Source organism: Erpetoichthys calabaricus, chromosome 3 (assembly GCF_900747795.2).
Source record: "Erpetoichthys calabaricus chromosome 3, fErpCal1.3, whole genome shotgun sequence".
In the NCBI taxonomy this organism is placed as follows: domain Eukaryota; kingdom Metazoa; phylum Chordata; class Cladistia; order Polypteriformes; family Polypteridae; genus Erpetoichthys; species Erpetoichthys calabaricus.
In genome coordinates this window covers 260,908,806-260,980,894 of record NC_041396.2, presented here as the reverse complement: position 1 = coordinate 260,980,894, position 72,089 = coordinate 260,908,806, and the positions used below count along the sequence as shown (strand labels likewise).

Here is a 72,089-nt window from a genome sequence, read left to right as displayed (position 1 = left end):
ATCGTAAATAACCAAGAGAAAAAAATAATAATTAGAAAACAAACTGTCGCACTGCTGGAGGATGTCAGCTTTCGACCGTCGTAAAATCGAAAAGGATCATCATCGACGCTTTTGAAATGTCTACCCGAGTGATGCGACCCTACCTGAGTCAACGGGACCGGCCGACAACCGCCTCAGCCAACGCATGGAAAACATGACAGGAGCGAAGGAAATCCTAGTGAGTCTGACAATGGAGAGACGTTCTCGGCTACACTGAGTGGAAAACCCCTGTTTGAATACATTCGGTTTCGGATTAAACCACTGCTGTTTTCGCTTTTGCATGCGCACTGCAACAAGATAGACAGCTAAATCTGAAAACAGCCGACCAGACGTCAACGCCTTATGATGAGGGTCACTGTCGCTAAATGATTTAATTAATGTTATATGTGTTTCACTTCCTTAGATCAACTTATTGTGCATAGGGTAAATGCAATGTGCAACTCAAAACTTAACTTTAAATTCAGAATGGCCACTATTAAACAAGCAATGCACATGCCTTTATTACACTGACCTGCTGAAGTTTACTGAAATTTTAAGCCTCAATAATTTGGGTTCAAGGTATCGGTTAAGACAGTGAAACAACCTGAACAACGGTGATTCCCCTGCCGACATATCTTCAATGTATGGATTAAAAGGTGCCTATCACTTACTACGGAAATGCTTTGCTTATTGCTGTTTTTTATTTTATATTTATTATTTCCATCCATCCATCCATTTTCCAACCTGCTGAATCCGAACACAGGGTCACAGGGGTCTGCTGGAGCCAATCCCAGCCAACACAGGGCACAAGGCAGGGAACCAATCCTGGGCAGGGTGCCAGCCCACCGCAGTATTTATTATTTAAAATGTTTTATTATTTTGTCATTACTTTACTGGACAGCAGTGATGCCATTTCAAATTCAAGACGCTTCACTATCGTTTTTTTGAGGAGTGTAGCTCTGCTGTGGCTAAACACCAGGCCATGACATCAGTGTACTCTTAGTCAACAGCTCAGTCTGTTTTTTTTTTTTTTTTGTTCTTTATTCACAGCCTTGTTTTGCAAATCACGGACCTGAAAGTTGGTACTATAAGTACTTCGTAAGATTCATGTGGTTTTTGATATAAAACTTTCGGTGGTAGGAGTGGCTCAGGTCAAAGAGACTGCGTGATCTATGGACAGAGAAATAGCGTCTGAATGGGTATAATGATCAGCAGGCTCGCCTTCCTTTCATGTAAGAAATCCAGATTTAATTCCTGCCTTTTCATTTGACTTTAATTAAGCATTTCCTTCTCCATTTTTGTCATGGGCAAGTGGACAAATTATTAAAAATAAAGGTGCCAGGCATGGTTCTTTATAGAGCAATGCTGTAGGGGAATCATTTTTAGTTCCCGAAAGATCTATCCACAAAAAAACTTTATTTTTTTAGATCCATGACAGGACAGGCTCCATACAGTAAGTAACCAAGAATAACAGACTTGTGATCCACCAATGGTCCATGATTTTAAAAGGACACTTGCTATATACAATAACGCAGGTTAACTCCAGGCTTTATTATCTGTTAGTGTCTTGCTAGGTAACCTATCATAAATTATAGATTTCAGATTGTTTTTATACATATTACTGTAAGTTTATCAAAGCACAAAGAACCCTTCTCAGAATGAAATGGTGGCTTGTCAAGCAATGGAGCCATGAGGAACCACACAACCTATTATTAGTGTACAATGTTTCAGAGGTTTTGTATTGTGGTTTGGGGTATTTTTCACCAGAAAGGAAAAAAATAGGAATATTAAATGCAGAGACAGTTTTACCAACAATTATGTACTAAATGCAGTTTGAGGATAAAGTTTGGTAATATATAATTTTCTACCTTTGCACATTTTCTACATGCAACAAGGGGTAACTCAACTTTTATCTATCTATCTATCTATCTATCTATCTATCTATCTATCTATCTATCTATCTATCTATCTATCTATCTATCTATCTATCTATCTATCTATCTATCTATCTATCTATCAATACAGTATATACATATATATCTCTACAGCATGTATATTGTGACAGATGGCGGCTGGCGCCATCATCTGACCAAGAGGCCTCCATAATGGAAGGACAGAGGGAGATGACTTATGAAGGACGCTGTCTCCCCCGAACTGCTATTTAGCAGCCCTCCTGGGGTGCAACAACCCCTCAGAGATGCACAGGGCTATATGGGACTTGGTATTGGTCAGCTCAACCATGTTCCTTCTCCACACCTCATAGGCGAGCTTCATCCACCTCCTCCTGACTCAGGATCCCCTCTATGAGGCAGCTGGCTCCTTTTTACGCCACACCCGGGAGAATTCCAGGTGGCTCTTTATGGAGGTCTGGAATTATTCCCAGGTGTGGGTGGAAGCCCAAAGTAGGGATCTGAAGGTTCCACAGCTCCCCCTGGTGGCATTCTCAGAACCCAATAGGGCTGTGCTGACAAATAGATAGATAGATAGATAGATAGATAGATAGATAGATAGATAGATAGATAGATAGATAGATAGATAGATAGATAGATACTTTATTAATCCCGATGCCGTATATAATCACGTATAAGTCTGGTCTTGAAACCCGAAAAATCGATCATAAAATCAAATCCTAACTTAACAGGCCATTCAAAAATAAGACATTTAAATTTTTTTTTTTACATCTTGCCTCCTCCAGTCTCACATCAGTTTCTCAGATGCATCGAATTTTGTTGCGGCAGCACAGTTACCCATTTCTTTTGCTACTTCAACAATGTTTAATTTAAAACCAGCATCATATTTTCTTCTGAACGCTCCATTATAGATAAGGGATGCTCTTACAATAAAGGTGTATGAGAGTGTGAGATACAAAAAACACAAATGTCACTTCTGAATAGTTCAGGTGGGTATTACCATGTGGTCATGTAGGCACAATACATAGAAAAAAAGGCAGTGTGCTCCATGGTCACGCTTTCAGGTGGGCGTTAGCATATCATAATCTCTTGGATCAATAGTGTGAGTTTTCCGAAATCGACTTATACGACCAACATTATAAAATATCAGAAATTATACTGTAAAATCAAAGCCTGACTTATCTGTGGGAGAACTTATCCATGAGTATATACGGTAGTAATTTCCATACGCCCTGTGGGAATCCAAGGTGCCGTTGGAACCCAGAAAGGGCTGCCAAGTAGTAGTTTGGGGGAGATAGCGCCCTGCAAGGACATTTCCCTCTGTCCTTCGTTTAAGGAGGCCTCCCGGCCAGGTAAAGATGCCGGCTGTCCCTCACAATATATATAAATACATATATATATATAAATACATATACATTTATATATATATATATATATATATATATATATATATATATATATATATATATATATATATATATATATATATATATATATATATATACATACACATATACACATAAATATTGTCACGCACGAGCGATTAAGGAGCAGCTAAAGGACCCGACAAGCAGCGTGAAACCAAAAGACAGGGGACTATGGCAGTGTACTAACCACTCTCTGCTTGTTTCAACAGGAAAGACCAGAAAACACCATTGTGAATTCAGCCTGAAATCTATAGCCAGCAGGGCGAGCCACTTCTGGGTTCCTTCATCCCCTGCGGTCCCCCAATGATGACATCACTACATCCCATGAACCTCAGCGCCTCCTTTCCCAGCATTCCATTTCCATTTCTGTTCCCACTCCATAAAATGTCTGTGCTTCAATATATTGGTGTGCGTTTAATTTTGGAAACCAGTGTTTACAGTACTTGCGGTGGGCTGGCGCCCTGCCCCGGGATTTGTTTCTGGCTTGCGACCTGTGTTGGCTGGTATTGGCTCCAGTGGACCCCCATGACCCTGTAGTTAGGATATAGTGGGTTGGATAATGGATGGATGGATGTTTACAGTATATAGGGACAAAGTCTCCAACCCTTAAACATTGTTTCTGTGTTTTCTTCACAGTGGCATAGTCGGCAGGATACAGCGTCACGAGGATGTCAGAAGGACAGGACCTGAACACTGTGTTAACTACTTTCGTGACCAAGCTCCAGAATGTAAAGCTGGAGCTCGCAACCACCCGGATGGAGCTCACGGAGACAAAGACATGGCAAGCAGCAGCAGAAGCAGTAAAACAGGGGCCCGCATGGCCACCACCACCTCCGTTAGTTCCGCTCGCGTATTCTGATGACATCGAGTCGTATTTACTGATATTCGAGAGGACCGCCTCTCAAAATCAGTGGCCAAGGATGGACTGGGCCCACATACTGGTGCTGTACCTAAAGTTGGCTATGCAGCGGGCTTATTATGACCTTCCTGAGGAGGAAGCCACTGATTATGACCTCTTGAGGGCTGAGATATTTACATGGTACGGGGTGACATTGAGCCAGCAAGCGAGGGAATGGCGGCATTGGAAGTTCGACCCCGACAGCCCAGCGAGGGCCCAGGTGTTCAAGTTCTGGGGTAAGCTGGGCCGCTGCCTAATGCCAGACATTAACCAGGCCCACCAAGTACAACCCCAATTCTAATGAAGTTGGGACGTTGTGTAAAACGTAAATAAAAACAGAATACAATGATTTGCAAATCCTTTTCAACCTATATTCAATTGAATACACTATGAAGACAAGATGTTGAATGTTCAAACTGATAAACTTTATTGTTGTTTTGCAAATCTTCACTCATTTTGAATTTGATGCCTGCAACACGTTCCAAAAAAGCTGAGACAGGGGCATGTTTACCACTGTGTTATATCACCTTTCCTTTTAACAACACTCAATAAGCGTTTGGGAACTGAGGACAGTAATTGTTGAAGTAGGTGGAATTCTTTCCCATTCTTGCTTGATGTACAACCCCAGTTGCTCAACAGTCCGGGGTCTCCATTGTCATATTTTGCGCTTCATAATGCACCACACATTTTCAATGGGAGACAGGTCTGGACTGCAGGCAGGCCAGTCTAGTACCCGCACTCTCTTTTACTACGAAGCCACGTTGTTGTAACACATGCAGAACGTGGCTTCGCATTGTCCTGCTGAAATAAGCAGGGATGTCCCTGAAAAAGACGTTGCTTGGATGGCAGCATATGTTGCTCCAAAACCTGTATGTACCTTTCAGCATTAATGGTGCCTTCACAGATGTGCAAGTTACCCATGCCATGGGCACTAACACACCCCCATACCATCACAGATGCTGGCTTTTGAACTTTGCGCTGATAACAATCCGGATGGTCCTTTTCCTCTTTGGCCCGGAAGACACGACGTCCATGATTTCCAAAAACAATTTGAAATGTGGACTTGTCAGACCACAGTACACTTTTCCACTTTGCGTCAGTCCATCTCAGATGAGCTCGGGCCCAGAGAAGCCGGCAGCATTTCTGAGTGTTGTTGATATATGGCTTTCGCTTTGCATGGTAGAGTTTTAACTTGCACTTGTAGATGTAGCGACGAACTGTGTTAACTGACAATGGTTTTCTGAAGTATTCCTGAGCCCACGTAGTAATATCCTTTACAGAATGATGTCGGTTTTTAATGCAGTGCCACCTGAGGGATCGAAGGTCACGGGCATCCAGTATTGGTATTCAGCCTTGCCGCTTACGTGGAGAGATTTCTCCAGATTCTCTGAATCTTTTGATGATATTATGGACAGTAGATGATGAAATCCCTAGATTCCTTGCAATTGTACGTTGAGAAACGTTGTTCTTAAACTGTTGGAATATTTGCCCACGCAGTTGTTCACAAAGTGGTAAACCTAAGCCCCATCCTTGCTTGTAAACGCCTTTGGGAGTGGCGACTAGGGCAATTTCCCCAGGCCCCGTGCCTGAGGGGGGGCCCGCGATAGGAGATTCTTTTGTCACCGTCAGCTCATCATACAAATATGCGGGGCCTCTGCAAGACATTCAAATCCGTTATAGACTGAAATACGGTACGTGGTGGATTTCTTCTAATTCCTGTGACCATTGCGAGCACAGAAAGAAGCTTTTCAAAGTTGAAATTTATCAAAAATTATCTACGATCAACAATGTCGCAAAACAGACCGTGCAGTTTAGCTATTTTGTCAATCGAAAAGGAACTTGCCTCAACATTGGACTACGAAGATCTTATCAATGATTTTGCTCAGCGAAAAGCCAGAAAAGTGGACTTCTGTCTGTGACTGTCAAAGCAGCTGTTTGGTAAGTGTTCATTTTATTACAAGTGTTCTGGTTCTCCGTAATTAAATAAATTTGCCGACTCCAGCAGGTTCGGCAGAAACGACTGTTATCTAGTTTGTTAATTTTGCGTGCAAAATGTTTCTGAATCATTAATTAAGTTGGTTAAAGGCCACTAAACCAATATAAGAATAATTACAATATGTAATGTAATCAAACGGCCAATGTTACCTACATAAGGCACCATGTTTTTTAACAATAATAAGGCATACAGCATTAGAGGCGGACAAGCCCGTGAGCATGGTGGTACGGTATATAGCCTACACTTATGGCTCTCGGCCCCGCATATGACACTCGCCCAAGGCCCCGCGTACTCCTAAGGCCGCCTCTGATTCGATATCTTGTCTTCGTAGAGTATTCAATTTAATATAGGTTGAAAAGGATTTGCAAATCATTGTATTCTGTTTTTATTTACGTTTTACACAACGTCCCAACTTCATTGGAATTGAGGTTATAGTAGAACAGGTGGCCTGTGAGGGCTTAGTCAATGTCATGGACATGAACAGCCTTCTTGAGGTCCTTGAGCACCAGCTGGCGGTGAACCAAGCCAGTGGGTCAGAAAGGTCTGCTCATGGCACCCGGCATGGTCGAGCTGCATCGCACGGGAACTAGTAGGGCTCTTTTCCCAAGTGGGTATACCTAAAGAAGTTCTTACGGACCAAGGTACATCTTTTATGTCAGATACGTTCAGGGAGGTTGCCAAGTTACTCCGCATTAAGCATCTTAAGATGTCTGTCTATCGCCTACAGATGAATGGGTTGTAGAATGATTTAACCAGACCCTCAAACAGATGTTCTGCAAGGTAGTCAGTGAGGACGGTAGGGACTGGAACTAACTCCTTCCACTCGTACGTTTTGCTTACCAGGAAGCCTGAACAGGATTTTCCCCTTTTGAATTATTATACGGGCGACAACCCCAGGGTATTTTGGACATCCTAAAAGAAGAATGGGAAGGAGAGGCCCTTCCCTCCACCAATATTTTAGAATATATCGTGCAGTTACGCAATAGATTGGCAAAAATCTGGCCCCTGCTAAAAGAGCACATGGCAAAAATTCAATCAGTACAGGCGCAAAATTATAATAGAAACAGCTCCCTACGGGAATTTCAGCTGGGAGACCGGGATATGGTACTAGTGTCCACTTCCCATTCTAAACTTTTGGCACATTGGCAGGGCCCGTACAAGGTTAAAGAGAGAAAAGGGCTTGTCAACTATTTGGTGAAACAACCAAATTGCCGACTGAGCATGCGGGTGTATCACATCAGTTTATTAAAGCCGTGGAAGGACAGGATGGCCGTCCCCCCACTCTGGCCCAACCCACTCCCTTTTCTCGAAAACATCTACCCTTAACCTCAGTCCCAATTTGAGTGCCCACCAAAGACAGGAGCTGGAATCTGCAATCATGTCTGTCCTGGAAGTGGTCAGTGAGGCACCCGGCCGTACCTCGCTGATTCAGCATGACATTGTGACGGACCCTGGGGTGATCTTCAGGGAACGCCCCTACCACCTTCTGGAGGTAGAGTAGGAAGTCCAGCATATGTTGGATATGGACGTTATTGAGGAAAGTCACAGCTGTTTGTCCAGTCCCATCGTTCTTTTCTCCAAGCCCGATGGGTCACAGAGATTTTGTAACGACTTTCGGCATCTCAATCAAGTCTCCAAATTTCACGCATATCCCATGCCCCGAGTAGATGAACTCCTCGAGCGGCTGGGGAATGCGCGTTATTTGACTACTCTTTCATGACAAAGGGATACTGACAAATTCCCTTAACAGCATCCACAAAAGAAAAAACAGCATTTAGTACCCCTAGCAGACACTGGCAGTACAAGGTCCTCCCATTTGGATTGCACGGGGCACCGGCGACCTTCCAGCATCTGGTACATAGAGTGCTAAAGCCCCACAATACCTACTGTGCTGCCTATTTAAATGACGTTGTCATCTTTAATTTAATATTATTTATTGTATCAGTATGCTGCTGCTGAAGAATGTGAATTTCCCATTGGGATTAATAAAGTATCTATCTATCTATCTATCTATCTATCTATCTATCTATCTATCTATCTATCTATCTATCTATCTATCTATCTATCTATCTATCTATCTATCTATCTATCTATCTATCTATCTATCTATCTATCTATCTATCTATCTATCTATCTTTTCCAACACCTGGGAGGAACATGTGCTGCAGGTTTATACCATTCTCCTGACACTAGCGAGAGCCAGGCTGCGTATTAACCCCAAGAAATGTTTCTTCGGGTTGAGCGAAGCTAAATATTTGGGCTACCTGGTGAGCAGGAGAGTGGTTAAACCACAGTGTTCAAAAATTGAAACCATTCTTGACTGGCCTCGTCCGATAACCAAGTGGCAGGTATAGGCTTTCCTGAGTTTAGCGAGTTACTACCGCCAGTTTGTGCCTCGTTTTTCCGAGAGAGCTACACCCTTGACAAATCTGACAAAGAAAAGGGCCCCTTTCAATGTGGTGTGAGATGAAATGATGGAACGTGCATTCCGTGACTCCTATTAAAGACTCCTGATTTCCATCCATCCATCCATCCATCCTCTTCCGCTTATCCGAGGTCGGGTTGCGGGGGCAGCAGCTTGAGCAGAGATGCCCAGACTTCTCTCTCCCCGGCCACTTCTTCTAGCTCTTCTGGGACACTCCAGAGGCGTTCCCAGGCCAGCCAGGAGACATAGTCCCTCCAGCGTGTCCTGGGTCTTCCCCGGGGCCTCCTCCCGGTTGGTCGTGCCCAGAACACCTCACCAGGGAGGCGTCCAGGAGGCATCCTGGTCAGATGCCCGAGCCACCTCATCTGACTCCTCTCGATGCAGAGGAGCAGCGGCTCTACTCTGAGCCCCTCCCAGATGACTGAGCTTCTCACCCTATCTTTAAGGGAGAGCCCAGACATCCTGTGGAGAAAATTCATTTCAGCTGCTTGTATTCGCGATCTCGTTCTTTCGGTCACTACTCATAGCTCATGACCATAGGTGAGGGTAGGAACATAGATCGACTGGTAAATTGAGAGCTTTGCCTTACGGCTTAGCTCCTTTTTCACCACGACAGACCGATGCAGAGCCTGCATCACTGCGGACGCCGCACTGATCTGCCTGTCGATCTCACGCTCCATTCTTCCCTCACTCATGAACAAGACCCTGAGATACTTGAACTCCTCCACTTGGGGCAGGATCTCGCTCCCAACCCTGAGAGGGTACTCCACCCTTTTCCGGCTGAGGACCATGGTCTTGGATTTGGAGGTGCTGATTCCCATCCCAGCCGCTTCATACTCAGCTGCGAACTGATCCAGAGAGAGCTGAGGATCACGGCCTGATGAAACAAACAGGACAACATCATCTACAAAAAGCAGTGACCCAATCCTGAGTCCACCAAACCGGACACCCACAACACCCTGGCTGCACCTAGAAATTCTGTCCATAAAAGTTATGAACAGAATCGGTGACAAAGTGCAGCCCTGGCGGAGTCCAACTCTCATTGAAAACGGGTTCGACTTACTGCCGGCAATGTGGACCAAGCTCTGACAACGATCGTACAGGGACCGAACAGCTCTTATCAGGGTGTCCGGTACCCCATACTTCCGGAGCACTCCCCACAGGATTCCCCTAGGGACATGGTCGAACGCCTTTTCCAAGTCTACAAAACACATGTAGACTGGATGAGCGAACTCCCATGCACCCTCTAGGACCCTGCTAAGGGTGTAGAACTGGTCCACTGTTCTGCGACCAGGACGAAAACCACATTGTTCCTCCTGAATCCGAGGTTCGATTATCCGACGGACCCTCCTCTCCAGGACCCCCAAATAGACTTTTCCAGGGAGGCTGAGGAGTGTGATCCCTGTGTAGTTGGAACACACTCTCCGGTCCCCCTTCTTAAAGAGGGAGACCACCACCCCGGTCTACCAATCCAGAGGCACTGTCCCTGATGTCCATGCGATGTTGCAGAGACGTGTCAACCAAGACAGCCCTACAACATCCAGAGCCTTGAGGAACTCTGGGTGTATCTCATCCACCCCAGGGCCCTGCCACCAAGGAGTTTTTTGACCACCTCGGTGACCTCAGTTCCAGAGATGGGGTAGCCCACCTCCGAGTCCCCAGGCTCTGCTTCCTCATTGGAAGGCATGTTAGTGGGATTGAGGAGGTCTTCGAAGTACTCCCCCCACCGACCCACAACGTCCCGAGTTGAGGTCAGCAGCGCACCATCCCCACCATACATAGTTTTTTCACTGCACTGCTTCCCCCTCCTGAGACACCGGACGGTGGACCAGAATCTCCTTGAAGCTGTCCAAAAGTCGTTCTCCATGGCCTCCCCAAACTCCTCCCATGCCTCAGTTTTTGCCTCAGCAACCACCGAAGCTGCAATCCACTTGGCCTGCCGGTACCTATCAGCTGCCTCCAGAGTCCCACAGGACAAAAGGGACCTGTAGGACTCCTTCTTCAGCTTGACAGCATCCCTCACCGCCGGTGTCCACCAACGGGTTTGGGGATCGCCGCCACGACAGGCACTGACTACCTTACGGCCACAGCTCTGGTCAGCCGCCTCAACAATAGAGGCACGGAACATGGCCATTTGGACTCAATGTCCCCCACCTCCCTCGGGACGTGGTCAAAGTTCTGCCGGAGGTGGGAGCTGAAGCTACTTCTGACAGGGGACTCTGCCAGATGTTCCCAGCAGACCCTCACAACACGTTTGGGCCTACCAGGCCTGACCGGCATCCTCCCCTACCATCGAAGCCAACTCACAACCAGGTGGTGATCAGTTGACAGCTCTGCCCCTCTCTTCACCCGAGTGTCCAAGACATGTGGCCGCAAGTCCGACGACACGACCACAAAGTCGATCATTGAACTGAGGCCTAGGGTGTCCTGGTGCCAAGTGCACATATGAACACCCCTATGCTTGAACATGGTGTCTGTTATGGACAATCCGTGACGAGCACAGAAGTCCAATAACAAAACACCGCTCGGGTTCAGGTCAGGGGACCATTCCTCCCAATCACGCCCTTCCAGGTCTCACTGTCATTGCCCACGTGAGCATTGAAGTCTCCCTGCAGTACGAGGGAGTCCCCAGAAGGTATGCCCTCTAGCACCCCCTCCAGGGACTCCAAAAAGGGTGGGTACTCCAAACTGCTGTTCGGTGCATACGCACAAACAACAGTTAGGACTCGTCCCCCCACAAGAAGGCGGAGGGAGGCTCCAAGTCGGGGGGACTCCTGATTTCACTTTTCCATTTATTCTCCAGACCGGTGCTTCGGACACAGGTTTGGGTGCCGTGTTGAGCCAAAGCATCGATGGTGCCAAACACCCCATGACAATTCTGAGCCGGAAACTGCTTGACCGGGAGACAAGGTATGCGTCGGTAGAATGGGAGGCACTGGAGATAAAACGGGCAGTGACCCAACTGCAATACTATTTGTTGGGTCGGAAGTTCACCCTCATGACGGACCATGCTGCCCTCCAGTGGTTGGCTGTTCATAAGGAGTCGAACCCTTAGGCTGCTAGGTGGTTTTTGGATCTGCAACCATATAGGTTCATGGTTGTTTATCATCGGGGTGCCCTCCAGGCTAACGCTGATGCTCTCTCCTACGTTTACGAACTCTCGGTTCTGGTCACTTGACCCGATGGGTCTGGGTCCCCCAATGATGATGTCACTACATCCCATGAACCTCAGCGCCTCCTTTCCCAGCGATCCATTTCCATTTTCGTTCCCACTCCATAAAATGTCCGTGCTTCAATGTATTGGTGTCCGTGCTTGATATTTCATGACTGACTGCTTAATTTTGTAAACTAGTTTTTACAGTATATGGGGACAGATTCCCCAACCCTTAAACATTGTTTCTGTGTTTTTTTCACAATACATACATACATACATACATACATACATACATACATACATACATACATACGGGCAAATAGGGGGCAGCCAACAGGCCTGATGCAGTGTGAAAACAATAACGAATGGGGTTTGACACAAAACGCTAATGCCTCTTTCTCTTATATTTTCACAGTTTTTATTTTTATGTAGAGCAGCTTTCACAATGAACATCACTCAATAGCACTTTCACAGTTACAACATGATTTACTATACAGTTAGTGACAAGGGTTAGCAGTAGGAATTTAAATTTGGAAACTTCTTAAAATTGGTTTCTGATGTAATTTACCCACATGGGAAAGGCTAAATTGCACACACAAACTCCCCCACTGAAACAAGCTGCAAAAACAGAGAACGAACACGGTGCGGCCAAAGGTGGGTAGTGAATCGCCCAACCCCAATTCAACAGGCAGCCTCCGAGGCACACTACAATGCTACCCCCACCGCCCCATTCAGCCACAACCGGGTCACCGCTTGCAGCATTACCAGCCGTGTGTGCTGGGCGGGCAGTGAAACGCACCCCTCCGCTCCATCCAGCGTTCAGTCAGGAGCAGTAGCTGCGGCGGCGTAGTGGGCGGGCAGCGAACCATTGTCCTGCACACGAGCTGTGGCCCCGGTGACTGGACCATGGGTCACTGCTTGCTGCTGGGAGCCACCCGAGGGACACTACACTGTGCGAGCAGCGAAATCACCCCCCTCCAGCCACTGCTTGCAGCATCCCCAGGCCGAAGATGACAGAGCGGCAGTTACTGAGGCGCATGCGTCGCAGCTGCGTCCTCGTTTGTAAATCATAGGTCGGATGTCGGACTCCCTGTATATATATATATATATATATATATATATATATATATATATATATATATATATATATATATATAAATATATATATATATATATATATACTAGCAAAATACCCGCGCTTCGCAGCGGAGAAGTAGTGTGTTAAAGAGGTTATGTAAACATATATATACATATACATATACATATCTACATATACACATATCTACATATACACATCCACACATATATATATATATATACATATACACATCCACACATATATATATATATATATACATACACACATATCAACATATATATACACATACATATACACACACATATACACACACACACATATACATATACACATACATACATAGTGCGTTGTAACACGGGCTGTGATTGTTACATGGGAGAGAGACGACAAATCACAGCTTCCCGCTTTCTAATCGGGCCTGTGATTGGTGCTTTGACGGATGCCCAGATCCCACAGTATTTCCCCTTAGGAGAGGCGTTAGGCAAGTGTAATTGAATAGCGGTGCTGCAAGTTTAGCTTTACATCTGTTTTTAAGGCTTATTGACTGAAAGGGGCTTTCATGAAAAAAGTTAGGGCTTTGCTACAGGATACACCCTCCACAAGTTAAGGAAGTAAAAATAAAGGTATATATTTCTGTTTTATTTAAACCTTTTAAGTTTATATGCGGGCGGTATGGTGGCGCAGTGAAAGGTGCCGGTTAGGAGACCCGGGTTCATTTCCCTGCGTGGAGTTTGAATGTTCTCCCCGTGTCTGTCTGGGTTTCCTCCGGGTACTCTGGTTTCCTCCCACAGTCCAAAGACATGCAGGTTAGGTGCATTTGCGATTCTAAATTGTCCCTGATGTGTGGGTGTGTGCGCCCTGCGGTGGGCTGGCACCTTGCCCGGGGTTTGTTTCCTGCCTTGTGCCCTGTGTTGGCAGGGATTGGCTCCTGTATTTAGGATATAGCGGGTTGGATAATGGATGGATGGACATTTGTATGTATAGCCCCATTTGCCCGTTTTCATTTTTTTTCTTTCTTCAGTAATATTTCAGCAAACCCGGAGCTTGTCAGTTCAAATCCTGGTACTGAAACCACTGTGTGACCCTGAGGAAGTCACTTCACCTTCCTGTGCTGCAAAAAACAAAAGTAATGTAACAAATTATACCTCAGATGTTGCAAGTTGCTGGAATAAAGGCATAAGTCAAATAGATAAATATGTATTATACACATAGAGACTATTCATTTATTTTCAGTTAAGTCATCTGCAGCAAACCTTTATAAATGAGGGTTTCTCCTTTTTAGATAGTGCAAACTGTTTCTTCTTCATTGAGGTTTTCTCTTGGAGAGCTTTTTTCATTTCATTGAAAATTAAAGCAGCAGCTGCCAAAATATGTAGCTTTCTTATTAATTTTTCAACATTGTGTAAAATAACTTTATAAAGTAACATAAAAGGTTTAAATACTGGTTATCCTTTTACACTAAAATATTACTAAAGAGATACAAAAAAAGTAAAATGCATATGTTGTTTTTCTTTAAGGAGATTAAATATTACTGAAGAAAGAAAAAAAAACTAAAACAGCTAAATGGGGCTATGCATACGAACTTAAAAGGTTTAAATTAAACAGAAATATATACCTTTATTTTTACTTCCTTAACTTGTGGAGGGTGTATCCTGTAGCAAAGCCCTTACTTTTTTCGTGAAAGCCCGTTTCAGTCAATAAGTCTTAAAAACAGGTGTAAAGATATTGACAATAAGCTACACAAACCCACCAAGACATGGAATCGTTTAAATCAAGGCGCGAGTCAAAAAACACCATCCCATACTATTAGTTAACAATTAACACATTTCTATATGTATTGTAAGCATACAATACAACTGATAATATGTTGTGCTTATTTATCTGGTGTACCGACATTTTTGCGTGTTTAACGGCTGAAATCTAACGTGGTTTGTGCCCTTCAGAATGAAAACAGTTTGCATTTACCTTTTTAATAAAAGGCAAGCTTTTAAGCCTGAGAAATCACCCCGTAAATGCACACGTTTAATTGCACATGTGTTAATATGTATGCTTACACAGTATTAAAAGACACTCAACAATTAACGCCATTTACCTTCGTTCCCGCGTTTGACTCGTGCTGTAAATCTCTTCCTTGTTTTCAGTTCACGTGATTACGTAGGAGGCGTGATGACGCGATACGTGACTCCGCCTCCTCCATTAGAGTATATGGACAAAAAACAGGTTCCAGTTATGACCATTACGCGTAGAATTTCGAAATGAAACCTGCCTAACTTTTGTAAGTAAGCTGTAAGGAATGAGCCTGCCAAATTTCAGCCTTCTACCTACATGGGAAGTTGGAGAATTAGTGATGAGTGAGTGAGTGAGTGAGTCAGTCAGTCAGTCAGTCAGTGAGGGCTTTGCCTTTTATTAGTATATATATATATATATATATATATATATATATATATATATATATATATATATATATATATATATATATATATATATATATATATATATATTTATATATATATATATATATATATATTATATACTAGGGGGCTCTGCCTCCTGCTGACTTCAATCGCCAATCCTCCAGGATTGTTATTTTCATAGGTATTGTTACATATGCATTATTTTCACTTTTACTTTAAAACTTCAGTAAAAATAATATTTGGAATTAAGTTTTCTTCAAGATTGCTTGAATTTTGATTCTGTGTTTGTACTTACATCGTGACAACGGAATGTATAACTGCCCGTAAGTGAATATTGTTTCTTTCTCTCAAACAAATAAACCGACTTTTTTGAATCACATTTCTCCTGTGATTTTGTAATTGTCATAGCAAAAGCCATTGTATTGCGGCAATGTTTTTGAACGTCTTTATGAAGTTCTACTTTGTCTTTTACTCTTTGTCTTTTATTTCTGACCCTGATTAGACCTGTGAAGTTTTGAATTCCACTTGGTCCGGGCTGATTATTACTTTCATCATTTTCTGAATTTGCACATAGATTATTATTGTTCTTTTTAGCATTGTTTTCTCTTCAACGCACTTGGGTCTCTTTTCGATGTGTTGCTCTTTCTTCTTCACTTAGTCGTTGACGTGTCATCTAGAACATATAAAATTATTGTCCTGATAAAATTTATAAGAGCTGAGAGCACAGGAAGTGTATCTGCCAAAAGCATTCATGTGACTGAGAGGTTAGATGACCGGGGCTTGCTTCCAAAAGTTGTAAGTATGATGTGACTTGATAGAATCTCATGTTAAAAGTTTCCATCTTGCGGGACTTCATTCCAAAAAGTCTCTTCAGAAAGTATTGTGAACGCTAGGGGTAAAAGCACTTAGAAGTATTTTAATATTTTTCTTCTTTAAATAGTGATTCCTAAGCACCACAACCACCATTACACAATCAAATAACCAATAAATCAATGAAATTCTCTTCTTCACATCTCCCTGCAAGCTCTGTCCCCTACCTCCCAACTCTGGATCCCTTGCTGGGTTTTCATCGGCCCTTTAAATAGTGCTTCTGCCCTTCTGACCACGTGACTGGCTAGCACTTCCGGGTCTAATGAAAAACTGGCTTTTTCTTTGGCCTGGAAGTACTTTAGGGCTTCCGTCCTTGTGATTAATTCATACTTCTGGGCTATAGGGAAAGGATGAGTCCTTAGGTCCTTTGACAGCTCCCCCCGGCGGCACCCATGCACCCAACAGGGCTGAGAAACTGAACTCCAAGTCCCTGGATGCCCTGCTGGAATCTGGGGCACCTCTACTCTCAAGGGGAGCTGCCATCTAGCATTTTGGGAGAAGCAGTGTCGGCAGAAGCTGCCTTCCCCCATCCTTCCGTTTCAGGGGCGTCGACGGCCGGGCCGGCCGTCCATCAATATATATATTGTGAGCTGCGAAGCTGATCGGACCCCCAGAGAATACAGACGCTCCTAGGAAAACCCCTAAGAAACATGGACAGACAACCTTCACATTCCTCCTTTCCCTTCTGGCTGGCTCTGTCGCATAATATGCCTCTCGCACGGTGCTCCGCCTTCTTAAAAAGCCTGCACGGGCTTCTTTCAGTTTGTTAAATTGATTATCTGCTTCTCTTTCTCTCTCTCAGACCTCCAAGCTTACTTTTAAATGACAAATGGAGGTATCAACTCTTTTCTTTCAAGGAGCACGTTTGAAACACTTTAAAGAGACAAATGTTTGTTTGCAGTGTTTGAATAAAATTCCAGTCTCTTCTACTTCCTCTGTTTTCTGTGCAATTTTGTAACCCAAGCGTGACAATATATATATATATATATATAAAATAATCCTGCAACAAGACGAGACTATTCCTACAATGAGATGAGACTTTTTGAAGAGACATTTTGGAAGAGTTTTTGTCCCGCGAGACGGAGACTTTTGCGATGAGACTTTTTCATGTCACACCATACTCACAACCATTTTCAAACAAGAACATGGTCATCTCACCTCTCAGTTGTGTGAATGCTTTTGTCAGACACACTTCCTGCGCTATACCTAGCAGATCCAATCGGGGTCAGAAATAAAAGACAAAGAGTAGAAGACAAAGTTGAATGTCGTAAAGAGCTTCAAAAAAGAGCATGTTAGAGATTATGAAAGCAATGGAATTTGAAAAGGTGAAAAAAATCGTTGGCGCGATACACATGTTGAGCAAGTTACAGATTATGTAAGTAGTAAAATTCAAAAGTATCAAAAACTGATAGTAAAGATTGCATTAACACTAACAAATGGAAATAATTACTCGGTGAAATAACATATCAGCAAAAAGAGATTGAATATGTGGACATATGAGTTATGTCAGAAGTATGTAGATATTGTTCAGCTTTAAAGTTTAAGTCGGAGACTTGTAGATCGTCTAATTTGTATTGGCATCTTTGAAAAGTAGTGTTTCTTCCCAATGAAGAGGTGTATCCGCGAGAATTAAAAGACTAACTAACACTACAGTCAAAATATCCGAATCTACAATAATCTGTTCACGTTCGCATCATTCAATGATCAAAACACACAGAATTCTGGACCATACACTATGAGACTCTGTGGACCCACAAGAATTAAAGCTACAACACGTTTAATTTCAAGGAAACCACAATTTGGTCAGGTGTATGTTTATGATCACTGAGAAGCGATGCAACATAGAATCAAAAGAGTTAAATGATTGGACGTATTAGAAATTATACAGCCAATAATGGATGCAAATCCATACGTCTAAAAGTATCGCACTTTACACAAAATTATCTGCAAAATACAGAGAAAGAAGTTTTCTTGGATTTCTATATGAATCCAAAAGATCATGGTCGCATTTATAATAAACCAACATGTGACGAATTGTCAGCAATAATAGTTTCGAAAGACTGAGATATCAAAGACAGAGTTGAAATTCGTGTTTATCCAAAAGCAAAGCAACCCAGGGGATGGCGAGCAAAGCGAGCAGGGGGCAGAGCCCCCTAGTGTATGTATATATATGCTGCTCATAAAAATGAATGGAACACTGGTTGTGCCAGAAGAAGGGTTGTTACTTGTGTTGTTTCTGTGCTTGGGACTGTGTTGTGGCTGGAGGGTTCATGGGGAGGATGTGCCCTCCAGCTGAAGAAAAATTTTACACATGCCTCTGTGTCAGTCTGTGCCGGGTCGGGTGCTATATAGCGTCTAGTTCACAAAATTTTTTATTAATATGGAAGCCATGCAGCCCATTCAACACTGGCCCAAATGACCAGTTTTTATTTTTATGTAGAGCAGCTTTCACAATGAGCGTCACTCAATAGCACTTTTCGCAGTTACAACATGATTTACTATACAGTTAGTGACAAGGGTTAGCAGTAGGAATTTAAATTTGGAAACTTCTTAAAACTGGTTTCTGATGTGATTTACCCACATGGGAAAGGCCAAATTGCACACATAAACTCCCACACTGAAACAAGCTGCAAATTTGAATGGATTTATTAAATAATTTAATATTTTATTATTTTTAAATATTGAAAGCTTAAATAATATAAGATATACTTCATTATTTGAATCAGCTAACAAATATGTAGCTAAATATCATAAATGAAAAAAGAAACTCCCTACAAACAATAAACCAATAATGAATAAGTCCATCCATCCATCCATTATCCAACTCACTATATCTTAACTACAGGGTCACAGGGGTCTGCTGGAGCCAATCCCAGCCAACACAGGGTGCAAGGCAGGAAACAATCCCCGGGCAGGCCACCAGCCCACCACAGGGCTCACACACACACACACACACACAAACACACCAAGCACACACTAGGGACAACTTAGAATCGCCAATGCACCTAACCTGCATGTCTTTGGACTGTGGGAGGAAACCAGAACACCTGGAGGAAATCCACACAGACACAGGGAGAACATGCAAACTCCACACAGGGAGGACCCAGGAAGCAAACCCGGGTCTCCTAACTGTGAGGCAGCAGCGCTTTTGCCATGAATCATAAAGGAAACAAGAAAAGTTAACTAAAATCAAAGAAAAGTTAATAAATAGTCAACAGCTAGTTCGAATCCAAGAGACATATTTAAAAATAGTTGCATTGATCTAAAGTGGCGAAATGCAATAATACAGAAATTCTAGAGCAAGAGAGTGAGAGAAATTGCAAAACAAAGGCCTCAAAGAGATGAACACTTCTAAAGAATGACCAAATAATAGAGCTAGAAACAAGAAGCAAAGGAACTGAAAGCATAGTGACCTAACAGGTGTCATATACCAATGTGTATTTACAGTATGTGTTTAATTGTTGTATTTGTTAATATCAAATGATTATTTGTTATATTTTATGTTATGTCTGTTATTTTGTTAAATGTATGCTGTCTCTTTAAATGTGCTATGATTCCTAGTGTGTTGTGGTGCCCAAGAGGCAGGGCCCCCTTGACATCACTTCTTCTTAGCCCTCATTCTGGCCATTTAAGGCTAGAGCTAAGGCTATGGCCTGTTTGTTCAGCAAGTGTAATAGGACAGGTAACAAAAGTTGATTGCCACAAGTGAAAAGATGTAACAAGTAATAATTTACAATCATAGATTATAATCAATAAAGCAATTAAACTTAAACAGCAAAGTAACCAACAATATAAAAGATCACAGAGCATGTTTTTTTAATCATATGTGAAGGAATTTTTTGAAGTATTGTCAATTCTTTTATTTGATTTTTTTCTCCGGTTATTGGATTCTGTTTTTGGATTTATGGATCGGGGCTTTGTTTGCTTACAATTGTCTGTTAGGCAACTCCTTTTAGATAGATAGATAGATAGATAGATAGATAGATAGATAGATAGATAGATAGATAGATAGATAGATAGATAGATAGATAGATAGATAGATAGATAGATAGATAGATATTTTCTGCTTATTTTTGCTCTTTTGAACTTTTTCCTTGTTCTTTTCTGGGTTTCTATTAAATACCTTTACAATAAAGATTAATTGTTTTCCCTTTTTATTCAACTTCAAGTTTTTTGGTTATCCTTGTTCTAGAGGGGCTTTTGCTCTATTTTTGGACATTTCTAACTATTTTGCAGGCTTCCAATTTTTGTAATAATAATAATAATTCTTTGCATTTATATAGCGCTTTTCTCACTACTCAAAGCGCTCAGCAATTTCAGGTTAAGGGCCTTGCTCAAGGGCCCAACAGAGCAGTCCCTTTTGGCATTTACGGGATTTGAACCGGCAACCTTCCGATCGCCAGTGCAGATCTCTAGCCTCAGAGCCAGGCACCGAAACCTGCAGTTAGCAGTTTTGAGGATAGAAGGATTCTGTGTGAGTCTGCTTGGGCAGGGTAGTAAGTTTAGGCCCTGCCTTTATGGTCCTGTTAGGAGGAGTTAATGGCAGGTAGATTTCTTTTATTGTTCTCTCAAGTAACTGCAGCCTTAATTAAGCCTTGTGAATTTCCCCTTGGGATAAATAAAGTATCTATCTATCTATCTATCTATCTATCTATCTATCTATCTATCTATCTATCTATCTATCTATCTATCTATCTATCTATCTATCTATCTATCTATCTATCTATCTATCTATCTATCTATCTATCTATCTATCTATCTATCTATCTATCTATCTATCTAATGACAGAGCACCTGAGAAAAACACTTTGGGAGCACTAAGGACTTTAGACAAATGTGAGCTCAAGAAAAAAGGAAAAAAAAACCAAACAAATTAAACAAACAAACAAAAAATAATTAAAATAAGGAAACTGTTCTGACACAAAGAATGAGTGGCAGGCCACAGAGACAATGAGGATGAACCGGGAGATGAACGAGAGTTGAATAAACAACACAAAGGTTAAAACTGAGGAGTTTGTAAATCAATTATCAAAACCAAAATGACAGTCAAAAGAATCAGTGCATGAAGTGAAAAACAGAAAACTAATGAGGAGAAATGATTGAAGTCTTACAATGTTTTTTTCACAAAATCGTAGACACAGAACAGAGTCACCTTAGAAATCATTATGCTGATGATGTCACAAAATTATTGAAATTACGCTCCTAGCAAAAAACAAGACCACAAAATGGAGGCAACCACAAAATATTACAATGTCAGTCAGTCAGACAGTCAGTCATTATCCAATCCACAATATCCTAACACAGGGTCACGGGGGTCTGCTGGAGCCAATCCCAGCCAACACAGGGTGCAAGGCAGGAACAAATCCCCGGGCATGGTGCCAGCCCACCGAAGGGCACACACACACACACATCAAGCACACACTAGGGACATTTTAGAATCGCCAATGCACCTAACCTGCATGTCTTTGGACTGTGGGAGGAAACCGAAGCACCCGGAGGAAACCTACGCAGACACGGGGAGAACATGCAAATGCCACACAGGGAGGACCCATATTACAATGTGGGAAAACCAAAATATATACTGTATGGCATATTATATATATTGTAAAAGACTACACACATGGATGGGAATTCTTGCCAAGATTGGTTCTATTCCCTTAACTGGCCACGAGGTAAATATAAGAGAAAAATTGAGTGAGACTTCATTTCATAACCATATGCCTCCTCAACCCTCTAGATGGCAGCATCCCTGGGCTTCTGGACCCATTCCAATACCCACAAGAAATCTCGGGACTTGTAATTCACTGATTCAGTCCTGCTGGGTTCCATGGGTGCCACCAGAGGGCGCTACAGGGAGTTACACTCCCTTGTTTAGAGAACTTCTGATTGACCCGGAAGTACTTCCATTTGAGCTATACCCTGGCACTGGAAGCACTCGTAGGTCTAAGATAAAAGGGGTCGCTCAACTTCATTTAAGGAAGTCAGAGTCAAGAGGAAGAGGGCAACACTTCAGTGGAAGGGAAGAAGAATCCTAGGTCATTGTGATTGTCATGTTGAAAAGATATTTAGAGAAATAAATAACCTTTATTTGAAACTGTGACTGTATGTGTGTCAGTTGTGTCTGGGGGTTTGGGGCTCAGTGGTACCCCCGTCTTACACAACATATACATTTATAAATTATAATAATAAATTTGAACATAGTTCAAAATGAAATATACAATAAAATTAATAGCATATTTGGATTCCCTGATGTAAAAATTATTTTTAAACCTGATGAAAAAATTTCTGCCAGCCAGGAAAAAATAAATAACATTTGCCTAATTGTAACAGAAACAAAATTAAGATGGGGTGTGACAAAATCAAAAAAACAAAATGCAAACAAGAAAAAATAGGGGCAAGGCTAGACAGTTTCAGCTTCTTTGGCAAAATTAACAATATTTACATTTGAAACTTGGTTTTATGTTTGGTATAATAGGATGTAAATGTTTCTGTGCCAATGAAAAAATATTTTTGTTTTTTTCAACATCAGATATTTGTTTTGAACTCTAGAAGAAATGGCCAGAGTGGTGCATATGATATAAATTACTTTGATTTTCAGATATGTTTTGATAAGATATCACATGAGAGGTTAGCGATCAAACCAAAAGAATCAAGAATTCAAGCCATAGTGTCTAGGTGGTGCAAAATTGGCTTAAACATCAGGAAGAAGGAAGAACTTCATTAGAATTAGGTGGTGTTATCAGTGTCCAACAGGCATCAGTGTTCTGGCTGTCTCTATTTGTAATAAACATAAACGATCTGGACAAGAATATAAATAAAGAAGCTGGTTACATTTGTTGTGATATTAGACTTTGAAAGGCAGATATTGTAGAATACAATACAATACAATACAGTTTATTTTTGTATAGCCCAAAATCACACAGGAAGTGCCGCAATGGGCTTTAACAGGCCCTGCCTCTTGACAGCCCCCCAGCCTTGACTCTCTAAGAAGACAAGGAAAAACTCCCAAAAAAACCTAGTAGGGAAAAATGGAAGAAACCTTGGGAAAGGCAGTTCAGAGAGAGACCCCTTTCCAGGTAGATTGGGCGTGCAGTGGGTGTCAAAAGAAGGGGGTCAATACAATACAGTACAGTACACAGAACAATTTCTCAATATAGTAAGAAATAAAAAAAAAAAAAAATATATAAATTTTAGAAGTACAGAGCAGAATTTAACAGTAGATGATATATCCCATAATAAGATTTGGATTTGTATAGAGTCCTGGAGACCTCATCCTTCAAGCTGCCTCCCCCATTTGGCCATTCCACAGCTGAAACAGTGCTGGGCCAGCCAATCCGATGAAAGGACCCCTCTCTCCCACGATTCCTGCGATCCTCCATCTGGGATGACTTTTCCTTAGGCAGGCAAAACAACTTGGTAGGTGGGCCGTGGCACCAAGTGCCACATTTGAGTACCGAGAAGAAAAACAGAATAAGTGAGGGTTAGTATACAATTATAACTGTCATGTTACTTATGTTTAAGTGCTAATGACTAACAACAGAGATGCAGTCTGTACAGTTAATCAGCAGTGCTAGTCAGGATATGCTAAACTGAGGTAGTGAGTCTTCAGCCGGGATTTAAAAGCTGAGACCGAAGGGGCATCTCTTATAGTAGCAGGCAGACCATTCCACAGTTTAGGGGCCCTGTAACTAAAAGCTCGACCCCCCACTGTTATTTTATTAATCCTTGGAATCATAAGCAGACCGGCATCTTGAGATCTTAATGTGCGCTCTGGTTTGTAAGTCATGATAAGTTCAGACAAGTAAGCCGGACCTTGACCATTTAATGATTTATATGTTAAAAGAAGGATTTTGAAATCTGCCCTGAACTTAACCGGGAGCCAGTGTAAGGATTTAAGAACTGGAGTTATGTGTTCGTATTTTCTTGTTCTTGTAATAATTCTCGCAGCCGCATTTTGGATTAACTGGAAGCTGTATAAAGAACAGTTTGAACATCCAGTGAACACCGCATTGCAGTAGTCAATCCTACTAGAGATAAATGCATGAATTAGTTTCTCAGAATCCTGTTTATTTAAAAAGCGCCTTAATTTCCTAACATTTTTAAGATGGAAGAAACATGTTTTGGACAACTTTGTAATATGCGCTTTAAATGACATGCTAGAGTCAAACATAACTCCTAGATTGCGGGCTGATTCAGTAAAATTGACTGGGATTCCCATTGAGTTAAATGATGACAAAATATTATTGTGATCAGCATCATTCCCTCCAACAATTAACATCTCTGTTTTATCTGTATTTAAAGACAAGTAGTTCTTATTCATCCACTCCTTTAATTCACTAACACAACTAATTAAAGACCACATTGGAGAAACTTCATTTGATTTAAATGAAAGGTATAACTGGGTGTCATCTGCATACGAGTGAAAATTAACATTATGTTTCCTAATGATAGATCCCAGTGGAAGCATGTACAGTGAAAACAGTAAAGGTCCCAGTACTGAGCCCTGCGGGACACCATATTGAACTTCTGTGTATAATGATGGAGTATTGTCAGCACATTTCTGTACATATTGGAATCGATTTGATAAGTAAGAACTAAACCAAGCGAGCACAGTGCCTGTAAGCCCAACATCATTTTCTAGCCTGTGCAGTAAAATAGAATGGTCAATGGTGTCAAATGCTGCACTTAAGTCCAACAACATAATTACAGATGAGTTTCCTTCATCAGAGGATATCAGAATGTCATTTACAACCCGTGTTAGTGCCGTTTCTGAATCACCCAAATTGTTAAAGAGTGATCTGGATGGAATCCAAGGAAATTTGTCACTAATAAATTTAATGTTAGAAAATGTAAAGTATTATTGATAGGAAGGAAAAATATTAGATTTGGATACAAAATTGAAGGTTCGAAACTTGAAAGTACACCTTATGAGATGAGTAATAGTGGACTTATCACTATCAATATCTAGACAGTGCACAGAAGTGATCAAGACATCTAACAGAATATTATGTTACATATCACAAAGTGTGGAGCACAAGTCAAGGGACGTAATACATCAAGTTATATAATGCACTAGTGAGGTCTCACTTGGAGTACTGTGTACAGTTTTGATCTCCATATTACAAAAAAGACACAGCAGTGCTAATAAGAAGTTCAGAGAAGAGCAACTAGATTGATTCCAGGACTGAGAGGTATGAGCTATAAGGAAAAAGAGAAGGAGTTTAACCTTTTCAGTTTAAGAAAGCAGAGATTAAGAATAGACATGGTTGAAGTGTTTACAATTATAAAGGGAATTAGTACAGTGGATACCACTTATTACTTTAAATGAAGTTCTTCAACAGGAACAATGGGACACAGTTGGAAACTTGTTAACAGTAAATTTCACAAAAATGTTAGAAAGATTACAATATGCAAGCTTTCGAGGCAACTCAGGCCCCTTCTTCAGGCAAAAAGGTGTCATTTTGCTTGGCTTTTCTCTACATTCATAATGGCTAACACGGTACAACACCCTAGTACTACAAAAATGTTAGAAAGTTTTTCCTCCAACAAAGAACTACAGACACGCAGAAGAACTTACAGAGTAGTATGGTAGATAATACAAGTTTAGGGACCTTCAAACCTCGACTCCATGTTAGTTTGAAATAAACAGATTAATCGGATCGACAAACTTTTTACACTTAATGGCCCGTTCTCATGAAAAATGTTCTTGTGCTCTAGCGGGGAGCTTAGTCAGATGACTATCTATATATATTTGCTATGATTTATTGGAGGCATTCATATGAACATTTCTGAGGACTCACTAGTTTCACACACATAATACATTTCTGAGGGCTCTCTCTGCTGGGCTAGTCTATATTTACAGATGTCTTCTTGATGATCCTCTTCATAGTTTTGCGTGGATTCACTACAAATCTACTGAGCTGACGCACATTTGGCTCTCTTCTGCTGGCATGGAAGTTATAACGAAGTAAAGAAACTTGATGTTTGCAGGAAGCTAAGCCAACAAAACTAAGAAGTATCACTGTCTCCTTGTAATACATTTCTCCAGATCTTTATTAGATGTCCACAACACTGCTGCCTTATCTCCTCTGCCTGAACAGTAAATACTGTATGTCCTGGAAATCCAATTACACACAACAGCCTGCAGCTCAATTGAATAAACCAGACATCTGTGTGGAACATTTGGGATATGAAACACTCCAATTTGCCACTTGTGGTACTTTAAAATGGTAACAAATCATCAGTACAAAATACACAGTGATACTGCAGATGGCCTCATGCTCTTTGACACAGCAGCTGAGGTTCTTATCTCCCATATCCAGAGTGAATCCTAAGAGGAAGCGTCTGCCACACACCCCACCAGGCTGATGACTTTTGCTGTTATCTACCAGTTTCTGGAGCACTGTTTAATATCTGTGCATTTTTATTGTAAGGTAATTGTAAATTTTAAGATATTGCTGTTTTGCTTTTTATTTGTTAACATTTTTAAAATTGTTATCTAGTTGCATTTTAGTTGCATCATCATGTATCCCCATTTTAGAGTTGACTGCTGTTATGCTATGAGTCACAGGGGGCGTGTCCTACTAGTGTTTCTAGAGGGTGTGGCCACAAAGATATACTGCCATCTTACTGAAAAACAAGCTGTATGCTCAGTAATTGTCTGCACTCTGCACTCTAAACAAAGGAAAGATTCATTGGCTAGACAGGAGTAGTTTCTCAAGCAGTTTTATTTCTGTGTTTAGGTTTTCATTTTTACTTTCTTCCTGCTTTTGTTGTGTTACAGTCAGGGTTGTGTCTATTTCCCTTTTTTGAATTCATTATTTCTGTAGTAGTTTAATGTTTTTATGTAGTTTCTGTTAATGTCATTATGTTTACTTATTATTTCATTTTTATGGACCATTTTTTAAAATGTTCTTACATTACTTGTGCTTTGTGGCTGGAACCCCTCCAGTAGGCGGAGCTACCATGACATCATTGCTGAAGAACCACCCATTATTTGTGGCACAGGGGAGTTGACCCTTCAGAGGATCATTGAGTGCTGCTGAAGTTCTATATTCAACATTGTTTTCCTTTTTTAATTGTTCTGGTTTTGTCACTTTTCACTTCTGTTCATAGATTTCTGTATTTGGATTTCAAAAGTGGAACTTGCTTCCCTTGGATTGACTTTTTTAGGCAAACCCTTTTTTGCCCTTTACCTGTTATCTCATTTTGTGCTTTTATAGTTGCTTTTTGTAAATATACTCTCGCTTTATAAAGATTCTTGTTTGAACTTGTCTTATCAAGTCAGAGGTTTGACTCTGTTCCTTGCCCTTGAAACACATTAGTATATCTTTTTTTGGACATTTAGAATGAGTTTTGAACATTGAAAGCCAGGACTCCATTTTAGGCCTGTGCAGGCCAAAATCTGCTGGCTATTGTTTGGGACAGGGTTGCTTGGGGTGAGGCCATATCAGGACAGGCTAGAGAAAGTCCCACTCTGCTTTGTGTTTTTACATGTTTATGTATGTTTTTTTACCATTTTTGTGACTCTTACTCACAACAAGTTTGTGATTATGAGTTTTATTCCTTTTGTTTTGTTCATTGATCATTTGTTTAAAAAACTTTAGAACCCTGATGGGGAAGAAAAAATGGTAAACCAATAAGAGGCAAGTCACTTCCCAAACTGTCCCAAAAAATAAGAATGATTTGTGAGTAAATTAACTACAGTAATCCCTCCTCCATCGCGGGGGTTGCGTTCCAGAGCCACCCGCGAAATAAGAAAATCTGCGAAGTAGAAACCATATGTTTATATGGTTATTTTTATATTGTCATGCTTGGGTCACAGATTTGCGCAGAAACACAGGAGGTTGTAGAGAGACAGGAACGTTATTCAAACACTGCAAACAAACATTTGTCTCTTTTTCAAAAGTTTAAACTGTGGTCCATGACAAGACAGAGATGACAGTTCCGTCTCACAATTAAAAGAATGCAAACATATCTTCATCTTCAAAGGAGTCAGGAGCAGAGACTGTCATAAAGGCAGAGGAAAATCAATAGGGCTGTTTGGCTTTTAAGTATGCGAAGCACTGCGGCACAAAGCTGTTGAAGGTGGCAGCTCACACCCCCTCCTTCAAGAGCACAGAAAGAGAGAGAGAGAGAGAGAGAGAGACAGAGAAAAACAAGCAAGCAAAAATCAATACGTGCCCTTCGAGCTTTTAAGTATGCGAAGCACCGTGCAGCATGTCATTTCAGGAAGCAGCTGCACAAAAGATAGCAACGTGAAGATAATCTTTCAGCATTTTTAGACTAGCGTCTGTATCGTCTAGGTGTGCGAACAGCCCCCCTGCTCAATCCCCCTACGTCAGGATCAGAGAAAGTCAGCGCAAGAGAAAGAGAAATGTAAGCTGGGTAGCTTCTCAGCCATCTGCCAATAGCGTCTCTTGTATGAAATCAACTGGGCAAACCAACTGAGGAAGCATGTACCAGAAATTAAAAGACCCATTGTCCGCAGAAACCCGCGAAGCAGCGAAAAATCCGCGATATATATTTAAATATGCTTACGTATAAAATCCGTGATGGAGTGAAGCCGCGAAAGGCGAAGCGCGATATAGTGAGGGATTACTGTACTACATTTTGCTAAAAAATACAAAGATGGAAATGGATACAACAAAAATATTGAAATATAATGAATAATTCTAAAAAAAATGCCAAAAAGACACAAACAGAAAATTAAAAAAAGTGTACAAACAAAAGCTCTGGGTCAATAAGAACTCAAACTCAAATCCAAAGCACTATGAATAATCCAGATATCAGTTCAAAAGCTCTAAACAAGATGAAGAGAGAGAAGAAAACTTGAAGGCTGCTGGAATGACAAGGAGAGAGAGCTAAGATTCATATAGTGCCCCAGCAAAGCACAAAGGCTGGCAGTGGTCCTTTATCAGAGTGCTCCGCAACCTTTTCTCACCTACGACACACCAAAGTTCTTCCTAGAATTCCGCCGCACGTCAAAAGCTAAAATATATAGCTGTGGCGTCGCTATAGCTGGGGGGGGGGGGGGGGGGGGCGGCACCGCTCCGAGCGTCAGCTATTTAGGGGCGTCCAAACTACGGTACTTTCTTTTTTTTTTTGTTCCTTGAGGAGGCGCAAAAAAAAAAATTTCTTTCAGCTTTGGGGCGTCAATTTTTCACCGCCCGGGCAACATGATCTCCAGCTACGCCACTGATATATAGATATGAATTTAATACACAAATTTTACAATAAATTTTCATTTTTATTATAAGTATACATTTATTATAAGTATACATACATAAAAACTATACTATATTAACTTTTATGCAATCTTAATAATTATTATAACATAATGACTGATTAATGTGATACCTGCGCTTGTTTCAATGAACACAAAAGTTTTATATTCGGCTCAATATTTGACAGCGCAACCCGAAGTTCTTGGTCAAGATCTTTTAAGCATGACCGCTTATCATTTTTAATTAACACAAGAGTTGTTTGTCTTTTTTGGCGTAACTGGGATGGTTTGAATTTAGATGGCGATTTAGTTTACTGGGTGCCATTGCCTCGTTTGATAGCTGATCGCCGCAAATGATGCATTGTGGCTTTGGAGCCGTTTCGTCACCACACCACGAGAATCCGTATCGAATGTAGTCTTCGTTGTACTTCCTTTTCACAATCTTCTTTGTTTTTTTTTTTGCAACACTTGTGCTGGGTTCTTCATCATCTGTACGTGAAGACGAATCTTTTCCACGTAAAAATTTATCCATATTTAAAGGGGTATAAAACTAAATATGAATCACACGAAGAACGTTAACCATACACAATTCAGCAACACAACTAATAGTAATGAATGATAACTACTGTCGCAAGACGAGTGAATGCGACGTAGCACGACTAATACGTCGGCTTGAATTGAATCTAGGTGAGGACACGGAGCGATCTGCCTATCAAAGCATACTACGGAGTTGTCTGGCGACTACGTAGGGCCTACGTCGTAGGCGACAGGCGATGGGATTTATTATTTCAGAGAAATGACACATAAAATTATGAAACCTTTAAAGGCTATTTACGCGAATATTTCATTGCACGTATTCTCGTTATTGTGTTTCTAAGGAGGACCGTTGAAATATTATTTAGTTAGAAAATTGTCTTATTTGACCGCGTCACACCTGTATCGGCTCAAGGCACACCAGTGTGCCGCGGCACACCGGTTGCGGAGCACTGCTTTATCAGGCCCTCAAGTGGCTGCCAAATTACAACTCAATGGTGCCCTGGGCATCAGCAGCTTTGATGTTCCCATATACACATACAGAGGGACAGAGAGAGATATGAAATACAATATATTGCAAAATACTTTAACAAGCCACTGGTATAGGCAAATAAACTTCCAAAAGGCAAACACCTGGGGGCTGTATATTTCCTACATTTAAAGGAATGTACAGTATTCATAGCGCATCACTTTTTCCACATTTTGTTATGTTACAGCCTTATTCCAAAATGGATTAAATTCATTTTTTTCCTCAGAATTCTACACACAACACCCCATAATGACAACGTGAAAAAAGTTTACCTGAGATTTTTGCAAATTTATTAAAAATAAAAAAACTGAGAAATCCCATGTACATAAGTATTCACAGCCTTTGCTCAATACTTTGTCGATGCACCTTTGGCAGCAATTACAGCCTCAAGTCTTATTGAATATGATGCCACAAGCTTGGCACACCTATCCTTGGCCAGTTTCGCCCATTCCTCTTTGCAGCACCTCTCAAGCTCCATCAGGTTGGATGGAAAGCGTCGGTGCACAGCCATTTTAAGATCTCTCCAGAGATGTTCAATCGGAGTCAAGTCTGGGCTCTTGCTGGGCCACTCAAGGACATACACAGAGTTGTCCTGAAGCCACTCCTTTGATATCTTGGCTGTGTGCTTAGGGTCGTTGTCCTGCTGAAAGATGAACCGTCGCCCCAGTCTGAGGTCAAGAGCGCTCTGGAGCAGGTTTTCATCCAGGATGTCTCTGTACATTGCTGCAGTCATCTTTCCCTTTATCCTGACTAGTCTCCCAGTTCCTGCCGCTGAAAAACATCCCCACAGCATGATGCCGCCACCACCATGCTTCACTGTAGGGATGGTATTGGCCTGGTGATGAGCGGTGCCTGGTTTCCTCCAAACGTGACACCTGGCATTCACACCAAAGAGTTCAATCTTTGTCTCATCAGACCAGAGAATTTTCTTTCTCATGGTCTGAGAGTCCTTCAGGTGCCTTTTGGCAAACTCCAGGCGGGCTGCCATGTGCCTTTTACTAAGGAATGGCTTCTGTCTGGCCACTCTACCATACAGGCCTGATTGGTGGATTGCTGCAGAGATGGTTGTCCTTCTGGAAGGTTCTCCTCTCTCCACAGAGGACCTCTGGAGCTCTGACAGAGTAACCATCGGGTTCTTGATCACCTCCCTGACTAAGGCCCTTCTCCCCCGACCGCTCAGTTTAGATGGCCGGCCAGCTCTAGGAAGAGTCCTGGTGGTTTCGAACTTCTTCCACTTACGGATGATGGAGGCCACTGTGCTCATTGGGACCTTCAAAGCAGCAGAAATTTTTCTGTAACCTTCCCCAGATTTGTGCCTTGAGACAATCCTGTCTCGGAGGTCTACAGACAGTTCCTTTGACTTCATGCTTGGTTTGTGCTCTGACATGAACTGTCAACTGTGGGACCTTATATAGACAGGTGTGTGCCTTTCCAAATCATTTCTAATCTACTGAATTTACCACAGGTGGACTCCAATTAAGCTGCAGAAACATCTCAAGGATGATCAGGGGAAACAGGATGAACCTGAGCTCAATTTTGAGCTTCATGGCAAAGGCTGTGAATACTTATGTACATGTGCTTTCTCAATTTTTTTATTTTTAATAAATTTGCAAAAATCTCAAGTAAACTTTTTTCACGTTGTCATTATGGGGTGTTGTGTGTAGAATTCTGAGGAAAAAATGAATTTAATCCATTTTGGAATAAGGCTGTAACATAACAAAATGTGGAAAAAGTGATGTGCTGTGAATACTTTCCGAATGCACTGTATAATAGTGAGTATCTATTAGAGTGCAATCAATCATAATTGCTAATGCTTTGTGAATCAGAATGTTGTTCTTTCCAACATGCACAAAGCATGAAACTGTTGTGTCACTAGCTTTACCACTGATTAGTGGCTTATCCTCGTCTCTGATAATGCCATTAGTAGTCCAACACAAAGTGTGAGGTGGGGGGTCCTCTCTGCACTTCTTGTGCAGTCGAAGTGTGAGGGGGATTTGTGCAGTCATCCATACATGTCAGAATGCAGAATGGGAGGAAGCTGGGCTGGACGTGATAAGGGTTTTATTTAAAAGCTCAGGGGCTAAAGCCCTGGGAGAACCGACACGACACTACTGGTTGAAACTACAACATAAGTTTACTTTCTTCCAAATTATTATCTTCAGCTTCTTAAAATGTTCTTATAGGAACTTTATCCAGTTCTTTTTGGCCAAAAACAGAAACAAACAAAGTAATCCCAGTGGATATCTCCTGTACTTTTACAGTGTAATAAAATGAAACAAATGGAACAATACAACAAGGAATAAGGGCATTAAAAGGAAGAAGACTTACAATTACTAGAGTATTCAGTTCTTCTAGTTCAAAATATAGGAAGGTTCCTTCTGCTACGCTCCAGTATCACCATCCTCGGACTCACTCACATTAGCCTCTTGTCTATGAGTAGCTGAGTCACTCAGATTCCAGACAGGCCTCAGACCTCGACAAACTTATGTTACCTTCTACCCTGCTAATGTTGAAGGTTGACTTTTTATCACGCACCCACTAAGCCAGGGCGTTTTCAGCCTTTTTTTCTTCACTGAAATTTGCACCTCTAGTTGCCAACAAGCTAAGTGGGCCGCACAGGAAGAAATCAACATGTGTTCTTGAAAAGGACACAAAATGTTTCACTTACACACAAAATATTTATCTGGCAATGACATCAACATTTGTTTAATAATTTTTTTGAAATCAAATCTTTATAAAAAATTCCAATGAAGAATACCATAGAACAAATGTGGAAGATGAATGTTCTCTTCGTTCCCTTGTACTAATCCATGTCTGAGAAGTTAAGCAGAAGTAAGCTTTACAAAATCATACAGTATGTAAAAGCATGCTTTGATGAGCAAACAGAAAAATATTGTCCAAGGGACTCAAGGTCTAAGCATTCCAAAACATGAGTCTGCCTTATCCCGTTTCTTCTTATCATGAAAAGCCTGCGCCTGCCTACTTTATTATTTTTCTCTTTGCAGCTGCAAGCCACCAATATCTTTGCTGCAAAGCTTAAAAACTTCAGTCAAGGACACGGTGTACTTTGAGAGGGCTAAGCAGATCATTGTTTTAGAAATGAAGCTGCTTAAAACTTCAACCTTGAGAGATGACTGTTGCATTCCATAATGATATTAAATCACGCGTTCTAGGGGTATAAAACTTTGCCCCACCCGACAGACGGGGTTCAGAAGAGTCCTGACGCTGTCAAGTAATATTGATTGCCTGCTTTCTGAAACTCTGCTCACTGTGACGCTGAAGAATAAAAGCTGCTATATAACCACACCTGCTGTCTTGTCTGAGTCTCGTCCACACAAACAGAAACTAAAACACCTTTTTAAAGTAACTCCCACCATCCCACCACTGCCACCAAATGTAACAAGATTTCTTTTCTAAGGTAGATGGAATCCTTTTTAGGAACAAACTGAAATGGATGGAGGCAGGTTTCTGTTTAAAAAAAAACAGGCTGTATTATCTGCAGCTGCTGGCACATGGCAGGGACAAATCAAAGCAATAACAATCTTGCTTCCTCTCACATATCCTCCCAGATCTTGAATGCTTAACTTTATAAACACTATTTTCTAACACATTACAACTTAACAGTGAAATGAGCATTGCAAGTCTAAATGTAGGTATATACATATCCCCATTCTAATATAATGAACATTTACCCCTCTAATTTAATCTTTAAGTGAGAACATAACTCTACATAATAATTAAAAAATAACCCCTTGCGATTTACTGGAACAGCATTCTCAATAAAATTATTAACTTTTCATAAATAACTTATTGATCTTCCAGATGCTGTCTAGAGGAGATAGTCAGGAGACAGGTTAGTGACTGAAGAACAATATTGTGATTACAGATTACTATCAGTCAATTGTGCTTTAATAACTCAGTTACTCACAAGAACCTGATTCTTAAAATGCCATGTAAACTCTTATTTCAGTTAGATAAATTGGGTTATTGGCCTCAGAGAGACCAGGTTAACAGAGATAGATTTCTTTGCAGATAACCCGATTACGTGGCCATGTAAAGGATTTTAAAGTCTGTGCATGTCTGTTGCACTCTGGTCATTTGCACTTGTGTTAGCTTTGCATAAACTTTCAGCAGCCACAGGTGGAGGTGTCAATAAGATAAACTTCCAGAGGTAAATTCTTGGGCACAATCAGATCTGGGCTGAAATAATCTGTCTCAAAATTTCAGAAATCACTAAATTTATGTCAATGAGCTGATGGTACAGTGCTAAACTTGGCAATGCAATCTCAAGAGCAGAAGGGTAACACGTTAAAAGTAATGTGCGTTATGTAATCCGATTACTTTTTAAAGAAAAGTAACCTAATGCAAAACTTTCCTTACTGAAGTAAAAATACCTGTGTTATTATTATTCCAGCAGCACTGGGTTGAAGGCAAGAAGCATGCGTATCAGTATGCTGGTCCTTTGCAGGATTCAATCGCACAGCCAAGCAGAAAAGAGTGTGCTGTGTGCAACATCGGCAACAAGAACCACCACCATGATCTTCGTTTTTATTAGTGTGTAGCACACTTGCTAGATTAGTGAGATGTGTCCCATTTCGAAACCATGACATTCTGGTCAGCCTAACCACGTGTCCCTGTTTGGGATTTTGACAATCTGGTGACAGAATTGGACTGTAACTTGCAAACATTTGAGCAAACTACTGCGTACGTTGTGGGCATCAACAATTTCTTGAGTTTAACTTTGTTGTTAACGTGAACCACTCCTCTGACACTGCAAAATGTTCTAATGAACTGATTTGACAGACTCTCACATTACAACAGGATGACAAACCTTTCTATCTAATGAATGCACTAAACATCTGTAAGAATGACCCATGCAAATGACTTCTGATTGCGTGTCAATAATATCAAGGAGCTTATCTGTCCTGCAGATTCAGGTGAGACAGACCACAGATTGAGAGTTCCTGGACTAGGTTGGCACTTACTGATTTAATTTTGTTTAAAATGGTGCCACCACCGCTTGTATAGAAAGTGGGCACCTAGCAAGGCAACACCCTTGCAGGAACTTACCAATTTATTTTGTTTCATTTTATTTATATTTCATTTATGTTTTGTTGAGATTTTTGCGATCCCACCTGCAAATGCACAGACATTACCATCAACATTCTTGTGAAGCATGCGTTTGGTTTTTTGTGTTTCAGCTTTTTGGTGTTTGGGTGGTTATCCCCACCATCATCATGGTGCTGGTATCCTTGGGTAGTTTACCCATATGGTTAATCCCACCCTGCTAATTAATTGGTGGTAATTGGAGGTCAATTGTTGGATCAATTCAGGAGGAAAAAGAGGAAAAATAAAAAAGGTACAGAAACCAAAAATAATGGAAAATGTCAGAGTCGGGGTAGAGCTCAAGCTAAACCATGACAATTGTTTTTATTTCTGTAAGGGACTGTACCGTTACAATATTAGCATGGTAATGATTAAGATGTAAGTATAGGTGACTGGTAGGATATTTAAGAAGTGAAGTTTAATTTCCACTGAGATAATGGAAGGAAGCATGTATCAAACATGATAAACTGAGAATAGTTAAAGACCAAAGTGGGCTACCTCCATCCAAACACCTATCCATTTGTCCACCCTCATACAAGATTGTTCCAGTTATGGCATAAAGATGCCAGTCCTGTGTGGGGTGCCAGTCTGTCACTTGACACACACTCAGTCTGGAGGAATTTACAGACACCAAATGATCTGACTGCATGTCTCTGGACTGTGTGAGAAAATTAAATTTCCTCAAAACAGCACATAAACAAATGAAGAGAACATATAAGGTCCAGCCTGTCATGCAGATTTCAGTAATGTTGGACTATTTTATTATTTTTGATTTTTACCAATTATTTAATTGGTAAATCACTTTTATTTCCTCAGTTGCTGACATTTTGCATTTCAAAGTGGCACATGTTAAAGATGTCACCATTGTCAGGTTGTATGTCGTTATTCTGTATGTACTGGGAGATGATATCAAAGAAGCCATCTTTATTAGGGCCAGGTTTCATTTGTGTACACTATCAGCTTGAAATAAATGTAAATAAGAGTTTCTTTTAAACTCAATGTGATAAGTAACATTCCATAACTCAGTATGAACCATCTAGCAGCCATGAGGTTTGCTTTTGCTCTTTTGAGATCATGAATATTAATTGCCCCTTTGTTTATTTCTGACTATGAGCTTGCCTTGAGAGACAGTCCACACCTCTGTCACTGAGAAATACAAATCCTTAGCCACATTTCGTTTTCTACGGGTTATGTTGATTGATTACGTAGCTCATCAATTTCTATTCTCCTCATTCAAAACTCTACCAAGTTGAGACCTGGTGGTCCCCAAATCTATTGCAGTTTTTGGTAACTTATTCTGTGTATCAGTTGCTCTCTGTATAAAGAAACACCTTTTTGACATTGAAGCCAAATTTACCCCTTCACCACCTTACATCCATGACCATGTGCTGTTGCTGAAGAACTCATTTTAAACTAACAGGTGTCTACCATACTACTTCCCTTCATAATTTTTTAACACTTCAATCATAACATCTGCGGTGGGTTGGCACCCTGCCCGGGATTGGTTCCTGCCTTGTGCCCTGTGTTGGCTGGGATTGGCTCCAGCAGACCCCCGTGACCCTATGTTCGGATTCAGCGGGTTGGAAAATGGATGGATGGAATCATAACATTCTCAAACCCCATTATTTGAACTCCGGGTTACAGAATGCTGGAGGCTACCCTGGTAGCACCGGGCACAAAGTGGGAAACAAGGCTGGATGGTGTGCCAGTCAATCACAGCTCTTCTGCCATGGCACCACTAAATCTTTGTTTTATTTAAACCAAGAAGATTCAATCTTTCATCATAGCTTCATACCTTGAAGTACCAGAATCTGTCGAGTAGTTCCTCTCCTGTAGCACTCTTTTTGACTTTCTCGTAAACAAAGCATAGGGAAAGTATTGGAATCCTCCAAAAATTCCATTTCGAGATTTTCATGAATCTCGACATTTTAGACCTTCCTGAGTCTGAAAATACCATTTTTGGAATTGCATCTGTGTGTCTGTGTGTGTTTTTTTGTGTGTGTGAATAAACACGGTAGCTTGAGTACGCTTTCACTTAGGTCAACCAAATTTTGCATACAAGTATTAGGTACAAAACGTAGACTTCTATCAACTTTTGGGCTATTCCCACTAACCAGAAGTAGTACTTTACCTTTTATTCATGCAGCTGCAGAGTCTGATTTATTCAACTTTACTTTTATAATAATTGTTCAATATATTATTAATTTAATTTTATTTGTTGTTGATGGTTCTTTAATGTACATAATATAAAAATATAATCATTGCGGTTTACTCCTCAAATATCCGTCCCCATATCTGAGTACACAAGAAAGTCTAGGGGAGACCACTCCCGATTTTTTTAAAAGTAAATTTTATTCATTTCCAGGTATATAAATTACAATAAGAGTAATATTACAACAATAAACCATACTTCACTACATAAGAAAAATAAAATGTCAGTTTATTCAAAAATACAATCAATCCATTAAATCCCAGAAAGAGTTAAGATTCATTAATCTTAAAGAACACTTAAAGCTCCATCCTTACCTAGTCTAGAGAGCCAATTAATAGTAAAAACTCCATTATATTTTCTTTCCTCACACTGACAAAAAACAAGAGTTAAACAGAAACATTGGTGGGAACTCAGCAGATTTATTGCAGAATAAAATGAATGAATACTTGTCAGTAACATTGATGGCCTACCCTGGGGACACAGAAGGGGCATCAAGCCAGTGGTGGTCACATCTCATTATCTGTTAAAAAGTAACACCTTAACCATCAGAAGCCTCCAAACCTTAAGGTTTTCTTTGCTGGGTGGGAGCATGGCCTACTCAAGCAGTGAAAGCTGATGCCACCAAGAGTCAAGAATATAGGACAGCACCAAATTATCAAGTTCATTACATACATAGAAGGAAACTCTTACTTGCATGTTTTTTGGAGCACTTGACAGCAATACAGTATTTAATAAATGGTCTCCACTGTTTATCAAAGATATTTGTATTGGAAGAATAGTTGGGGCAAATAATCTGCAGAAGTAGGGCATGGTGCCATAGGAGGTGTGCAGCCACTCCAGGATGATTTTGGGCCACAGAAAAGCCTTAACAGCACAGTGAGCATCACCTAATTTGTGTTTGTTTCTTGGTTACTCCATTGCTTGCACAGATGGTATGAACACCTGAGAGATCCTTTTCAAATGATATTGTTTTATGGAGTGTTTTGATTTGCCTGCCTGTTTTATATCCATCCATCCATCCATTTTCCAACCCGCTGAATCCGAACACAGGGTCACGGGGGTCTGCTGGAGCCAACACAGGGCACAAGGCAGGAACCAATCCTGGGCAGGGTGCCAACCCACCGCAGGACACACACAAACACATCCACACACCAAGCACACCCTAGGGCCAATTTAGAATCGCCAATCCACCTAACCTGCATGTCTTTGGACTGTGGGAGGAAACCGGAGCGCTGCCTGTTTTATAATGTTGACAAAAGTAAGTTTCTTAGTAGGCATAGCAGAGTTGTGTTTTCAGTTTTGCTTTTTATTTTTAGAGAAAATAGTACTTCAGATTTTATGGGTGATGTTGTAATTGTTTTTTAACAGTGGCACAGTTTGGGGTTGGCTTTGGTGTGACAGGGCGTTGATGTTTCCTGCTAGTGCTTTCATTTTTTTTTTCTTGTGAGGTGCTTCTACGCTGGATCTCCTTTATAGACATTATTGAAAGTGGCTGTCTTTTTTATCCTTCGTTTTGTATTTTCTCTTTGGATTACTTTAATTTTTCTTGTTCCTGTTGACTGGTTTAAAACTTAGAAGCTTAGAGGCTGATCGCATTGTTAAACGTAATAAAAAATGCACACATAAAAAATACGCTGGAGTGCATGGGGCATTAAAGTGGAAATGGGCAGGTGAAGAGCCTAATGAAGCACAAATCGGTGAGGGCCGTCTTAACATATGGGCACTGGCTGGGGGCACCAGGAGCATGGGGCCCACACTGTTCCTGATACCTATGTATGTTTCTGTTTTGCTATCAAAACAGGGGCCTCAGCGCACTACTTTGCCCTGGGGTCCATGATGCTTTTAAAATGGCCCTTTCAAAGGAGAGGTCCTCCCAAAATCATTGTAGATGAACAGATATCAAGAGATTATCAAAGAATTAGATACTCTGAGGACACAAAAAAGAGAGAAAAGGCAGGAGTGACTGGCAGGAAGAGAAAAGACTTTCTTTCTGGCAATAGATGGCATAAGACCATACAGAGGGCATAGAGTTCCAAATTCTTTAAAGGTTCTTGTCACATGAATTGAGAGAGGGGACTAACACTCTATTGGCTCTACCAACCACAAAAGAGCTCTATTAACATCTTGACCCTGAACTTTTATGGGCCTGATTCTTGTCCCAATATACTGGCAGATCAAGGAAAGCATCAAAGATTTCAATTGGAGTCTATTTGTTCTTCCATTAGTGTGTCTTTCCACTCCATTTTTGAGTTCTTGTGTGTGGATTGGTTTGCCCTTGAGGAGGTGCTCTGTTACTTTCTTTAGAGTATTGCCTTACTTACCTTAAAGTTAGTAAACTGGTCTGGAGAAGAATGCTGCTGCTGAGAATCTCCTACAGTCGCGTTCAACTACATTCTGCTGCCAGATTTTTATTACTGTTTAGTTGAATCATTGTATCTTCAGGACCATTTTCTGTTGTAGTTGGAATAATGTTTTTTTTTTACACTAACTGACCAAACTGTTAGGCTCATCTGTACACCTGCTTATCTATGCAATTATCTAATCTAATATGTTAGCAGTGCAATGTCAGTTAGAAGATTCAGTTAATGTTCACATTAGACACTAAAATGGGTTAAAATGTGTGAGTGAGTACGAGTTCAACCATGGCAGGATTGCTGGTGCCAGACAGGCTGGTGTGAGCATTTCTGTAATTGCTGATCTCCTGGGATTTTTCACAGAGAACAGTCTCTGGAGTTTACACAGAATGGTGTGACAAACAAAAAAACATCCGGTGTGAGGGAATTCTGTGAATAGAAATGGCTTGTCGATGAGAAAAGCCAAAGGAGAATGTCCACACCAGCTGAGCTGACAGAAAGGCTGCAAGTAACTCATATAATCACTCTGTATAACTGTGGTGAGCAGAAAAGCATTGCAGAATGCACAATATATCAAAACCTTGAGGTGGATTGGCTACCACAGTAGAGGAACACATCGGGTTTCACTCCTGACAGCCAAGAACAGAGAGCTGAGGCTGCAGTGGGCACAGGCTCACCAAAATTCAACAGCTGAAGGCTGGAAAAACATGTAGCCTGGTCTGATGAATCTCGATTTCTGCTGAGGCACACAAGTGGTAGTGTCAGAATGTTGAATCTGTGCACCCAATCTCTCTTGTGTTAACAGTGTGGCGGTGGTGGTGGTGTAATGGTATAGGGAATATATTCTTAGCAAACTATGGGCCTGTTAATACCAATCAATCATTGTTTGAACACCATGACCTATTTGAGTATTGTTGCTGGACATTTGTATTCCTTCATTCTTTCTCATCTTCTAACGGCTACTTCCAGGTTGATAATGCACCATGTCACAAAGCAAAAGTGATCTCAAACTGGTTTCATGAACATGACAATGAGTTCAGTGCTCTTCAGTGGCCTTACCATTTTATTGGATCTTCGGGATGTGGCAGAATAGGAGATTCGCAGCATGAATGCGCAGCTGACAAATCTGCAGAAATTTGCGATGCAGTCATGTCAAGATGGACCAGAACCTCAAAGGAATGTTTTCAACATCTTGTGCGATCCATGTCAGAAAGAATTGAGACAAAAGGAGGCCTTATACAATATTACTATAGTGTTCTGAATCATTTGTTCAATTAGTGTGTATGCAGAGGGCTGTGTAAACTGAGGGAATTTTCAGAGCAGATGATTGTATTTTTGTTGGGATTGATGTGTTATTGTTTCTATGGAGTGAGACAGTTATTGTTGGTGAGAAGGTGTCTTCTGTCTTTTTGCTTGATGAGTAGATGTAAATGCTTTTATCTAAAGGCATAGCTTTATGAGAAGCGTTTCTTCAAGGAGCCTAATTCTTATTGCAAGTGGAGGTAAGCTTCCGCCTATAGACAAGTGTTTACCTCGAACTAACTTGCAGGTATTTGTGATAGATGAGCACTTCTGCTTGGCATTGATTTAACTAAATTGCACGCAGACTGATGATGACTTGAAGCTAGATCTCCTGAGTGCAGATTAACTTCATTATTTCATTAATTTCCCCACTTATCGCAATACAGGGCACACTGACACCTGACTAATTTGTGACCAACAAATTTGTTCAATCAACCCTGAAATATGTTCTTATATTTGGGACCTAGAATGTATCTTTTATTTCAATGGAGCATCAACCTAAAAATGACCTGACCTGCCTAATGGAGAAAACACAATGAAAAGCACACTCCTAAACAAGAATATACCGAAACCATTCTATTTGCGCACAATCAGTTTTACATCCACAAGTCCATTTTTCTACACATTGGGTGTTGTATATTTTCATTCTACACAACTCACATGCTGTGGTCCATTTTATTTCTTATTCATAGTTTCAAAATATGTACAAGGCATTTATTTAAATTTAAAAAAATGGAATAGATTATCACAAATATAAATAGTACTAGGGTGTTGTACCATGTTAGCCATTATGAATGTTGTGAGAAGTCAAGTAAAATGACACCTTATATTGGCTAACTAAAAAAGATTACATTATGCAAGCTTTTGAGGCAACTCAAGCCCCTTCTTAAGGCAAGATACATTCACAATTGATTACAGAAGGGGCCTGAAGAAGGGGCCTGAGTTGCCTCAAAAGCTTGCATAATGTAATCTTTTTTATTTAGCCAATAAAAGTGTCATTTTACTTGACTTCTCACTACACAAATATAAATAGAAATTACAAATGTTTAATGTTACATCACTTTACTAATATTCAGTGTAGCTGAAGTTGCTGATATGAGGCCGCTCAAAGTACATTACACACTCAAAGCTCTATAATCCTGCTAATTTCCTCCAGTGTTAATTTGCACTTTTTTGCTTTCTTGCCTGTCTTCCTCATTATCCCGGTCCCGTTTTCTCTTCCCTGTCCCAAAAGGACGTTGCCTTCCTTGGATAACACATAATTCCTCTTCATCTTCATCTTCATCATCATAAAACTCATCAAGTGAATCCTCATCTGAATCACGATTCAAGACGTCCACTGGCTCATCCCGGATGTACTCTGGGTAAACATGCTTATAATCTTCTGCAAGGCAACGGAAGCAAAAAGTAGTGCCACAATCATCCTTTGGACACACAACATTGGAGCAGCCATCCTGCATGTGGAACACCATGGTGTTGCAGCAGGGGCAGGCACGAAGGATGGGGCACCCATGCACATCAGTATCAGGGGAGTCTATCAGTGGGCAGGACAGCAGTGATGTCTGGACTGCACATCCTTTATTTGCACAAATGTCCTCTCTTGGCCAGGGCCCTGCCCACTCCCGCTGGCATCCCCAGCAGAAGCGGTACATTTTTCTGAGTTCCTCTGAGCATGGTGTACATGTCACACATAGGTTGGTGTCATCTGTCTGGCGCTGGCACAGCTGGGTACATCGTGGGCACTGAAAATTAATCAAAAAAGATCATCAACAAACATCCACATGAGTGACATTAGTCAGAGCTTTCTACTTTGTTAGGGAGAGCATCAATAAGGACATCGCTGGACATTTGCTACATACTATCTGCCCAAAAATCACAGCAAGTCTTAAAAGGTTATAAACCTTCATCATAGGTGAAACCTTTCTAACTGGCTATTAACTCAGGCATTATTAATTATGAAGATATGCCAGTTATTTTTGTTTATTTCACCAGCTTGAAAGTACAGTTGTCACACCTCTTAACCATTGATAGAATAAGGGTGCGGATGTTTTAATCTGACTCCAATTTATTATTAGTATGTAAAGATTACATTTACCATATGTTATGAATTAATTATAAGTTACTGTAATACAGAACCTCAGAATTGACTTAATATTGTTTGCAGAGCTTTAGGTTATATATTCTTAGAAAGAAATATGACTATGGCTGATGGTGGCTTTTTACAGTATTTGTAACCTCAGAGATTAAGCAAATTTTAACTAGCGTGTATTTTATAATAATACGTCAGGAGCTAAGTAGCGTATGTTATATGAATAATAGATCACATGCCACCTCAGTGGCTAAGCACTGTTTCTTAACGTGTGTTTCAGAATACAACCTCAAAGGATAGGCAGCTTAACTTAGTTTAACTATTAAAGCATGCTCACCAGTCTTTATATATAATACGCTACCATGGCTGTCCGTTTGTCTGTCCAGGATTTTAAATCACTTGTAGCTCGCAAACCATTTGACCAATTGACCTGAAATGTGGTACACATATACTACGTGATGTCTACTGTTTGCATTCAGGGTGATGATTGACCTCTAAGGTTATTCCTCTTTAATTTTTATTTTATTTTATTGTAGAATCAACTCTCGGCAGCTGCCAGCAGGGCGGCCATGCGGCACATGTGTATGGGCACCTTTCTCATCCCTAACACCTTCGCCGTCACTTCCCCTACCTCTTCATATCTTAAATCATTCTTGAGGCAGATTGAAGACTTAAGTGCCAGCTTAACTGAAAAATTAAAGAAAACGTACTAAGCAATTGCAACACAAACACTGACTCAATCAGTTTTAACGTGAAAAGATGCCAACGAAAGAAGAGAAGAAGTGGGCTGCTAGGGTGGAGAAAAGAAGAGCTGCTCAGGAAGCAGCAAGCGCATCAACCTCTGAGCAAATGAATGCTAAACGTACAGAGAAAGAGTCTGAAAACTTTAAGTCAAGTGCATTCACTGCACGTTACCGTGTAGTGGTTATGAATATTCAGTCTGTGAACCTTTTCAGCATTAGTACTTGATATAGCAGAGTTAAAGATCAGGCATGGTTTACAATAATTAACTATATATTAACCCACAAACTCAACATTATAAACAGTACCAGAACAATATAATTACAAATATATGATGGATAATGGAAAGGAACACAGATATGCATTTTGGGAGATTTCCCTAGGATCTTCGAAATTGGTCTTTGTGACCAATCTTCATATAATTACAAATATATGGAGTGTGGAGGAAGGCCAGGGCCCTTACACATTCTTAAAGGAAGAACCGGGGGAGAAAGCATGCATAGGGAATTATCTCCCCCGGAGCATTAGATGGCAGCCCCCCAAGTGCGGTGCCTTGGACTCCCACAGGGCTCTATGCAAGTTGGAGTTCAGCACAGCCCTGTTAGATTCCATGGATGCTGCCAGAGGATGCTGCAGGAACTGTGGAGCCATACTTTGGCTAACGGGCCACCGGAACTACTACTGGGTGCAGTGTAAAAGAAGCCCACTGCCTTCATTCCAGGAGCCAAACTCGGGAGGAAGAGATACTGTATGAAGCTTGCTGGAGAAGGAATGGAAGCAGAAGGACAGTAACTGACAAAGAGAAAGAGAAAAGAAGAAAAGAAAGACATTGGTGTGTGTTTTATTGTGTTTATTTGTACTGTATTGGTTGTGCAGGTGAGAAAGAAGGAAAGATTTCCCACTGTTGAATAAAAGCCTGTATTGTGCTTGTGAACTTGAGCGTCTGCATCTGTCTGTCTGGGGAGCTGATAATAATAATAATAATAATAATTCATTACATTTATATAGCGCTTTTCTCAGTACTCAAAGCGCTATCCACACAGGGAGGAACCGGGAAGCGAACCCTCAATCTTCCACAGTCTCCTTACTGCAAAGCAGCAGCACTACCACTGCGCCACCTTGCAGGCCACAGAAGGATAATACTAAATGCTAAACTGAACTTTGCACTTTTATTCAAAGAAAGAGTTGGCTTGCTTGAGAGTCCTTTCAGAGGACAACTTTTTGATAGGCTGTAATTGCCCAGGCTCCTGTTGTAGTTTATCTGGAGCTGGCAACAGTTGTTTTCCCATCAGGTAAAGTTGGTTTCTCACTCTTTAGTGTGTAAACAAGGTTACTGCGGGAGCGATGCTTAGGACGGGGATGTGCACTCAGGTCAATTAATGTAGGTCGATTAATAAAAATATTCTGCTGTCTACAATCACTCCAATATTCTACAACAGTATAGAGCTAACATCTCTTTTATGACAGGTTCTGGCAGCATAACTACGGCACATGACAGTGGAAAGGACTGACAGAGCCAATACTTTAGAACAGAAATCCACAATTGTGTCAGGGTAGTGCCAGAAATATTACAGCAAAACAGAGGTCATGGGGCAACAGTTTCTTACAGTCAGGTCCATAAGTATTTTGGCAGTGACACAACTTTCATAATTTTGTCTCTGTACGTCACCACAATGGATTTGAAATAAAGCAATCATTATTGATTTCAGTTTTAATTTAAGAGGATTGCTAAAAATACAGTATGAGCCATTTATGAATAACAGCCGTTTTACTACATGGTCCCCCTATTTTCAGGTTCTTAACAGAATTTGGACATTTGACTGACATCTGTTCCATAGCGAGTGTGAGCAGGTCCCTCATTATTTCATAAATTATTAAGCAGGTAAAAGGACTGGAATTGATTCCAAGTGTGGAATTTGCATTTGGAAGCTGTCACTATCAATGTGATCCAAAGAGCAAGCAAAAACAGTTCATCATTAGGCTGACAAAACAAAACAAACCCTTTAAAAAGATAGCAGAAACACCAGGAGTGGTCAAATCCACCATCTGGTACATTCTTAAAGAGAAAGAACACACTGGTGAGCTCAGCAACACCAGAAGGTCTAGAAAGCCACAGACGACAACTGTGCTGGATAATTGCAGAATTTTGTCCATGGCGAAGAAAAACTCCTTCACAATACTTAGCCAAACTAAGAAAACTCTCTGGGAGATCTTTCCATAAACGTTTGTACCAATGTTTTAAAATGAAATAACAGAGATTTGAGAGAAGAGCAACTAGGCTGATTCCAGGGCTGCAAGGGATGAATTAAGAAGAAAGATTAGAAGAGCTGAGCCTTTTCAGTTGAAATACAGTAAACAGAGATTAACAGGAGACATGATTGAAATGTTTACAATTATGAAGTGAATTAGTACAGTGGATTGAGACTATTACTGAGTTCATCAAAACGAGTTTCAGTTGGAAACTTGTTAAGGGTAAATTTCGCACAAACATTAGGAACCATAAACACGGAATAAGTTACCAAGTAGTGTTGTAGACATTAGGACTTTAGTTACTTTCAAAACTCGACTTGATGTTATTTTGGAAGAATTAAGTGGATAGGACTGGAAAGCTTTGTTGGGAAGGAAGAAGAAGAATGAGGGCTGACCTCATAGAGTTACTGAAGTCCATGAAGGGTTCAGACAGGCACACTTACTGTATTTTCATGGCAATTAGTTTAAGAACTATATGAGAAGTACTAGAAAGATGTTGAGGGAGTACAGTTGGTGGCACCATTTCAAGTACTTACATGGTACCTACCTTCTGAAAGTTGTCTTGATTCATTGCCTGGATTTTACTCTCACACAGAAGTCTGTCCTCTTCGCTGAGCAGGGTGAACTTCCTTACAAGTGGCCACAACCATGGGCTGGCGCAGTGAGGGCAGGCGAAAGACCACTTACCCTAAACCAGGAAAGAATATTAAGAAGTGTAAAACACAAGAGGAAAGCATTCAGTCTATCAAGCTCATCTGGTTACTAAATAGCGGGGCTATTCCACTATCTTGCACAGAAAATGTAAAAAAATATTGGATTCCATTATGAATGCTCAGTGATTTCCACTGGAGTCAATTATTAGAAACAAACATGATGCATTAAAATTAAAAGTCAAGACGGAGGTAAAGAATTTAGGGGTAACTGTTGACTGTAACCTGAATTTTAAATCGCATATTAATCAGCTCACTAGGACAGTATTTTTTCACTTAAGAAACACAGAAAAAGTTAGACCTCTTATATCATTGAAAGATGCTGAGAAATTAGTTCACGCATTTGTTTTCAGTTGACTAGATTACTGTAACGCAATCCTCTCAGGACTACCTAAAAAAGACATAAATCGTTTGCAACTAGTGCAGAATGCAGCTGCTAGAATCCTAACTAGGAAAAGAAAATCCGAGCACATCTCTCCAGTTTTGATGTCACTACACTGGTTACCTGTGTCATTCAGGATTGACTTTAAAATTCTGCTTATGGTTTACAAAGCCTTAAATAATCTCGCTCCATCTTATATATCGGAATGTCTGACACCTTATATTCCAAATCGTAACCTCAGATCCTCAACTGAGTGTCTCCTTAGAATTCCAAGAGCTAAACTTAAAAGAAGTGGTGAGGCGGCCTTCTGCTGTTATGCACCTAAAATCTGGAATATCCTGCCAGTAGGAATTCGCCAGGCTAATACAGTGGAGCACTTTAAAAAACTGCTAAAAACACATTACTTTAACATGGCCTTCTCATAACTTCAATTTAGTTTAATCCTGATGCTCTGTATATTCAATTAATTATCATAACTATTCATGGTGGCTCTAAAATCCGTACTAACCCCTACTCTCTCTTCTGTTTCATTTCCCGGTTTTCTGTGGTGGCGACCTGCGCCACCACCACCTAATCAAAGCACCGTGATGTTCCTACATTGATGGATTAAAAGCCAGAAGTCTACATGACCATCATCATCAAGTCCTTCCATGAGAACCCTAAATACAAAAAGGACTATTTCATTTATGTTAGGTAGAATGCCCAGAGGGGGCTGGGTGGTCTCATGGTCTGGTACCCCTGCAGATTTTATTTTCTTTCTCCAGCCATCTGGAGTTTTTTTTTTGTTTTTTCTGTCCTCCCTGGCCATCGGACCTTACTGTTATTCTATGTTAATTAGTGTTGTCTTATTTTAATTCTTACTTTGTCTTTTTTTCATCATGTAAAGCACTTTGAGCTACATTATTTGTATGAAAATGTGCTATATAAATAAATGTTGTTGTTGTTGTTGTTGAAGCGAATCATGTCTGGAGAGTTTTCCGGTTGGTGTGGATCTCAGGTCTTTCTCATGATCTCCATTGTTAAGAGTTATTTTTTAAATAGTGTAAATGTATTCATTGATTTCAGTGTAAAGTTTTTAAGTATTCCCATTCAGCATATACTGTACAGTCCAATAACCAGTGCCTCATATAAACAAAGCACAGAAACCAGTCTTAATGTAACTAGACAAAGAAACACACTACAGGCACGGACAGTAGTGTTTTATTGAAACCATGCTTGGAAATCAACATCTTATTGTAAAAGGGGAAATAAAACCTGTGTTGTGTATACCACATACAAAAACCAGTTCTTCATATAAGCAGGCCACAAAAACCAGTGCCTAATTTAAAATGGCAGGAAAAGAAGAACATAATGCATTATAATTTTCTTCAAATTCTTCTGTTTCTTCATTATCATACTGGTTACATTCCACCAACAGTGTGGTCATGCTAAACAAGTCAAGGATTTAAGAGGTGGACCACATTAAATGATCCATTATGGAGCCATCTCAGCTACCTTCAGGTGACATTTATGGCAGCTGTGCTCAGACTGACATGGTTGAATGTTGGTAAATGAACACTCTTGTAATGACGTGCCTTTGCACTATTTATTCATATTTTTGACAATCACTCTTGTAATGACGTGCCTTTGCACTATTTATTCATATTTTTGACAATCAATAATCTCTTTTTTTGAAAAATAATGCTCTGCACACCTGGTTCCCCTTATCCTAGATTGTCTATGGTAGCCTTACATCCAATTGCACTTGTCAATCAGAACATTTAAGTAAGGATGCAGAGCGCCCTCTGTGAAGGAAAAAGAAAATGCTGGAGGACAATTACAGGAGCTGTGATGGAGTGTTAGCTTAAAGTGACAGTGTATCTATCACTGGGTCAGGAAACAAACGTGTGCAGCATGTATGACTTGTAAAGTGGCTTTTTCGTTCTGGCATTCTTATTAATAACATAAAAATGCCATATTCTAAAGCCATGCTGAAAGTAGAATTTAGTATAAATTGAACATGAAAACAAGGACCTGCTTCTAAGCAAATGTAAAAAATTAATTCAGTGCAAATCACATGTACTAATCATTGCCTAATGTGCACTATGGACAGAAGACTATGGGAAAAGCAATGAGATGATGAGGCCATCAAGCTCAGTGTAGCTCACTCTTTCTGGTTAACTTTACCTTTCTGAAACACAGTAGTATTAAGCAAACATTAAGGTGGCCCCATAGTGTTTCTTTTAGGTATATACGTCTGTGATTAAATTTTTGTAACATTCATGAGCAATTCACCTTCACCTTGCTTTGGCCTCTGCTCCTGTGTTCTCATGGAAAGAACCAGTTTTAGAATAATAGCTGGCATTCACCTAATGTGTTTCCCTCATAATATGAAACATTTTGTCAGCTTTCCTTTTAATTTCTGTTTATTTGAGATAAACATATTCATCTCCTTCAATCTTGCACCACAGCCTATAACCTGCTGTCCTGGAATGAGCCTAATAAAACATCCTTTCACTTTTGTTAATGCTATGGTTTCTTTCTTAATATTTGGAGACCAGAACTGCATCCTGCATTCCAAATGAAGCCTCAGAATGTGTCACCTCACTAAAGTATGACCTACCTTCATGTTTAACCTCCACATAGCATGGCCACTATTTAACCAAGCATTTTATTAGCTTTCTTGCTCACTTCTGAACATCTCCTTCTTGTGGTCACCAACCATTGACCCTTTTGCATAAGGCATACTGTACTTTCCTCGTCCAGACCCTAACACATTCCTTTCTTTGTACTTACAGTGAAGTCAGATAGTATTCAGTCCAGTTCACATGCTGTACTCTTTATTGTGTTGTATATTTTATTTTAAATGGATAAATTTGCCATTTATGCCAATCCATCTACAGTCAATAACCCATAATGACAAAGTGACATGTTTTTCAGAAAGGTTTGCAAATTTATTAAAAATCAAAAAATGACATTTCTCATTTATATAAGTAGTCAGACCCTTTACTATGGCACTCCATAGTGTGGATATCGGTGCCCTCTTAGCTTTAATTCTCCTTGAGGTGTGTCTAGAACTTGTTTGAAGTCTACATGTGGCACACTAAATTGATTGGACATTGTTTAGAATGGTGCACACCTGTGTTTATGAGGTCCCACCATTCACACCGCATGTTAGAACAAAAAACAAGTGATGAAGTCCAAGGAACTCTCTGTAGACGTCCACAATCAAATTGTGATGAGGCATAGATCAGGGCAAGGGTATAAAACCATTTCTAAAGCTTTGAACATTCCCAGGATCACAGTGGCCTCAAGATTGTGAAATGGAAGAAGTTTGGAACCACTAGGACTCTTTGTAGAGTTGATCAATTTGCTATAATGAATAGCAGAGCAAGAAGGACCTTGATCAGGGAGATGACCAAACCCCAATTTTCACTCTAGCAGAACATCAGATGTCTTATGCTGTGATAAGAGAACCTATCGGAAAGACAACCATTTCAGAATCACTCCATCAACCAGGTATTTAAGGTAAAGGGGCTAGATGGAAGCCACTCATGAATGGATTTATGTTAGATACTGGTTACTGTGCCCAGGCATTGTTTTATTTGTGAGTAATTGTTTCTGTGCCCAGATTACATTATAAATGGATTTCTATGTCCAGTTACAAAACAAAAACAGCTTCTGTGCCCGGCTTATGTTATGTGCTGGTTGTTCTGTCAGATATCTGTGTCATGTTGTCTCAGAAACTGTTTTTTTGTGTCAATTTACTTTCATTTTATATCAGTCACTGATTTCTGTGTGCCATCATGCTGCACCTATTTTAGATAACATTGTGCATGTTTTGTGCTCCAAGATTTGGATCTTCTCAAAATTAATGTACAAAAATTAATGCTAGTTAGGGGAAAATAAACAAGTTAGTATGAGGACCATTTTACAAAAAACTTTTGAGTATATCTTTATTTTAGGTATTTTTTTGTAATCTGTTTGCATCAAGAGGTTCTCATAGCCCTGCTTGTTTGTAGACATGATTTTTGCTTATTTCTTTTCTCTCCATAATTTCCTGACCTCTATTTTGCCACAATTTCCCTTTGATTATATGTCTCATCTTGATGAAAACAGCTGTACTGCATGTGCAGGATGGCAGCAGATTTTTAATTATAAATAGAAATAGAGGATGAATGGAATGACAAAAGTCATAGTCAAAAAAACAGAAAAGAAGCTGAAACCAGAGATCTAATAATAACACTCCAATAATACTTTTCGGCCGTATCCACAACCTTGGACAACCACTAAGTGCACAATGCTGACGTTTTCTTATGGTACAACAAAACGACAATAGCAACAACACTGGCTCAAGTTTATTTCTCATGTGTTTATTCTATTACTGTTCTTTAATTATAATTTTTCAAATTATACTATTAATTTTGTTTTTATTTTTTTAACTTTGTTTTTATTTTTAATTATTATTATTATGTTTATTTTGTTTAATATTTTCAATATGGCTTTTATTAATATGTTATTGCTTATTAACTATCTTTTAATTTTGTATTGTATTAAGAATATATATATTTGTGTTATCTTCTGCCCTGTTCCCTTAACAGTGAGTTTCAAGGGGCGGGGCCAGCTAATGATGCGCCTGAGGGATTACTCCAGCGGTGTAAAAAGAGAAACAACAGTTGACACTGCAGTTTTGGCATTGCCACTTTTAAATTTTAGTTTTCTGACTTTTGATTTTGCAATTATTCTTTTGTGTGACTCCTGCTTTGATTAAAGTATTATTTCTAGTTTAGGATTCCTGGCTTTGTTTGCTTTTGAATTAACCTCTTTTTTTCTGTATTGCCTTTTGTTATTCCCTTTTAAACAAACTGTTAAATATTCAAATATCTTTGCTTGGTTTTGCTTGGTGAGAGTTTTTTTTGTGGTTTTACCCTCCATCCATTGGACTTTTGAAACTTTTAACTCTGAACTCCATTTTGGGCCTGTGCAGGCCTTGAAGCATGCCTGCTGAGTTTTGTGGTCAGGTTGCCTTGGGTAAGGCATGTTTCTAAGGCTGACCAGTGAAGCTTTGGTCAGGCTTTTTGATTATTATGAGGTCTTTCCACTCATTTTTGCCATGTTTGTCTTACTGCTTCATTACACCTTTACAAAACTAGAGGCCTCATTAATAGAGCTTGTGTACGCACAAAAAGTGGTTTGAAATTTGCATATGCTACTTCCCAAGCATATGTCAGGATTTATAAAAGAAAATTTGAAAGAGTAACATGCATATACTGTATTTATGGCAATTATGATCCATGCTTATGCAACATTTTGGAAGAACATGGAAATGATGAAACCGTTAATCAAACAGGGAAAAGCAGCAAAACCAGCTAATTGACAACTTGCACACATAAAAATACATATCACAAAGTTGTTATTATGCATACAAGTCATCTTGCTGATGAAACTTGCAAATATCATAGCTCAGAGGCCTGGGTCAACCCATGATTCATTTATTTTGTGGTAAAATAACTTTGGCAGAAATGCTGGTGCTGTATCTGGTGGCTGGCTTACTGGTAAGGTACTGTAACAGGCTGAACCCTCAGTTTTTCATACGTCCTGTGCTATTCGGTGTAACAGATATCATGTCATTACATAGAATAGGGGATAGTGGCCACCCACTCAGACACTAGCACTTTACGCCTTTACCTGATCCCCAGAACAGACAGGGAAGGTGCCATAATGCTGCACATGATCTTACACTATCAGTTGTTGAGTGCAGCAGATACTCATGAATGTAGGTGATGGGGTCTTAATGAATCAGGTGGAAAACTGCTTTAGCCGTCAATGAAGCTCTTATTGTGACTGTATATGTATGAGGTTAATTAGCATGTAGCATTTATGGATATTTCAAGGCAGCATTGGAAGCACATTCTCATATGCATATTTACAGGGTGATTATAATTTAAAACATATATAAGTATTGCAAGAGATGTCCGGCAGCTCAACCCGGCTGGAACGCCCCTGCGATGGAAGGATGGGGGAAGGCAGCTTTTGTATGACACTGCCTTCTCCAAGATTGTAGATGGCTGCTCCCCTGGACTGCAGCGGTGCCCCGTATTCCTGCAGAGCACTATGGGGCATGTAGTTCAATACTACAGCCCTGCTGGGTATCATGGGTGCCGCCAGGGGACGCTGCAAGAGGACAGGAGTAGTTATTTTTCTTACATAGCCCAGAATTACTCCCGTCACAAGGACTGAAGCTCCAAAGTCCTCCATCCAACCCAGAAGAGCTGGCAAGTGACGTGGAAGGAAGAACGGAAGCACTTCTGCGTCAAGGACTATATAAAGTACTGCTGGAGACCCAGCAAGCAAGCATATAAATTGCATATGCCCAGTTTTATAAATCTGACTTTTTTTGAAGAACGCATTTTCCTGTTTTTTGGAGAGTGCTTTTTTTCTTGCTTCAATCCATGCAAAGTTTTATAAATAAGGTCCCAGGTGACCTTCCACACACTTCTAGTTGACCTTTCCTAGCAATGATATAGCAACCATCAACAGAAAGATACCAAAATGGTGGTGCCCATAAGAAAAACAAGATAGAATGATATGCGAACACAATTCATGTTTAACATCATTAAAACAAGCTGAAACAAAAATAAAATTAACAAAAATTAAATTAAAATTAACCACTGGATTCCTTGGCCTTTCAAAAATGTTTTATATATATTAGAGGCAAAGGAACAGCTGCAAAAAATTAAAAACAAAGGCCAAATCATAGCAGCAGCAATATGAACATAGTAACACAATCTTATGACTTTGCACTAATCAGCACTTCCTGCTACATAAAGAATCAACAGCTCAGCCTTGTTAGCCACTCACTTTTGTGCTCTGTGCAAGAGCTGAGAAGGACAAGGTTCTAACTTCAAGTATGTGTGGGACGCTGATTCGTTGTGATTCATATCTGTACCATATAAATTCCTGGATTCAGTCAATAGCACAGGAGTAGGGTATACTTATCAGCTATGATGCTAGGTATTGTATTGGCTTGTTAATCACTCTGTTAAGTGACATCATGCTGCTTTGATTGGGTGCATATTTCTGACATTTATTGTACAATCGCGTACGTGACTTCGGGGATTTTTTTTCTCCAAGCAGAAAAAAGCACATCATATCTAACATCCGAACAATGATGATCACATTTTTGCAAACTGACAGACTTGTTAATAAAGAGTTTCTCTGTGAAAAGACTGTGTAGGAGAAGGATGGGTATCCCAGCCAGGAAAGGGGATGGCTCACTACCCAGATGGGAAGCCAGGACCGAACAAATATTAAATTGCCTGGCTGAACAGAAAGAAACCTTCATGACCAGCTGGTATGAAATAATAGAAGCACCAGCAGAAACCAGAACTGGTTTGGGGTTCGTACCTGGATGGGATGCCCATAATGTGGAAGGACAAGGGAGTTCAATGTTTCCTGCCTATTTTCTCCCCCCATGTACTAGATGGGAGCAGCCCTGGATATTTGTATCCATTTGGACACCCGCAGGGAATGCAGGAAATTACAGTCTGGTAGTGCAGTCCTGCTGAGGTGCCACCAGAGGGCAATGCAGGGACTTACAGTCCCTACTAGTTGGGACTTCTATATGACCTGGAAGTGCTTCCAAAGGGCAAAGCCCTGGCACCGGAAGTACTCCTGGGTCCTCAATAAAAGAGACCACACTGCCTTGTCCAGGTGAGTCGGACCTGGGAGGAAGGAAGGCAACACTCGACTGGAGGAGAGCAGTACAGTGGTGAGAGAGGGAAGGTGAACTGGAGGGGATAACTGTATTTTGTTCTCCTGGTTTTGTGGATTAAACGCCCTTTGTTTGAACCTGGGACTGTCTGGTGTGTTTGTGTTTGGGATTCAGGGCTCTGGCCCACCCTTGCCTTTACAACTGTTAATCAGAAACATTACACTGAACTGCTGACGCGTCTGCAGGTAAGCATCAGGAATAAAACATCTTGAGTGGTGGCGCATACAAAACTGCATTTTACACTTTGACAGCTCATCTGCACACACCATGTTGTTAATAAAAGAGTTTTTGACCAAAACCAAAGTGGTAGTTACATTGCACCACTTGAATTTGCTGGATCTGTTCCCCGCATCATAATTTTGTTCCCAAAAGGAACGGGAAGATGATTTGCTACTGTGGAAGAAATACAGAAAAAAAAATTTGCAGGAAGCGCTATTCACAGTAACAAAAGATGAGTACAGGAAATTTCCAGGAATGGAAGAAGAGTTAGTACAAGTCTGTTGCATCTCAAGCGGAGTATTTTGACAATGACTAAAAAGGAATTGCTTTAAGTTGTATAGCGAAGCTCTTTTAACAATTCTGAGAATTTGTGAGTCCCCCTTTGTACAGTATATTTTAGAAATATTCTAAGGTAAGCAAAATGCTCTTCACACAAAAGGAGACCTAATCTGGGGTTAAACAAACAATGTTTACTTTAGCTCTGATGGCTCTAAAAGTGATGTTGAACATCTTCTGTTGTTGTTTATGACTGTGCTCATTATAAAATAATGACTGATTTACACTTTATTTTGCTGACAGCGCTTAAGGTGCCTTGGGTGTTTGGTTCCTTACCTGGTCCAGGAGATCCATTAACCATTGCTTCAGGGAGACAGGACTCACAATCTTCCCACAACAGGAGAGCTTCACCCTCACAGACCCACAGGGCTCTGCGTCTATAAGAGAAAATCCACTTTCAGTGTTAGCCACTAGGGGCAGGAGGGAGCCACAGACAAGAAGCACACTAAGTTCAGTCTGTAATCAATTCTACAGTGGGGCAGTACAGTGGCACAAGCTGCTGCCTCACAGATTTAACGTCTTTGGGTTGAATATTCAGCCTAGTTGTTTTTTGATTAGTGTCAGCACAGTGTCCCATGTCTGCATGTGTTTTTTTTTTCTGAGTACTCTGGCTTTTCTCCCACATGCCAAAAAACATACATTTAGTTGGCATAATTAAAGTGGTTGTGTGTGAAAAACTAGACTGGCACTCATGTCAAGACAGGTTTCTGCCTTACAGTATGACATGAAGATGGACTTCTAAAACATTTTTTGGTGTGATTTGCCTATTTAACATTTCTTGTGGCTGACTATACTCACCATATACCAGGTCAGAACCAATATAAACTGAGAAGTATGGACCTCTACTTTAATATTGTATAGATGCCAGAACAAATCTAAGAGCTACAATGAAAAGACAAGTTTCTAAGCTACGTTAAGTGTTGAAAAGATATTAAGAAGGCTAACAGAATGTTAGGTTATATAGTGCCTTGATTTGTGGAGTACAAGTCCAAGGAGATTAAGCTAAAGCTTTATTACACACTAGTGAGGCCTCATTCGGAGTACTGTGTGCAGTTTTTGTCTCCAGGCTACATAAAGGACATACAGTAGCAGCATTGGAAAAAATCCAGAGAAGATCGATTCGGCTGATTCCAGGGTTACAGGGGATGAATTATGAAGAAAGATTAAAAGAGCTCAGACTTTTCAGTTTAAGCAAAAGGAGATTAAGGGAGATATGATTGAAGTGTTTAAAATTATTGTAGCTGGTGTCTTAACCCCCTGTCATTAGCTGATAACCACTGTCCAGAATTCATATCCAAGTTAATCAATTATTTTTTTTGAGATAAATGCATCCCCAGAGGTAAACTGGAAACCAAGAAGGCATCTTGAGTTAACCAATAAAATTACCAGAATAGATTTAGAATATGCCAGGTCTCTAAATGGGGAACTTTATAGGAAAAGACAGGTTTTGCAATCAGAATTTAACCTCTTGACTATTGAAATGGAACTGCTTATCTTTAAATCACAATATCATTATTATGAACACAGAGAGAAGGCCAATAAGATTTTAGCTCAACAAATCTACAAGCAGGAAGTCAACTATGCAATAACAGCAACTATTAACACAGATGGAGACAAAATCATAGACCATAAAAATATAACCCACACATTTACAGAGTCCTTATATTTTACTCAGTCTAAAGAAGATAAGACACAATCTAATGAGTTTTTGATTCATTTCAGATACCACTGTTAGTTACTCTTAGTGAAGTGGAAATGGATAACCCTCTGATAGTTTAAGAATTACTAGATGCTATAAAGCCACTTCAAAGTAGGAAAGCAGCAGGCCCTGATGTTTATAGAAGATAAAGACAACTAAATTCTACCTCAAATGTTTTGCCAAGTATTAATTTCCATCTTTCCTAAAAAATAAAGACTTACTACAATGTGCATCACACAGACTGATGTCACTCCTGAATAATGATGTTAAGATACTCTTCAAAGTTCTAACTAGAAGGTTTGAGAAAGTGCTTCTTTCTGTAATATCACAAGACCAAAACGGATTTATTAAAGGCAGACACTTAGCTTCCAATCTTTGACATTTCTTTAATATAATTTATTGACCCATTAAATCTAACACCCCAGAGATCTTACTATTTCTGGATGCAGAAAAAGCATTTGATATGGTTAAATGGCACTACCTATTCACCATGTTGCACAAATTTAGGTTTGGCCCAAACAAATATACATGGATCAAACTACTCTATACTAGTCCAGAAGCCTGAGTTTGTGTTAATATTATTTCAGACTACTTCAAGCTAGAATGTGGTACTCGACAAGGATGTCCCCTGTCATCATAGCTTTTAGCAAATGTCATTCAGCCATTGGCTGTTTACTTTCAGAATACATCTCTATATATCTATAAAATTCAGCGTCTGCCTGTATGTCTGTCCGCTTTTCATGAGATAAGTACTTAATAGATTTAGATCGGGTTTTTTTCTGTAATTTGCTTGAGCATTCCAGTTGATTTTGAGACTTCTCTCATTGTGCTATGTATCATAGTTTGCTTGCGGTACCAATTTATTTGCGCAAATCTGAGAGACACGCAGCTGGCCTGGGGGGGGGGTTGGGGTTGCGGTGTCCACCTCACTCATGCACCAGTCTCAGGGCATGTACCTTACCTCCAATTAGTTAGTGAACGAGAAAACTACTTAACGGATTTAAATCAGGTTTTTTTGCTTGAACATTACAGTTGATTTTGTGACTTCTCTCATTGCACTAAGAATCATAGTTCGCTTGCAGGAGCGATATATTCTCACTAATCTGAGACAGAGAAGCAGGCCAAAGGGAGGAAGAAGCATGACGTCAGGAGTAGGGAGCCAGGCAGGGCCCTCCTCACTGTCCTGTTTCACTACTATGTGGGCAGAGCCGCAGGGGACGGCTAGTCAGAGATAAAGGGGATTTGCAGAGAAGGACTCAAACAGAAGATCTCTCTATATGCAGATGATATGGTACTGACCCACAAAATTCCTTGCCAGCAGTCCTAAAAGCACAAGCAGATTTTCAAAAGATATCTGGACCACAAATTAATTTGAATAAAAGTGTGCTTTTTTCAGTGAACTCTCTAGCACACTATATTAAACTGGGCACCTTCCCATTTCTGTGGTGGGCTGGCACCCTGCCTAGGTATTTGTTCCTGCCTTGTGCCCTATGCTGACTGGGATTGGCTCCAGGAGACCCCCGTGATCCTGTGTTAGAATATAGCGGGTTGGATGATGACTAACTGACAGACCTTCCCACTTATCTTAGCAGATCAGTTTCAATATCTAGGGGTAAATATTACAAGTAAATATAAAGCTCTTTTTCAACAACATGTTGCATGGAAAATATTAAACAAGATGTGAATAGATGGTCCTCCCTCCATCTCACATTAGCAGGGAAAATCAACACTGTCAAGATGAACATCGTTCCCAAGTTTCTTTTCCTATTTCAACCCATCCCTATATATATTAACAAATCTTTTTTAAAGAAATTAGATTCAATCATAACCTTAACCCAGCCACAGGGGATGCATAAACCAATGTGTTTCCTTGTGCCGTTCCCAAGCCTGGATAAATGGGGAGGGTTACATCAGGAAGGGCATCCAATGTTAAATTTTGCCAGATCAATATGCAGATAACAATACAAATTTCCATACCGGATCAGTTGCAGCCTGGGTTAACAACAGCCACCACCAGTACTGTTAGCCAATCGGGTGCTGGTGGAAATTGGGCTGCTGATGGCCAAAGAAGGAGAAGAAGAGGTGGGAGACGTGTCCAGAGGCAGGAGGAGAGGAGGAAGGTAAAGAGAGTGGAACTGAGGGTAGGAACTTTGAATGTTGGCAGTATGACTGGTAAGGGGAGAGAGTTAACTGATACGATAGAGAGATGGAAGGTTGATATATTGTGCCTGCAGGAGACTAAATGGAAGGGGAGTAAGGCCAGGTGGATTGGAGGTGGATTCAAATTGTTCTATCATGGTGTGGATGGGAGGAGAAATTGGGTAGGAATTATTCTGAAGGAACAGTATGTGATGAGTGTCTTCGAGGTGAAAAGAGTGTCAGACAAAGTAGTGATTATGAAGCTGGAAATTGAAGGTGTGATGATAAATGTTGTTACTGCATATGTCCCACAAGTTTAGTGTGCAATGGATGAGAAAGAAGATTTCTGGAGTGAGCTGGATGAAGTGATGGACAGAGTACCCAAGGGACAGAGAGTGGCGATTGGAGTGGATTTCAATGGACATGTTGGTGAAGGGAACAGAGGGGATGAGGAGGTGATGCGTAGGTATGGTGTGAAGGAGAGGAATGAAGAAGGTCAGAGGATAGTGGATTTTGTAAGAAGGATGGACATGGCTGTGGTGAACACATATTTTATGACGGGTTAGGAACATAGGCTGACATACAAGAGTGGAAGATGCACACAAGTAGAGTATATCCTATGCAAAACAGTCAATCTTAAGGGCATTGAAAACTACAAAGTGGTGACAAGGGAAAGTATAGTTAGGCAGCATAGGATGGTGGTCTGTAGGATGAAGTTGTTACAATGTTTTTGCATCCTATGAGCAATTAAGCTTCAAATTTAACTTCTCATCAACACAATGTTTCCACTACATTCAAGCTAGAAACTTTTCTAAACTGAACGTACCCAATTTTCCTCCCCTTCTACCTATTTCTGTTCCAGAAGTAATATTGATCAGTCTGGAAGACTCTCCACAAATTATAAAAAATAACATATTAAGGTCTCTTCCTTTCAAAGATCCCAGGGCACAATAGGGAAAGGATCTTTCAATTAACATTTCAGAAAAGGAGTGGAAAGCAGCCACACATAGAATATACTCTAGCTCTATATGCACAAGGCACTCATTCATTCAACTTAAAATTTTCTATCGAGCGCATTTACCTCATTTAAAATTGTCCATAATGTTTCCAGGGCAAGATTCAACCTGTGAACGTTGCAATCAAGCTCCAGCCTCACTGGGCCACATGTTTTGGATGTGCAGCAAATTAACATCATTCTGGACCAAAACCTTTGCTTGCCTCTGTGTCACAATCCCTCCTGACACATTAACAGCTGTGTTTGGTGGATTCCCAGATGGGCTTAAACTGTCAATGCCTTTACCTCACTACTAACATGTAGGCTTATCTTGCTCAACTGGAAGAATCCCACCCCACCACTTTTAAGTCAGTGGGTAACTGATGTTCTGTACTATTTGAAATTGAAAAAAATCTAATTCTCACTCAGAGGATCTGTTCAAAACTTTCAAAAATACGTCAGAATCTAATCAATAACATTTTAGAATAAGTTTCTATATCAGGGAAAATGATATTTTTGTTCCTTGTTGCTTCAAAGATTTGCTTTGTTGGCTGCCTCTCCTCTCTTTCTTCCTTGTGGGTGGGGGATGAATTTTGATTTTGTTACGTTCAGTTTGATTGTATGAATTGTTATTTGGTTTTAACTAAAATTAACACAAATTTTTAAATAAATTAAAACAATAAAATTATGAAGGTAATTAGTGCAATGGATCGAGACTGTTATTTTAAAATGAGTTCAACAAGAACACGGGGACACAGTTGGAAACTTGTTAAGGGTAAATTTTTGCACAAACATTAGGAAGCTTTTCTTTACACAGAGAACCACAGACACTTGGAATAAGCTACCAAGTAGTGTGGTAGACAGTAAGACGTTGGGGACTTTCAAAACAAGACTTGATGTTTCTTGGAAGAAATAAGTGGATAGGACTGGCGAGCTTTGTTGGGCTGAATGGCCTGTTCTCGTCTAGAGTGTTCTAATGTTCTAATGATAAAAGTTGTGCTGGTAAGCCACAGCACAGCACAACACAGAACAACATTTAATTAGACGGTATGTCTGCATACAGAGGTGTAGCTATATTAAGGAAAAAGTCCAAAATGGCTACAGTGGCAAACATCAGTCTCCAATTTAAAGAACAGGCTTAGAATCCCTGAAACCATAAACTGGATAACATGATATTTAAAATATACAAAGTAAAGAACATTAATAGCACAATCCTGAAGAACAAGCAGTAGAAAATTTAAAAACGGAGACAGGAACTATAAAATAAATAAAGAAAGATAATTGGTGGAAACTTGTTTTAATTCCTTTTACCACTCAGCATTCTTCTTTCATTTTGTACATTTAATAGTCCTTTCTGTGCTCACCAGTTTCTGCCACCCCATGTATTTTAAGGCCCACCATGTCTTAATGCTGCCACTCCTCAGATCTTATCTTTTCCACTTTTTTTAAGCAACTGAGTGGAATATTCTGGAACAGAATGGGTTGCTGTAACTCTGGTCATTGTTCAAATAACTTCCTGGCAATTCACAGTGATAACCGAGGGAAATTTTGGGACTTTTTCTCTGTTTATTTACCAGCTAGGTAAAACAGAGAAGAATGGATTTGGAGAACTTTCTAATAATTTTAAAAAATCTTTATTTACTAATTCCTAAATATCTGGGCGGCACGGTGGCGCAGTGGGTAGCGCTGCTGCCTCGCAGTTGGGAGACCTGGGGACCCGGGTTCGCCTCCCGGGCCCTCCCTGCGTGGAGTTTGCATGTTCTCCCCGTGTCTGCGTGGGTTTCCTCCGGGCGCTCCGGTTTCCTCCCACAGTCCAAAGACATGCAGGTTAGGTGGATTGGTGATTCTAAATTGGCCCTAGTGTGTGCTTGGTGTGTTTGTGTGTGTCCTGCGGTGGGTTGGCACCCTGCCTGGGATTGGTTCCTGCCTTGTGCCCTGTGTTGGCTGGGATTGGCTCCAGCAGACCCCCATGACCCTGTGTTCGGATTCAGCAGGTTGGAAAATGGATGGATGGATATATATCTGAAGAGATACAGAATATACCATGTGTCTTAAAATGAATTAATTCAAAGATTTTTTAGGGAAACATCCATTTATCCATCTTTGAACCTCCACACTCCAAAAAATTTACAAAAGTAACATACACAACAATACCATAATCAAAAGGTCTAAATAAAAAAAAATAGGTACTGAAAATTTTAAGAATAAAACAAGCCAAAGATAGAACCAACAGTAGTAGTAGTAGGCATCCGTCTATCTCGGGAAGATGATGGTTGCGCCATGGTCAGTCTATCGTAGTGCAGTTGAGTACAATGTCTGGAATGGCTCAGCAATCTGATCCTTGCATGGAAGTTCCGTCCACAGGTATGGCATTCGAGGTTTAATTTTGAAACTGGAGCCTGACTTTGTTGTCTCTGTCTCCTGCATTGCCTTCTGTCCTCTAGCTGCTGATAGTGCCTTTCTTCACCTCTCTTGATGCCTTCTTGAATGACCCAGTGCCAGCCACTTTGGTTGCCTGTTAGCTGTTCCGATTTCTCTGGGTCAATGCCTGTCAGTTTTAGGTCACACTTGATGACATCTTTATACGGCAGTGATGGGTGGCCCACTGGGCGGTGTCCTGTGGCCAGCTTGCCAAAAATGACATCCTTAGGAATGTGACCATATGTTATTCGATGTACATGTCCCAGCCACTGCAGTCATCTCTGGCTAAGAAGAAGATGCATGCTCAGTGAGTCTGCTTGCCCCAGTATGGCAGTTTTGGTAACTTTATCTTGCCATGTGATGCCAAGGATGTGTCATAGGGAGCGAAGGTGGAAGCTCTCTAGACCAGTGCTCCGCAACCTTTTCTCACCTACGACACACCAAAGTTCTTCCTAGAATTCCGCGGCACGTCAAAAGCTAAAATATATAGCTGTGGCGTCGCTATAGCTGGGGGGGGGGGGTCCGCTCCGAGCGTCAGCTGTTTAGGGGCGTCCAAACTACGGTACTTTCTTTTTTTTTTGTTCCTTGAGGAGGCGCAAAAAAAAAAAATTTCTTTCAGCTTTGGGGCGTCAAATTTTTCACCGCCCCGGGCAACATGATCTCCAGCTACGCCACTGATATATAGATATGAATTTAATACACAAATTTTACAATAAATTTTCATTTTTTATTATAAGTATACATTTATTATAAGTATACATACATAAAAACTATACTATATTAACTTTTATGCAATCTTAATAATTATTATAACATAATGACTGATTAATGTGATACCTGCGCTTGTTTCAATGAACACAAAAGTTTTATATTCGGCTCAATATTTGACAGCGCAACCCGAAGTTCTTGGTCAAGATCTTTTAAGCATGACCGCTTATCATTTTTAATTAACACAAGAGTTGTTTGTCTTTTTTGGCGTAACTGAGATGGTTTGAATTTAGATGGCGATTTAGTTTACTGGGTGCCATTGCCTCGTTTGATAGCTGATCGCCGCAAATGATGCATTGTGGCTTTGGAGCCGTTTCGTCACCACACCACGAGAATCCGTATCGAATGTAGTCTTCGTTGTACTTCCTTTTCACAATCTTCTTTGTTTTTTTTTTTGCAACACTTGTGCTGGGTTCTTCATCATCTGTACGTGAAGACGAATCTTTTCCACGTAAAAATTTATCCATATTTAAAGGGGTATAAAACTAAATATGAATCACACGAAGAACGTTAACCATACACAATTCAGCAACACAACTAATAGTAATGAATGATAACTACTGTCGCAAGACGAGTGAATGCGACGTAGCACGACTAATACGTCAGCTTGAATTGAATCTAGGTGAGGACATGGAGCGATCTGCCTATCAAAGCATACTACGGAGTTGTCTGGCGACTACGTAGGGCCTACGTCGTAGGCGACAGGCGCCAGGCGATGGGATTTATTATTTCAGAGAAATGACACATAAAATTATGAAACCTTTAAAAGGCTATTTACGCGAATATTTCATTGCACGTATTCTCGTTTTTGTGTTTCTAAGGAGGACCGTTAAAATATTATTTAGTTAGAAAATTGTCTTATTTGACCGCGTCACACCTGTATCGGCTCAAGGCACACCAGTGTGCCGCGGCACACCGGTTGCGGAGCACTGCTCTAGACGATTTTCCTGCCTGGCATAAGTAGTCCAGGATTTGCTGCCATACAGCAAGGTGCTGAGGACACATGCCTGGTATACCTTCAGTTTGGTGTTCAGGGTCAGCTGATTGTTGGTCCATTCTCTCTTGTTCAGTTTGGCCATCACAGCGGAAGCTCTGGCAATCTGCCTGTTGATATCACTATAGAGTAATATGTTGCTGCTCATGATGGAACCCACGTAAGTAAAGTGGTCGGTGACTTCAAGCACTGTGCTGCCTATGCTATTCAAAGGACCAACAATATTGATAAAATTAATCAGAAAAGAGTTTCAGGAGTAGAATAATAAATGTATATCACAAGTGGAGAAGGCCAATGTTGAAATAGCAGGCTATAATGTCAATGGAGTGGAAATGCTGAATGAAAAGCCCTGTGCGTCATCCCAGTAACAGTCCAGAGTCTTTGCAGGAAAAGTAACACTACACCCATCACACAGTCCATTACTGTATATACAGTATAAAACATGGTGCACAAAAAGCCACCGAGCTCCTCTAGATAATCTTTCACATTTTGTCAGGTTCAGGCTGCACCACCCCATTTACGTTGTTCTCAGTTTTGGCATGTGAGGTACACTTCCGAACAGATCAGACCCCACAAAATTCACTGAGATCAAACTGGACTTTTGATGTACTCACATTCTAGTGGAGTGGTGATCTTCTCGCGATGTGTCAAGGAGCTCTGCTTGTTCTCTTCTAATTTATTTTCCTTACTGACAGTGCCAGTCGCTTCCTCTCTCATCAGTTTTATTCTTCTCATATATATACAGTATATATATATATATATATATATATATATATATATATATATATATATATATATATATATATATATATATTTATTTATTTATTTATTAAGGTGCAAGTGTTTTTTTTACAAAGTGAACACCATGTAAGCTTCATACTACAAAGACACGATTGATACCATTAGGTTCTCGAGACAGAGGGACCATCTAGCTGAGCCGCCTGGCTGCCAATCTCAGCCTCTCCATTGACTCACTGACTAAATTTACTTGCTCCAAAGTTATGATGAACAGTTTTCCCAGACACTTCAATTGAAGTACTTTTGTTAGCAACACTAGGATGCATTTCCGGAATGTTCAGCCTCGTTTCTCAGAATTGCCCAACAGTCTCAAGTTTATCGGCGCAGAAATCAACCGGGATACCCAAAACAGGGCGAGGCCCTTTAATGTGGGTTTATGCACTGTATACAACACATGGCATTTCACAGATCGTCGTTTACACTTTACAGTTTAAAAAGTGGAACAAAGCATTTGTTACCGGAATTATATACCCGTGTTTTTCTCGACAATTTGCTCGATCTGTGATTTTTGCTCATTTAAGAATCGTAATGATTACACAGAATAATGAGGGATAAACAGATGTGTACAGACTACAAGATGATCAAACAGACCACTTTTCGCAGATCTATTTGTACGAACAGAAGGAAGTTGGATGTTTCCGAACTGAGACGAAGTACGATTAGAAATCGAGACTACCTGGAGCCGTCTTCTCTTTCTCAGAAGGGTCCGCTGACATCGCCTTCGGATCTCCGTTTTTTTGTTTTTTTTTTGCCGGCGAAGACCTCCCCCAGTCTCTCTGAAGCAGAGTCAAGTTGCCCCCAAATGCGTACCACCTGCCGGATTCGCTTTCAGTATCGATTCGACGTCACGCCTTACAGACGAAATGTGCGCCGGGCACGCCCTCTAGTGGACACTTCCTGCCTTGTCTTCTAATGTTTTTTTCTACTTAACCGTATTATTATTGTTTTTTAACTAATGCTGTCAACATTGCCATAATGTTTGGAATAAGTTATTATTGGCGTTTATTTTGTATTACTATTACAGTATAGCTGCTTCTGCACATGGGAGAATATATGAAGTAAACACTGATTGAAAGACGTATATTTAACCTAGTCACATTGTAGGAGCTGTGGTGGGCTGGCGCCCTGCCCGGCATTTGTTCCTACCTTGCGCCCTGTGTTGGCTGGGATTGGCTCCAGCAGACCCCCGTGACACTGTTAGGATAATAATAATAATAATAATAATAATAATAATTCATTACATTTATATATATAGCGGGTTGTTAAAATGACTGACTGACATTGTAGGAGAGAATTAATAAAGAATTCATGAAAAAAATGACACAATATATGCATGCAATTAGAATGACTACAAAAGTTTTCACCATTGGACTTTTTCACATTATTTAATGTATTACAATAAAAACTGTACCAACGATACGAACAGTCTTTGTGAGGTTGAAGGACTGTGTGTCAGAAAGGGTGGTGTGTAATACTGGAGCACCTCAGTCTTATCTCCTGTTTACTCTCTACACACCAGACTTCCAGATCAATACCTGTGCTTGCCATCTACAGTAATGTTCAGATGACTCCTCCATGGCTGCATTAATAATGGAGATGAGTTAACATACAAGATGGCTGTGGAGGACAGTGTCTTGTGGTGCAAGGACAGCAACCTGCAACTCAACATCAGAAAGACAAAAGAACCGCTGGTGGAGCTCAGGCGTGCTAAGAAGACTCTGAGAGTCGTCATCATTCAGGGTGCAGAGCTACAAGTACCCGGTGGTTCATATAAACAACAAACTGAACTGTCCTGACAATACAGTGGCTCTGTACATGAAGGGCCAAAGCAGACTGTACTTGCTAAAGAGACTCGTGTCCTTTGATGTGTGCAGCAAGCCGCTGGAAATACCAGTCCACAGTAGCCAGTGTGGTGTTTTATACTTCAGTCTCCTGGGGAAGCAACCTGAGCAGAAAAGAAGAACAAATGCCTGAACAAACTTATCAGGAAAGCCTGCTCCATCACAGGGAGAATCCTGGACACACTGGAAGCTGTTGTAGAAAAGAGGATGATGGCAAAAAATGGATGATCCATCCATCCATTATCCAACCCGCTATATCCAAACTACAGGGTCATGGGGGTCTGCTGGAGCCAATCCCAGGAAAAAAACAGGGCAAAAGGCAGGAAACAAACCCCGGGCAGGGCGCTAGCCCACTGCAGGGCCCACACACATGAAGCATACAAAATGGATGACATCATGAAAAATCTCCTCCCGGAATAATAATAATAATAATTAATAATTTTAATAATAATAATAATAATAGCCCTCTTGGAGCACTTTTAACCACAGGCAGGGCCGGATTTTCCTATAGGCTAACTAGGCTTCAACCTAGGGCCTCAAGATCAAGAGGGGCCTACATTCAAATTGTTAGCAAAATTAAAATTACACTATTCTAAAAACAGTGAACACTAAAACACTGAACCGAAAATAAGGAGAAATTCTACGCATATGACTAATAAACAAACATAAAAATGTCTTGGTTAATCACAGTAATGATGTATTTTATTATCTCTCATGTAATTTACAAACTTAAAAATGGAAGGTGAAAGGGCCTCATAAGTGGAATAGCCTAGGGCCTCTTTTCATATAAATCCGGCCCTGACCACAGGCTCATCCCACCATAGTGTGCTAAGAAGAACCTCTGGTGTTCTTTTAGCTATTAGGCAAACCCGACTTACTATTTAAGTTCATTTTTAATTTTCTTAACAATAAGCATTTATTTATTGGCTGTGTTTTTATCCTGTGAGTCTGTATTCTTGTTTTTTTATGTTTCTGCTGCTGTATGCATCTGAATTTCACCTTAAAATTAATGAAGTTTATCTAATCAAATCTAATCTGTTTCTTGTCATTGGTCAACGATAAAATTAAAGTTTAAAACGAAGTACAAATTGTACATTTTGGCCATAGTTTCTGGCATATGTCGTTAGCACGTTAGTAGGGTGTAGTTATCGAATATGAGGCTAGGTATCGTATGCCTACTGTCTTGTTAATCAGTTTAACTAGTGAAATCGTGCCGAGTTAATCAAGTGCGCATTTGTTGTCTAATCTATCTATCTATCTATCTATCTATCTATCTATCTATCTATCTATCTATCTATCTATCTATCTATCTATCTATCTATCTTTTTCCAAGACACGTCGGGTCATATGAACATCAAAACAATCCTATACGTTTTGTAAAATGACGGACTTGTTAATATAAAGTTTCCCCGTGAAAAGCTGTTGATCAGTAACATTATACTTACAGTATCTGCTACGGCGTCTTCACAAACCAACAACGTTGTGAAGCCCGCAGAACTGCATTTTACACCAAGACGGCCCACCTGCACGCACCTCGTTGTCAGTTAAAACGTTTGTGACCAAAACCAATGTGGTTGTTACTTCACACGTCCCGTGTTCGCCAGATCCCGCTTCCTGTGATTTATTTTTGCTCCTGAAATTAAAAATGAGGCTGAAGGGAAGACGATTTGCTACCATGGAAGGAATCCGGTAAAAATCACTGGAGCCTCTGAACATGTTAAAATGATAAAGTATTTCCAGGAGTGGAAGAAGCGCTGGGACAAATGCATTGCAAGTACAGGGGAGTGTTTTGACTCGGACTAAAATGTAAGTTGCATAATGAAGTTTTTCTTTAACAATTCTCAGAATTTTTAATGCCGCCATTTTAATTCTATATAAATGCATAAAATGGCAGCATAATCGTTTACCGATAGGGCAGCACTTGAGGCTGTGCAGTAAAGAGTGTTGTTCATAACGACACCCAGTTTTGTTTTCATTCTTTTCTTACACGACTTCCAGGGGGTCCCGAGCGAGTCCTATAACTAAGCTTGCCCTTTTAATTAGCTTGTTGATAAGGTGGGCCTCTCTTGAAGTGATTCTACCAGCCCAACACACCACAACATATAATGTTGCACTGGCCATCACAGAGTTGTAGAAAATTTGAAGGATGTCACTTCCCACAATAAAGGATCTTAAGAAAAAAGAGTCTGCTCTGTCCTTTCTTACATAGTTCCTCTGTTTTCCAAGACCACCCCAGCCTGTCGTTAATGTGGCCCCCCAAGTACTTGTTGGAGTGGACCACCTCTGCATCCATTCCTTGAATAGTGACCGGACATGGAGGTTGTTTTGTGAGGTGAAAGTCAATAACCAGTTCCTTGGTTTTGCTGTTGTTAAAGATGCAGAAAATTCTCTTTGCACCAAGAAACAAAGCTCTCACCCTGACTCCTCTCCCCTTTACCAATACACCCCATTAGTGCAGATTCATCTGAGAGTTTTAGCAAGTGACATGACCTGGTATTTTATTTATAGTCTGAGGTGTACAGAATGTTCCAGTGGTGCTCCTTAAGGTGTGTCCAGTGTTGCTCACATCCATATCAGTAACAACACCTTGAGTCTCACAAATTGCAGTCTGCCTGACAGATAGTCCATCATCCAGGACAACTTAGGCTCATCCTCCTGCAGACCTCTGAGTTTACCCCATTAACAGGGATGGCTGGATGTTATTTAAGACACTGGAGAAATCAAAAATCAAAATCTCCACTGTGCTACCAGTTTTATCCAGGTGTGAATAAGTCTTGTGAAGCAGACAGATAATTGCATCCTCCATTCCAATCTTTGTCTGAAAGGCAAACTGCAGTGGGTCCAGGTGGTCTACCACAAGAGGACTCATATAGTCCAGGACGAGTCTCTCTAAGGTCTTCATGATGTGGGACTTACATTCTACTGGTCTGTAGTCATTAGGTTAAGAGTGCCTACCTTCTTTGAAACTGGCACAATGCAGGATGTTTCCCACAGCAGTGGCACTCTCTGAAGCCTTAAGGGACAGACTGAACAGGTGACAGAGGACACCACAAAGTTGGTCAGCACAGGCCTTAAGAACTCAAGGACTGAATCCATCTGGTCCTGTGGCTTTTCCTGTGTGTAGCTGAAGCAGAAACTTTTTCAACATTTAAGAAGTGTCTGGATGAGATAACGGGGCTGCTTTACCTATTAGTGAAACAAGTAAGTTTGATGGACTCAATGGTGTCCTCTCATTTGTTAATCTCCCTAAGTTCTTATATTTTGTCTTTGAATCAGTATTTGAAAGAAGAACTTTAAGGAGAAAAGTTTGGTGTTACAGTATTCTTATGAGGTAAATCTCTTTCAGGACTCCACATGTGGGCACTGCCATTTTGTCTGTTTTTCTTTGTGGAAATCTCTGGTTTCCTTTTGGCAATGACAATTGTCAACTCCTGAGGCTTTTAATTCATAAAGTGCTACACAGGTCCTGCTGAAAGATGAGTCAGGCCCTTTTCTTTCTTTTTTTTTTTTGGCAGACCATAACAGGTTTTCATTATTCTTAGTATTTTGTGCATCATTATATTATTGGCCCTCACTGATTTTCCATGCCCTACTGTATCCACCACCTCAGTAGGATTACCTGCTAAATATAACACTTATGGCATAGGCCTGAAAGGCCACTTTTAGTTCTTCACACCATTAAGTTATCTTTCATTTAGCATCAGAGTCATTTGCATGCTTTCTAACATATTCTACCCGAGACCTGTGTTCAACTTTGCTCACCAATTGCTTTTCATTTTGTCACCCACTTATGAATATTAGATTTGCTGATTTTTGACCAATTAGGCAATGGCTGTTTTGTGCAACTGAGGAAAGGACAACAGTGGGGGTCCACAGTCAGTTCTGACACGCAACGTCAAAAGACAAAGTCTAGAAGCTGATGTGGCTGTATTCCTGTTACAACATACTCTTTGGGTGTCTGACTGGTACTCAATGGCTTTAACAATAAATCTTACAGACACCCCAGGGTAACATCTAAAACATAAGTAGTGCCCAGAATGTTTGTCAATTTAGAATATGATTACAAAATTGAGTCTATGTAAAGGACAGTAGGAATATTATCTTTTATTTTCTGCTTACACTAAGCCTCTTGTATAATTAAATATAATTTTGATACCAGCATTAACACTTAAAAAGATGCTGATTTAACCTTCATGATAATCCTTTCATTTTTGCTATTCAGACACATCTTGTACAGGTATTTGAAATAATAAACACCCATAAGGGCATGATAGATAGATAGATAGATAGATAGATAGATAGATAGATAGATAGATAGATAGATAGATAGATAGATAGATAGATAGATAGATATGAAAGACTATATTGTACAAAAAGAGATAGAAAAGTTACTGTATCTTAGATAGATAGATAGATAGATAGATAGATAGATAGATAGATAGATAGATAGATAGATAGATAGATAGATAGATAGATAGATAT

At 40.4% G+C, this 72,089-nt stretch overlaps 2 protein-coding genes across 2 annotated transcripts in view; both read right to left on the bottom strand.

The window, feature by feature from the left end:
• Positions 1 to 353, bottom strand: part of LOC114648862 (uncharacterized) — a 5,176-nt gene extending 4,823 nt beyond the window's left edge. Inside the window, exon 1 of the mRNA XM_028798145.2 lies at positions 144 to 353. Within this exon, the coding sequence (XP_028653978.2) occupies positions 144 to 321 (178 nt within the window). The 5' untranslated portion in view covers positions 322 to 353. The remainder of the gene's footprint in view (positions 1 to 143) is intronic.
• Positions 354 to 42,497: 42,144 nt separating this feature from the next.
• Positions 42,498 to 66,608, bottom strand: LOC114648861 (uncharacterized). The gene is made up of 4 exons (XM_028798144.2): positions 66,443 to 66,608; positions 56,230 to 56,330; positions 47,101 to 47,241; positions 42,498 to 43,215 (listed from the first exon to the last, which is right to left on the bottom strand). Exons 1-4 carry the CDS (start codon positions 66,480 to 66,482, stop codon positions 42,616 to 42,618), a joined length of 882 nt encoding a protein of 293 aa, XP_028653977.1. The 5' UTR covers positions 66,483 to 66,608; the 3' UTR covers positions 42,498 to 42,615.
• Positions 66,609 to 72,089: the final 5,481 nt, after the last annotated feature.

What these genes read in the sequence shown, in the direction of transcription:
- LOC114648861 (XM_028798144.2), bottom strand. Translation starts at nt 66,482, where the DNA reads ATGTCAGCGGACCCTTCTGAGAAAGAGAAGACGGCTCCAG. An exon ending in GAAAGAGAAGACGGCTCCAG is followed by an intron (nt 56,331 to 66,442) that starts GTAGTCTCGATT and finishes TTTCTCTTATAG; the next exon opens with ACGCAGAGCCCTGTGGGTCT. An exon ending in ATCAAGACAACTTTCAGAAG is followed by an intron (nt 43,216 to 47,100) that starts GTAGGTACCATG and finishes ATTAATTTTCAG; the next exon opens with TGCCCACGATGTACCCAGCT.